Source organism: Nicotiana tabacum, chromosome 11 (genome assembly GCF_000715075.1).
Source record: "Nicotiana tabacum cultivar K326 chromosome 11, ASM71507v2, whole genome shotgun sequence".
Taxonomy (NCBI): domain Eukaryota; kingdom Viridiplantae; phylum Streptophyta; class Magnoliopsida; order Solanales; family Solanaceae; genus Nicotiana; species Nicotiana tabacum.
Window position 1 is genome coordinate 16,577,685 of NC_134090.1, and position 66,981 is coordinate 16,644,665.

The window sequence follows — 66,981 nt, forward strand, 5'->3', positions numbered from 1 at the left end:
TAATTTTTGTGGTGTTTGGCATTAATAAAAATTACTTAAAACACTTTCTTTTAAGCATGAAAAGTACTCCCTCCGTTCACTTTTACTTGGCACATTTTAACTTTTCACGACCCTTAAGAAATAATAAATTAAGTGTATAATTTACCATGATACTCATATTAATTGATACATATTTTATTGGATTTGAGAAAATAATTTGAAATGAGTAATAAATAATGTGGGTATAATAGGGAAAAAATTGTTTTCTCTTCATATGCGTAAAGTGACAAGTAAAAATGAAAATCTATTTTTAGTATACATGTCAAGTAAAAGTGAATAGAGGGAGTACAAAAATAAGCTAAAAGTTGGGTATTACCAACTTATGGCTTATGACTTTTAGCTTAGGATTTCTTTTGTTTATATATAATATTTGAAAACTTATTTGTTAAAATTGGCCTAGTTTTTTGTATATTACCCGCCCTAAACAAGGATTGCTTACAATTTAGATACAATCCATTATTAGTGCCTTAAATTAGGGGATTCAGTTACACCATTTTCCTTTTTTTCTCTCCTCTCCTTTTTCCCTATTCTCTGCCGCCTCTCTCCGCGAACAATCCATTATTAATGTCTTAAATTATGGGATTTTGTTACACAATTAATTTCAGTTTTATGGGATTCAGTTACAGAAATTTAATGGGATACTTCGTATCTTCTTCAAAGCAAAAATCATGAAGCCACTAAGTGAAAATGCTTTCTTGTACCGTTAATTATCGACTGCCTTGCACGAGAATTATATCAAATATTTCACATAAATATTTTACAGATCACTTTCATGTCTTTTAAACATGAGGCTTACAATAATGTCAAAATCAGTGTTTTAAAAGGCGAGGGCGTGAGCGAGGCGTTTTACTTAATACGGGGCGAGGCGAAAGTTTCGAGGCATGGGGCGTAAGTCCCACGAATCTTTAATTTTTTAAATTTATGAATAAATAATAGTATAGCATTATAACACAATAAATATAAAGAGATGCATTAAAAGGTCAAGGAAACTAAAAAGAATAAAGAAACGCATTTAAAATAAAATTTTAGCATGCTTTACAAGTATAAATAATACAATATTGTTAAAGTTACTATGAAATATAAATAAACTCCAACCTCTTAACTTTCAAACAATTAAAATTATAATTTCTTAAAAATATTATCAAACTGCATATTTTACCTCTTTAAAAGTAAATACACAATAAATTTTTCAATACTATAATTTAAAATATTACTCCTTCATGAGTAAATATAAAATTATTTTTAAATAGTAAAATAAAAAATTTATGATAATTTTGAGTGACATGGAACTAAGACATGTAGATCTATGTAAATTTTGGTTATCTATTTTTAGAAGAAATATTCAAATGATATTCACCCTCAAGATGTTGTTAATTAGTAAGTATGCAATAATATATTTCGTTATTTGAATCATTCACAGTTTTTATATTTCTATAATAAAAAGAACTTTAATCATTCATTTGTTAAAGAATTTTGATAGTTAACAGTGCAAATTAGTGAATTCAGTACATGATTTGCATAGGAACTGTTAGGCGAGTCCCGAGCGTTGAGCGTTAGGCATGTTTAGGGCGCACCGTCGGGCGCTTGGGGCGTAAGCCTCAGAGAACTAAGCCCCACACATGAGTCTTAAGGCGTTTTGATAGTGCCCCGCCCCGGGACGAGTCCCGAAAAAACCTTTTAAAACAGTGGTCAAAATACCTATGCCTTGACTACTCAATATTTGTTAATTCAAGATAATCTTTGCTAATTTTGAATCCATTTTGAGTTCATGAATTTATTTCGTCTCTCACTTTGGACTAATGATGTTCATATACAGTTTTTAGAGAAAGGTAAAAATGTCCGGGTGAGAAGAACAATTAATTATACAGTATACAACTTATCCACAACTTTCATATATTATATTTATCCAGTTAAATACAATTACAATATCACACAACCTAAATACAACTTTCATACAAATTTTATACAATATGTATTTTGTACATGGTTTGTACATATTTTTTATATGGTGTGTACTTCTTCCTCTCTGAAATTCCAATCAAAACTTCCTTTCTTAATACATTTTTGATACATATAAATAACTTTATGTAATAAAGACATTATTTATAACTTAAATACAAATTTCACGTAACGATTCATATATTATATAATTATTTTTTAATTTTCATACAACATTCAAATAAAAAAAATATATAACTACAACAGAATACAATTTAAATATAAATTATATACAACTTTAACACAAATTCGTAACTATTGTGTGTCATGTGTTCTTCTTCTTCGAATTTCAATCTAAAATTCAGTTAAAAATCAAGTCTAATATTCACCAAACACCCTCAAAATTGAGATATAAACTCCAAACAATATTCCCAATTATTTGCAACAACACCCAATCCAAACAAACAATGATTTTTGAAAATTCAAATTCGAATTCAAAGCTTCAAAGTTTTTTAATGGTTGTTAGTGGTGGAGAGTCAAACACCTTCAAAATTTATTAATTGACAATTTCAATTTGAATACTAATTATGCAACATGAAAGGAAATTGCTAAGTTAAAACTCTATAGTAAAACGATTGGAATCCACTGATGAATTCCATTAAAAATATATACAACATGAAAGGATAAAAAGTAGAGAATATCTAGGAAGAAAAATTGGGAAAAGAATAGAGAATGAGAGATAGAGAGACAAAGAGAGACAAAGAGAGAAAGAGTGAGAGAGAGAGAGAGAGTGTGTGCAGGAGAGAGAACAAGGATGAGAAATAACTAATTCCATATTCAATTCCTAATATAAAGGGAAACTCATTTAAAGCTAATTTGTATATAATTGGTAAATTGTATATGGCCATGTAATTAAGTTAAAACTTGATTAGGGAAGGTAATAAAGTTTCATATGTAATATAGGAAGGTAAAATCTCTTTAGCTTATAAGATACTCCCTCCGGTCCACAATATCTGACATTTTGGCCTTTTGATTTAGTCCAAAATAAGTGTTCTTTTACATAATCAAGAAGATATTAATTTTATTTTCCAAATTTGCCTTTATTTACAAATCGCAATATATCAAGTTAACAATATGGAAATTTTAGTTAAGGGTTTAATTAAAGTAATTTTTTTTCAAGGAGTTAGAATTTCCTTAAGGGGTATGCCAAAGCAAAAAAAGTCACTTATTATGAACGGGGGGAATAGTTTTTAGAAGCAAATCCAAAACAGCCTCATAGATTACACAGACGATTGGAAACTGCTATCTGATACATCGAAAACTACATTATACTCCCTCCGGTTCACTTTAATTGATTTTTTAGTCTTTCGTTTGTGGTCCACAATATTTAATTTTTTCACATATCAAGAAGGAATTAACTTATTTTTTTCAAAGTTGCCCTTGGAATAAAGAGCAAACAAGTATTTGTTATATTTTAATGAATAAATTAAGGTTAATATAGTCATTTTTATTGTTAATTAATGCTAAAATGTGACTTCCTTAATATGTGTGAAAACCATCAAAAATCAATTAAAGTAGACCGGAGAAAATACCTTTTACCTAGTTATGAAATTGAGGTAAGGCCATAGGCGGATCCGGGATTAATTTAAATTCTATGGAATCAATCTAGTTTTTAATATTGAAGTCATTATATTTTTTAAAATTATGTGTTTATTTACTGCATATTGCAACGTAATAAATATTTGTATATAGATATATCTATCTATTTATCATACTATATTACAAGCATGAAGATTTTTGGGTGAAGTTAATTTACCATAATAACCTTTAAAAGTTAAATCACAATATTACCTTCACTTAAGAACAATACTTAACTTTCCCATACGTGTTGCAAATATACGTTTTATGTCAACCTAAAAGATAAAATTGTACTGCAATAAATTACTATTAATTTCTATAACGACTCTTAATTGTTGTCCAACTACGCACTTCTCTTTGTTTCTATCAAAATCTGGGGAATTTGTGAAGTTGGTAATCTCAGACGTTATTAATAAGATGAAAAAGAATCGATTATGATTCCTATGCTTTTATTGTACTTTTCTTTTCTTATCAAACATGGTAGATATAATCAATTTCCAATATCATGCTACAGTTCTTCCCTACAACATGCATCTCCTTATTTTCTCCCCAACCCTTCTTTTTTATTACCTTTTTATATCAGCTATGTCTAGATATTATATAATTGTTAGTTTATGTTTTTTCATTAATAATTTACTGTGTATTGTTTCTCTAATAGCTAATTTTTCTTGCAGATACGAAATGCAATTCATCGGGTACAATTAAGTCTTCAAGGTCCCTGAGTTACATCTTCTGGTTGTGGTTTTCAAATACTCCGTTAATTAAATTATAGAAATCTTACTTCTCCTCTAATGAACTCTTTTTCTTGAAGGCCGGTTGACTTCTCGGATGTTCTATATTCATCTAAGGTACTATAAGCTTCATCATAAGTGTTATATTTATTTCTTATATATGCATGCTACAATCTACATAAGTTGTAAAATTATATGTATTCATTTTGAAGTATGAATTTTGAATTATGAATCCAGTTGTTTCTAACTAGATGCATTATTTATACTTGGAATGATGTTTTTTGTTATTTGTTACCTGTCCATGGATCTATATATTAAAATTCTTAATTATTATCATCTTAAATCCTATTTTTTCTGTTTTATATGTAAAGAATGCTTTTATCAGAGGATACGCCATCACGAAAGATTGTAAAATGATTTTTGAAGCAATGGAACAAACCGGAGGAAGAATACTAAAGTGAATTCATGTCACTTAACGTCTCCTTTTGCTCGTAAAAGTCTGCTCTTCTTATTTGGTTTATTTTGCTCAAATCCAGTAACAACCCCCAGATAAAAGAAACCTCAGTGGATTTAGTTTATGTTCGACAGTGTTATTGCTTTCCAGTTGTTTTGTTCCTTGTTAACCAATTACAAATACTATCTTCCCCATACATGTGGCCAAAGGATATGATGTCTCTTTGTGCCTATATTTAAAGGAGACCTAGCAAATGTATCTATGGAGTATAATTTATACCCCTAAAATCTTAAATCTAATGCACTTATTCTTATTTATCATATTTTATTTTCTTTATTTGTTTTTTTCTTTTTTCTCCTTTAGCTATGAATTTACTTTTTGCTTTCGGGATGAAATGAAAAGGTCTGCTTCCATTATTAGAGTTGTAATATTCCTTTTCTTTTCTCTATAGAGCAATAAACATTTAAAGAATATGGGTTAATTTTGTGTAACACTTGCTTGGGATAATTGTTTCCTTTTGATAACTGTTGTAGCTTTAAGGTAATGTTTGTTCATTATATTTTTGTAATTCAATAGAACGAAACATGAAGAATATATTTAGACAAAAAAAAAAGGAGAAAATATGGAAGTCTTGTTTTAGAAGAAACTAGTATTAGAATACGTGCGTTGCACGTGTAACTTATCTTAATAAATATATATTTGTGAAAAATTACATAAATAGTACGTACTATATTAACAAATACCGTTTGAGTTATAAAATAAAAGTTAAAAAATGTGAGTTCCTAAAAATGACGAGCATTGATCATATTTAACTAACTCAACAAATAAAGAAATAATGACAATAGAAGTCCTCAATCATCTTAGTCAATATTTGTGTCAGCTTTACAATTTCATTAGTACATTTTCACAAGTTATCGTGCTTAAGAGATTTTTCTTTTTTCAAATCCTTTTGAAAAGTATATACTCTCAAGTTTATTTTAGAAAACACAAACGGAATCAGTTAACTGACAAAATGTATTTTTTTCACAAACAAAATGTAAAATTATCTATTTCTTTAATAAAAAAAAGTACTATAAAAATTATAATTTAACCCAAGAAAAAGAAACAAATTATGAGGATTTGACCAAACAAGTTGTATGTTTGCGAGATGAAGGTGTCGAACATTATCAAGAAGATTAAAGTCTTATATTCAATTGAAAAAACCTATTATATAGCATTACGGTGCAGATCTAGACGACATATTTTAGATCTGTAGCAATTATTATTGACATCCATATTCCATAATTATAAATTTTTAGTGACATCCATATTCCTAGCATCTCCAATAATGATGCCAATTTCTTCTTCTTCTTCTTTTTTATAGTTTTGATCCATGCACTCTATCAATTGTACCTTGTTATATTTTTTTAAACGATTACTTTTTAGTAAATAGTTAAGTCTTATGTTTCTAATTTTATGTTAAAAAAAATCGTTAGATCTTTTTGCAAAAGTTCACAGAAATTAAACGTGCTAAGCACTGATATTTCTCATGTAATACACATAATAAAGTTTATAATATAAATATAGTACTTATAAAAAAACTACAAGAATATCATTTAACTTGATTTGTAATTACACACTTGAATTGATAGTTATATAGAAACCACAAGAACATTTGTCACTACAAATTCATGAAGTCATTTATTATTAAAAAACTACCCGAACAATCTAAGATTTAGAAAGTTTATCTCAAATATTGTTTTTCTTTTTTAACTACAATAAATTTGACTTTTTTATTAGGATATTAATGGGTATCCTAGTTATTGTCTTATTATTTTTTCTTTTTAACCAACGAAAAAAATTGACGGTGCACTCTTTGTAGTATTAAAGATAGCAATTAAAGAAGGAGAATCTTACTTCTTCTGTTAATTATTTTTTTATGCTACGGCATTATTTTTTTCAAAAAGATAATGTATTTGTAGTTACTATTTTATCCATTATAAAGTGTACTAACAAAGGGTAAAAAAGACGAACGATATTTCGCTAAGAATCTTCGTTCTTTTAAAATAGTATAGATATAGATTCTAGCAATCGATTGCATATATTAATATTTATTAGAGTATTAAAAGAGTGAAGAAAATTACTAACAAAAAGGAGATAGTAAAGGATAGTCATTTTCCAACTACGAGGTTTAGAATCAACCGCAAATTTAGAAGCCTCACATACTATGCAATAAAATTTAAAAAAAAATATTGATATTAAATGCAAAATTGAATACATCATACACTAGGTAAAGATGAAAAGACTAACCAATAGCTTGAAGTCAAGTGGAATTAATGTGAGAAATTCTCTTACATATATTGTAATTGATATTTTATGTGATTTGATTTTAGTGGTAGTTTCACATTTTAATACTGTGACAAAAAATATAGTCATTCGAATAGGATGACTAAAGGTCAACGCGGTGGACAAAGTATTCTGCGTTTACGTAAGGTTTGGGAAGGGTCGCACCCCATGGGATGTGATGTAAGCAACCTACCCTAATGCAAGCATTAGTAGCTGATTACACGACTTGACTATTCATCAATTTTAGCATGTGTTTTTGCTTTCAAAATTTTGATTACTTATTGTGCGCAAGATTTAATATTATCTTTTCCGTTTTAAGAAGCTTTCAACCAATTGACATGAAACACACGTGCAATGCACGTGTCCAGAAACTAGTACTATATTAAAAGCACGAAGCCCCTTAGCGAAATATCGTTCGCCTTTTTACCCTTTAAAAATAGATTTTATATTGGTTATAATTGTAGTTTAATTATTATACTAATATTTAAGACTTTCAAATTAACTAAATTTGGTTAATAAATCTTCTCTTATTCGAACTGCATATATAAAAACTCCTAAATTTTAGGAATTTAAAACCTACATAAAAATTTACTTATAAATCTTTTCCTTAAATAAATTATGTAAAGTAATTGTGACTTTTTCTTATGTGTATTAGACAAAATGTATATAAACGTGTTAGAAATCTGCTAATAAAATTTTAAAGCTAATTTTAAGTCTTCAAAAATTGAAGATTACTATAATATGTAAACAAAACTTACAACACACTCGGTCGAGTATGAAAATATATGTAAATAAGTTTAATACGACATGCTTACGTTTAGAAAATAATAGTAGTATTTTAATTTAAAGTAATAAGTACTATAATGTACTTTAAGTTAATTATTTCAGAAAGTTGAGTACATATCGTAAATTTATACACATATTAAATACACAAATCCAATTACAATACTCGAAAAGTAAAATACAAATAGGATAAATTCATATATTGAAATTAACAGATATAAATTAGATACATTTATTCATAAGTAATTTAAGGTAGTAGTTAAAAGAGCTAAAAGAAAACATAGAGAATGGATGTATAAATGGATATTCCTTACTGAATTAGCTATATAGAATCAATATTCTTTGTTGAAATAAATTTACACATTTATTTTAATTTTAAAATAATATTTATATAATTTTTTAAAAGTTTTATACTCATTAGATATGTTACATGCGCAATGCGCGTACCGTAAGACACTAAGACTAATTTATAGTAAGTAATAAGTATCAAAAGTAGTGTATTTAGATAAACACAATACACATAACCTTAAATTCGCCATGGGTGAGGCATTAAAAGTCTATGCTAAATGTCGTACTATTGTAACGATCCGACCGGTCGTTTCGAGAGTTGTAGTCATGTTTCCCAATTTAGTGCTCCTTTTGTGCTTTACAGCTGTTATATGACTTACCGGGTTAGTCGGTCCGGGTTCGGAAGGATTTCGGAATGAATTGAGATACTTAGTCTCAAGGTTGGAGGCTTAAGTTGGAAAAGTTGACCGGATGTTGACTTATGTGTAAACAACCTCGGATTTGACTTTTGATGGTTCCATTAGCTCCGTTGGATGATTTTGGACTTAAAAGCGTGTCCGGATTGTGATTTGGAGGTCCATAGTGGAATTAGGCTTAAAATGCCGAAAGTTAAATTTTTGGGAAGTTTGACCGGGGGTAAACTTTTTGATATCGGGGTCGGATTGAGATTCCGAAAGTTGGAGTAAGTCCGTGGTGTCATTTGTGACTTGTGTGTAAAATTTGGGTTCAATCGGACATGGTTTGATAGGTTTCGACGTCGGTTGTAGAAATTAAAAGTTTCAAAGTTCATTATGCTTGAATCTATGTACGATTCATGTCTTTTATGTTGTTTGAGGTAATTTAGGGTTCGACTAAGTTCGTATGATATTTTGGGACTTGATAGTATGTTTGGTTGAGGTCCTGGGGGGCCTCGGGTTGATTTCGGGTGGTTAACGGACCAAAGTTTTGAAGTTGAAGAATTTCTGAAGTTTTGCAACTACTGGTGTAATCGCACCTGCGGAGTGGGAACCGCAGATGCGAGCTCGCTGGTGCGGGGTAGGGTTCATAGATGCGGAGTCTGAAGAGAGGTGAGTAGAAGGTCACAACTGCGAAGGTTTTTCCACACCTGCGTGACCGCAGATGCGGCAGGAGGACCGTAGAAGCGGAAAGGGGCAGTGGAGTTGGGTTCCATAGAAGCAGAGGTTTTCTCGCAAAAATGAGTCCGCAGAAGTATAGAGAGGGACCACAGGAGTGGAAGGAACAACATATGTGGTTGGTCGGTCGCTTCTATGACGCCACAAAAGTGGCTAAGTTGGCCGCATGTGCGAAAAGCCTGGGTAGAATATAAACGTTGGGTTCCAAGAGTTTTATCATTTTTTGACTTTGCAAACTCGGATTTAGGCGATTTTTAAGAGGGATTTTGAAGGGATTCTTGAGGTAAGTTACTTGTGGTTAAATTTCTTCAATAATTATGTTTTCTCATTGATTTTTCCACCTAGTTGGTGTATTTTTTAGGTGTAATTTGGGGAATTGAGGCTAGGGATTTAGAGAGTTTGATTTGGGGATTTGGGTGGCAATTTGGTGTCGAATTTTGATAAATTTGGTATGGTTAAACTCGTGGTTGGATGGGCTTTCAGGTTTTATAAATTTTATTGGATTTCGAGACGTGAGCCCGGGGGCCGGCTTTGAAACGATTTCGAATTTTTGAGTTATACCTTCGTAATTTCTTATGGAATTTATTCCTTTAGCCCATATTGATTGTATTGTGCTGCTTATGGCTAGATTCGGGATATTTAGAGGCCGATTTGCGAGGCAAAGGCGTGTTGGAGTGAAGTTTTGCTCGAATTGAGGTAAGTAACACTTCTAAACTTGGCTCTGTGTCGCGACCCAAATCCCGATCGTGATGGCGCCCAGCACACTACTAGGCAAGCCCGACCATTATTCAACACTTAACCCAATTTATCAAAAATAGCGGAAAAATATATCAATTAAGCAAGATTAAAGTACTGAAGATTTTAACAAAATACACAATATAATCTCACTAGGACCCGGTGTCACGAATCTGAGCCTCTAGAATACAGAATATCATCCTAATACATGGTATATCCAAAGTATGATAATGCGGAAATAAAGAGATAAGATAGGAGGGAGAAGATCAATGGCTGTGAACGCCGTGCAGCTACCTCGATACTCCCAGAGGCTGGATCTGCTGATCAACTGGATCTACTGAGCCTGAGACTGCCCTGGATCTGCACACAAGGTGCAGGGAGTAAAGTGAGTACTCCGACCCAGTGAGTAATAAAAGTAACTACAGTCCGAAGATAAGAAAATCCAGTAAATACACAAAGTAAGCTAAAATCCAAATATACAGCAACATATGGAACTGAGCAGCTAAACACCAGTATAAATACAAATACATGAATGCAATGCAATGCATATGATGGTACATTCCAGTACCCACTGCAGCGTGCAGCCCGAGCCATCCATATTTATTTATCGTCGACGACGCTCACTGGGGGTGTGTACAGACTCCGGAGGGGCTCCTACAGCCCAAGCGCAATATCTTGGTCAGTCATTGTTACCTGACCGGTCAGCCATTGTTACCTGACCAATTTATATCATACAGTGCCATTATTACCACTGTTCAAGTATATCATCCAGTGTCATTGTTACCACTATTTCAAGTATATCACATAGTGTCATTGTTACCACTGTTTCAAGTATATCACACAGTGTCATTGTTACCACTGTTTCAAGTCACTTTATAATCAGTCCAAAAAATAATATAATAAGCCCCTTGGGCATTTACAAAACAGAAGTTCCCAGCCCCGAATACATTTAAAAATATCATTTAAGTTTTCAACACTTAGAATTATGGCTGAGTTTGCAAAACAACATTTAAAACCTTGGACTGAAATTAAATGATATGCAAATCATGCTAAGCAGTAATATCAATCCTTGAAGGATTTTACAAATTGGCACAAGGCCCCAAACATGGCATCAAGCCCCGTAATATCAATGAAGTATGTGTATCAATCACCAGTATAGTATAAACACCACACGGGATGGACCAAGTCACAATCCCCAATAGTATCCGACCCCGCACTCGCCATGGAGTGCGTGTCACGCCTCAATATAGCGTTACGATGTGAAAGTACGGGGTTTCAAACCCTCAAAACAGTATTTACATCTATTACTCACCTCAAGATGGCCAAAAGTCTACTCCGCGATGCCCTTTCCTTTCGAATCGACCTCCTCGCGCGTCGAATCTTGCCAAAACCACAAGGAATATATTACCATAGACTAAGGGAATATAACTCAATCGAAAAGACTCGAAAAATATCAAAAATCACGAAATTTGCAAAACCCGAGCCCCGGGCCCACTTCACGAAAAATTACGAAACTCACATCACCGGATTTTTCGTCTCGCTACGAGTCCGTACATATAAAATTTACCAAAATCGGAGTTCATTTGACCCCTCAAATCACCAAATCTTATTTTCAAATTCTTAGGCCTAAATCCTCAATTTTTCTACAATTTTCATGCTCAAATCCATACATAATTGATGTACTTAACTCAAAATAGGTGGGGATAACTTACCTTCACATTGATGATGAAAATCCCCTCTTGAAGCTCCCCAAAAATCGTCCATACTTTGAAGAAATGAAGAAAAGTGAGCTAAATCCGTGTATAAAAGAATCTGTATGTGCTTCATCGAGTTGTACCTTGCACTTGTGCAATACCAGTTGTACATCCTATTAAAATTGTTCCTTGTCGGACACCTTCTGTTTAAACACCCATAACGTCTTGTATTAATATCCAAATGACAAACGGTTTGAAGATTTAGAAACTAGACTCAATGATCTTTAATTTGATAGGTTGTACACCATATAACTCTTTATATATCCCGAGATATGAGCTTCTAAATCGGCTCCATGAAATCAGAAAATTTCTGGAGAAACTACTCCACCAGTCATCTTTAATCAATCATAACTTTCTCTACAAATGTCCAAATTACTATTTCTTTAGCTTTCTGGAAACTAGATACGAAGGGATACAACTTTCGTTTTTGAATCATTTCAAAATTCCTTGTAGATCAAAAGATATAGGTCTCCAAAGTACGCTCCACGACTGCACATTGTTGTCCAAAGACAGCTTAGCAGCAGAAATTGCAGCAACTTTTATTTTCACTAAAAAGGCTCTAACTCCCTCATACAAACTCGAAATTAGAAGATTCTTGTTCCTATGAGTCACAAATAATAATACGAACATAACCCTTCAATCGAAACTCAATTCGGAGCTTGTTTGCCCAGTTCAATACCCATTTCGCTCGTTAAACAATTAACTCACATTTCACGTCAAAAACCCAATCGCGACTTGATGAAATTAAACCAAAATATCCAGATCAGTCCTATAATTCATGATTTAAATTCTGAAAGTCTCGAAATCAAATTTGGATCTCTAAAACTAAAAATGGACCCTTGGATCATTACATGTTTATGCTCAAAACGGCAAAAATCTTCCAAAAACTCTTTCAAAACTTATTCGAGCCTCATGGGACCCCGACCAAAAATGTCAACATAATTCATAACATCATTAAAACCTGCTCAAATCATCAAAACACCTCAAACAACATCAAATTACCCAAAACTCATCGAATTCAAGCCTAAGTTTCCAAAAACTTCCGAAAATACACTTTCGATCAAAAACCCGACCAAACGATGTCCGAATGACCTGAAATTTTGCACACACATTACAAATGACATAACAAAGCTACAGCAATTCTTTGAATTCCATTCGGACTCTCGGATCAAAATCTCGCCTATCAACCGGAATTCGCCAAAATACTAACTTCGCCAATTCAAGCCTAATTCTACACCGGACCTCCAAAATTACTTCTGATCACACTCCTAAGTCACAAATCATCCCCCGAAGCTAACCGAATCATCGGAATTCAAATCCGAGCCCTCTAACACATAAGTCAACGTTCGGTTGACTTTTCCAACTTAAACCTCCTTAAAAGAGACTAAGTGTCTCAAACCTTACCAAAATCATTCCGGAATGACTTCAAATTTTGCACACAAGTCACATTCGACATTACGGACTTGCCCCATCTTTTGGAACCGCATTCCGACCCCGATATTAAAATTTCCACTTCCCGTCGAATTTTCTCAAAAACCTTCAAATTTCTATATTTAGCCAAATGACTTCAAAATGACCTCCGGACATCCGAATTCACTTACGATCGCGCTACCAACTCCAGAATCACCATACGGATCTATTCCCAGACTCGAAATCCCAAACGGACATCTATAACACTGAAATGCCTTCCAACCCAAATTTATGAAATTCTTCTAAAGTACTAACTTTCACAATATATGCCGAAATGCTCACGGGTTACCCAAAACCAAATCCGGACATACGCCCAAGTCCGAAATCATCATACGAACATGCTGGAACTTTCAGATCTCAATTCCGAGGTCGTTTACTCAAAATTCTAATCCTAGTTCATTTCTTCAATTTTAAGCTTTCAAAATGAGAATTTCCATTTAAATTTGACTCCAAACTTCCTGAATTTTAATTCTGACCATACACACAAGTCAATATACCTGAGATGAAGCCGCTCATGGCCTCAAACTGCTGAATGACGCGCCGGAGCTCAAAACGACCGGTCGGGTCGTTACAATCTCCCCCACTTAAACATACGTTCGTCCTCGAACGTGCTGAGAACTACACTGAAGTAGTCTGAAATCACTTGTTTAACACATCATGCACCTTCCCATGCTACCACTACTCCGTTGAGCACATTAGCTCGATAATTCTGTAGATATACTTATTTATTCAAGCAAATAAGTCATTAGGCCCAATTCCAACATCCTGAATTTCCCTGCCAAGCCTGTTTCCATCATACGACCACCATATCAATCTCCACACGTTGTACCCAAACATGACTGCATAACTTTGCTGAATTCACACTTTGCATCACTTTACTTATAGAACCACAATAACATTCTTTAAACATAATAGTCGAAATTCCACGAATCTGATGCTCCCATTGCATCTCATGATCTACACAGGTCTTGCTCTAGTTTTTTTTTTTCAACACCGATACGACTGAAGAGATGTGTCAAAATTCACAACCAACTGCTGAATCAACAATTCATTGGATCTACACTCCTAACAAGTTCTATTACCTTGTCCCAAACCAAAGAATGATCTTTGCTCTATAATATACTTCATATAATCAGTTTGCACTGACCCCAAATCTAGTAACCTCGTCTCACCCAGTATGAACGGCTCAGGCAATAATCCACCTACAAAAATCCCACAAGATGCCACAATGTGCCAATATGCTATCAATTCGAACGCGATACAAAAGGAAGGCGAACTCTAGAAGGAACTACTCAACTCGCACACTAACATAGACTTCCTCAGAAAACAAGGAAACAGAACACACAAAAGCAAATATGGGCACTGAACTGAACATCACACTGTTGCAGCGTGCAACCCGATCCAAACAACATACCCATGGCGGTGTGCCACCCGATCCACATATAGAACTCACATAAGGAGATATACGTCGAGCTGAATAGCTCATCACATCAAAATACCGAACATCGGTCATAAACACACTAAGGTGCATAATATCATTCCCAAGGAAACATATAGCGTTATAGGCTACAAACTCAAGCACAACTGAGGTGCGATACATGATCTAAGTCTCATCCTGCTCATATAACATCACCGCTGAGCGGAACCTCAACACATAAGGAATTTACCAAGCCGTCTCACAACTCATACGGTGCAATATATCTTTACATGAATTAACTGACCACGAAATAAGACTGCGACTATCCTTCCATAAAGAGCGCATTGCTGAAATAAACACAACTGGCCTGACGTAAGGCTCACTTCCACATTTAAATCTATCCACCGACCTCAAGTCGATCCTGATCGTGCCAAGCTAGACCAATAATCTTTCACAGGCCCATAACCAAATAAACAGAGTGCCCTCCAGGCATAATTCTCAAATGGATGATATTACCAAAATCCTCATACTTGGTTTAAATTTCTAATTAATCAAGTGACTACATGTCACACTTATACAATATTCCTATGGGACAAGCTCCCACCATCTTCCGAAATAATTAACGGGTCTGCACATCCAAACCATCGGCTGCACTAACGCTGAAAAGCGATCAAGAATCCCTAACCAGGATGCAAAGCCTTTCTCACAAAACACCGACCTCAAGTGATACTGACGTCAATACCCATCTTACTCAAAACACTGAAACTCATATACTGCTCATCCGAGATCGTGACATCATAGTCATTGACCAAACTGCAACCTTGGTCCTTACTTCAAATTCCATACCACTCACTACACCTCACTTGCCAATTACGATAGACGCAATTTCCATCACAACTCTGGAACAGCCGATAGGCTAATACTTCATCACATAAGACTTTCCATTTAACTCACTTCAGGAGAATTATAGCAGCATACAGGCGAATCCTCATAATTGTCGAATATGCCAATCTCTAAGTAGTTGTCCAAGCCACCATAACACTTTCTGGGATCCGCCTACTCATAATAGGCCCTAACAAAAGAATGCTTCAGAATAACATCAATCACTGCGGCCGACAAGCCTCACATGCATAACTCGATCACGCTGAACGAACCGATCACTGACACCAGTATACCAACTCAACTATGGCTAATCAATCTACTTCCTTCCAATTTATCCTTGATTGCCTTAGAAATAATAATATCTCCCTTTAACACCTAACTTATTTCAACCAAACTCACCCCGAGTGACCCTAAATCACGAGACCATGCTGTCTCAAATACCATGACCATTTCATGTCTCTCAAATGCTACACCACAAGTCAAAACATCATAGAACATTATGTGCCTTTCTTCATAAGCTGCTTCAAAATCTTGACTCTTAACTGTACTTATAGACTCAAAATCATTAGGCACCACACTTTACCTCTTGAATTAACTAGGACCGCTATTGAGAGCCACCCAGCTCTGACTTGGCCCCGAATGCAACCGACTCTACTGAATTTTATAACATATGAATACCCTCTCAATAAAGCACCCAGAGGGATCACTTCCCTCGAAGCCTGCACCTATACGAGGCATAAATCATGAATCTTCCCTCAAGTCTGAACATGAGCCAATAAGGCTAACCATAGCATGCATCCAACAATTCATTTACTCAAATTACCACTCATGGTCTTTTTCCGTAGCTGCAATAACTCACCAATATGCCAATAACCAGAATTCACGCAGGTAATAAACCGTGCAATCAACTAATCAATAGCAAGCTCCCCAACTTGGCTCGAAGCTATAGATCACAACACATATACTCGATTGCTGGCGTAATATCATGGTGAGATTAAACTCACTCCATCATAAGCTCGTGGAAACACGAATCATCTGGAATTTTAACTCTTCTGCAATTTTTGCATTTACTCACACAACAGCTAAGCCCACTTACTAAGTCCTAAATTTTTCAAAAATTTCGGCAGAGCCTCCTTTGTAATTGGTCCTATCCACCTGCCAGAGAATCACCAAAACCATCCTAATAACACATCCACAACTTGACAACGTATCACAATGCATATCAATTACATAAATCTAAATTGATACATGGACATGTGTTGCACCTATTTGAATCATAACACATAAAAAATACCCTTCAACCCTCCATTATTGGGCTATTCAACCAAGCAGGAACATATTCTTCCTTTAATATTTTTAACCTTCAAGGTGGTCTCCTTGACTCAACAGTTTCGTCATAATACATTTACGGAAGCGATCTCAGCTCCCAGACTTATCTAACTAGGAGACACGAAAAATATTTTTCACGCGCCCATAACTCGGGCTACTCAACAAATCACAATAAGAAACGAATCACTTAACGGTTCATCTACTATCCAGTAGGCTTCTTCGCCACTACCAAGTCGTACAAATACACCTCGCAATACTAACATACTCATCACGTAGATATCCAACCGCCATTCCGGCTAACAAGGACAATAATGAACATATGAGTTCAAAACACTTGCTCACAAAATAACCACCTCGGTGCTCAAGCCATTGGCAAAGATTTGGCCTCAAGTCCTCCTGACTGGTCTAACTTCAAACTCACAGAGATTACACCTCGCCCCTCGATCGGGGAATCAAAAGCCATCGAGACACATCTGATACTGAGCGCCCGTTGGTGCATACGATCACGCGGAAGGAATTTCAAAAGTTTCATTTCAAGCTGAATCGATGACGCACGATAAGAATTCAAGAATGTGAAGTTTTCCTAAAGGTTCTGCAGCCTCCCGAGGATAAGTACAGACGTCTCCGTACCGATCTGCGAGACTCTACTAAACCGGCTCATGACTCATGAGACCAAGTAACCTAGGCTCTGATACCAACTTGTCGCGACCCAAATCCCGGTCGTGATGGCGCCCAGCACACTACTAGGCAAGCCCGACCATTATTCAACACTTAACCCAATTTATCAAAAATAGCGGAAAAAATATCAATTAAGCAAGATTAAAGTACTGAAGATTTTAACAAAATACACAATATAATCTCACTAGGACCCGGTGTCACGAATCTGAGCCTCTAGAATACAGAATATCATTCCAATACATGGTATATCCAAAGTCTGATAATGCGGAAATAAAGAGATAGGATATGAGGTAGAAGATCAATGGCTGTGAACGCCGTGCAGCTACTTCGATACTCCCAGAGGCTGGATCTGCTGATCAACTTGATCTACTGAGCCTGAGACTGCCCTGGATCTGCACACAAGGTGCAGGGAGTAAAGTGAGTACTCCGACCCAGTGAGTAATAAAAGTAACTACAGTCCGAAGATAAGAAAATCCAGTAAATACACAAAGTAAGCTAAAATCCAAATATACAACAACATATGGAACTGAGCAGCTAAACACCAGTATAAATACAAATACATGAATGCAATGCAATGCATATGATGGTACATTCCAGTACCCACTGCGGCGTGCAGCCCGAGCCATCCATATTTATTTATCGTCGACGGCACTCACTGGGGGTGTATACAGACTCCGGAGGGGCTCCTACAGCCCAAACGCAATATCTTGGTCAGTCATTGTTACCTGAACGGTCAGCCATTGTTACCTGACCAATTTATATCATACAGTGTCATTGTTACCACTGTTCAAGTATATCATCCAGTGTCATTATTACCACTATTTCAAGTATATCACACAGTGTCATTGTTACCACTGTTTCAAGTATATCACAAAGTGTCATTGTTACCACTGTTTCAAGTATATCACACAGTGTCATTGTTACCACTGTTTCAAGTCACTTTATAATCAGTCCAAAAAATAATATAATAAGCCCCTTGGGCATTTACAAAACAGAAGTTCCCAGCCCGGAATACATTTAAAAATATCATTTAAGTTTTCAACACTTAGAATTATGGCTGAGTTTGCAAAACAACATTTAAAACCTTGGACTGAAATTAAATGATATGCAAATCATGCTAAGCAGTAATATCAATCCTCGAAGGATTTTACAAATCGGCACAAGGCCCCAAACATGGCATCAAGCCCCGTAATATCAATGAAGTATGTGTATCAATCACCAGTATAGTATAAACATCACACGGGATGGACCAAGTCACAATCCCCAATAGTATCCGACCCCTCACTCGCCATGGAGTGCGTGTCACGCCTCAATATAGCGTTACGATGTGAAAGTCCGGGGTTTCAAACCCTCAAAACAGCATTTACATCTATTACTCACCTCAAGATGGCCAAAAGTCTACTCCGCGATGCCCTTTCCTTTCGAATCGACCTCCTCGCGCGTCGAATCTTGTCAAAACCACAAGGAATATATTACAATAGGCTAAGGGAATATAACCCAATCGAAAAGACTCAAAAAATATCGAAAATCACGAAATTTGCAAAACCCGAGCCGGGGCCCACTTCTCGAAAAATTACGAAAGTCACATCACCGGATTTCTCGTCTCGCCACGAGTCCGTACATATAAAATTTACCAAAATCGGAGTTCATTTGACCCCTCAAATCACCAAATCTTATTTTCAAATTCCTAGGCCTAAATCCTCAATTTTTCTACAATTTTCATGCTCAAATCCATACATAATTGATGTACTTAACTCAAAATAGGTGGGGATAACTTATCTTCACATTGATGATGAAAATCCCCTCTTGAAGCTCCCCAAAAATCGTCCATACTTTGAAGAAATGAAGAAAAGTGAGCTAAATCCGTGTATAAAAGAATTTGTCTGTGCTTCATCGAGTTGTACCTTGCACTTGTGCAATACCAGTTGTACATCCTATTAAAATTGTTCCTTGTCGGACACCTTCTGTTTAAACACCCATAACGTCTTGTATAAATATCCAAATAACAAACGATTTGAAGATTTAGAAACTAGACTCAAAGATCTTTAATTTGATAGGTTGTACACCATATAACTCTTTATATATCCCGAGATATAGGTCTCCGAAGTACGCTCCACGACTGCACATTGCTGTCCAAAGACAGCTTAGCAGCAGAAATTGCAACAGCTTTTATTTTCACTAAAAAGGCTCTAACTTCATCATACGAACTCGAAATTAGAAGATTCTTGTTCCTATGAGTCAAAAATAATAATATGAACACAACCCTTCAATCGAAACTCAAATCGGAGCTCGTTTGCCCAGTTCAATACTCATTTCGCTCGTTAAACAATTAACTCACATTTCACGTCAAAAACTCAATCGTGACTTGATGAAATTAAACCAAAATATCCAGATCAGTCCTATAATTCATGATTTAAATTCTGAAAGTCTCGAAATCAAATTTGGATCTCTAGAACTAAAAATGGACCCTTGGATCATTACATGCTTATGCTTAAAACGGCAAAAATCTTCCAAAAACTCTTTCAAAACTTATCCGAACCTCATGGGACCCCGACCAAAAATGCCAACATAATTCATAACATCATTAAAACCTGCTCAAATCATCAAAACACCTCAAACAACATCAAATTACCCAAAACTCATCGAATTCAAGCCTAAGTTTCCAAAAACTTCTGAAAATACACTTTCGATCAAAAACCCGACCAAACGATGTCCGAATGACCTGAAATTTTGCACACACATTACAAATGACATAACAAAGCTACAGCAATTCTTTGAATTCCATTCGGACTCTCGGATCAAAATCTCGCCTATCAACCGGAATTCGCCAAAATACTAACTTCGCCAATTCAAGCCTAATTCTACACCGGACCTCCAAAATTACTTCTGATCACACTCCTAAGTCACAAATCATCCCCCGAAGCTAACCGAATCATTGGAATTCAAATCCAATCCCTCTAACACATAAGTCAACGTTCGGTTGACTTTTCCAACTTAAACCTCCTTAAAAGAGACTAAGTGTCTCAAACCTTACCAAAATCATTCCGGAATGACTTCAAATTTTGCACACAAGTCACATTCGACATTACGAACTTGCCCCATCTTTCGGAACCGCATTCCGACCCCGATATCAAAATTTCCACTTCCGGACGAATTTTCTCAAAAACCTTCAAATTTCTATATTTAGCCAAATGACTTCAAAATGACCTCCGAACATCCGAATTCACTTACGATCGCGCTCCCAACTCCAGAATCACCATACGGATCTATTCCCAGACTCGAAATCCCAAACGGACATCTATAACACTGAAATGCCTTCCAACCCAAATTTATGAAATTCTTCTAAAGTACTAACTTTCACAATATACGCCGAAATGCTCACGGGTTACCCAAAACCAAATCCAGACATACGCCCAAGTCCGAAATCATCATACGAACATGCTGGAACTTTCAAATCCCAATTCCGAGGTCGTTTACTCAAAATTCTAATCCTAGTTCTTTTCTTCAATTTTAAGCTTTCAAAATGAGAATTTCCATTTAAATTTGACTCCAAACTTCCTGAATTTTAATTCTGACCATACACACAAGTCAATATACCTGAGATGAAGCCGCTCATGGCCTCAAACTGCTGAATGACGTGCCGGAGCTCAAAACGACCGGTCGGGTCGTTACACTCTGAGGGTTCGAAACTCTGAATTATGTGTTTTGTGATTGGTGTTGAGGTGATGCACATGCCAAGTGATAGAAGTGCGGGCATGCACCATGAGAATTGTGACCTGGTCGATTCCATGCTGGAGATCATGTTTATGCTATATATTGATATTGTTGGAACCCACAGTGATCGTTTCTTGCTGTTGACTTACTGGTTTTAGTGATATTTCGTACTTAGTCATATTCATTCATTTCATATCATTTCTCAATCTCTGTTGTTATTTATTGATACATCATATCATCATGTTCGGGCTAGTTTCATGATATTGTGAGCCCGTGAGGGAGACTGGAGAGATTGATGAATGAGTGAGGCCGATGGCCTGATTATGAGTGACATTTATGGGATCGGGCTGCACGCTGCAACGCTTATACTAATTTATGATAGCATTTGGGCTGAAGGAGTCTCTCCGGAGTCTGCACACACCCCAGTGAGTGCAGTTAATTTATATTGAGAGATGAATCTTCCTTGGACATGGATCTTGTCTGAAGCATTTATACCTAGGAATGGATCTTTCCCACGTGATGAATTATCCCTGCTCTGTACTGAATGACTGATGGTCAGTTGATGTATATATTTTGGGATGGATCTTCCCTGGGTTGGATTGGCCATATACAATACTAAGTGATTGAGCATTTGAGAGTGTACACAATAGGCTGTCAGCATGGTGCATCATATACAGCACGTACATTGGCATGTAGAAGTGGAGGAGTTATATTCTTCATATCATTCAGATTTGATCTATCTTACTGTATTGAGTTTAACTGTTGACTGTTATTTCTATATTAGACGATACCGGTTGAGTTCGTCACTACTTTCAGTCTAAATGTTAGATTTGTTACTTATTGAGTTGGTTGTACTCACGCTACACCTTGCACCTCATGTGCAGATCCAGGTGCTTCCGGTCATGGCGGCTGCTGAGTTGTGGAGTCAAGATCTTTGGAGACTATCGAGGTAGCTGCATGGCATTCGCAGACCTTGACTCTCCTTCATTGTCTTTACTTATATTTTTGTGTTGCTCTTTAGACATTGCATTAGACTATCTTCTGTTGCAGATGCTCATGTACTCGGTGACACCTTAGTTTTTGAGAGAGATTTGTATTGAGTTGCAAATTTTTTTCTGCTTTTTAAAAGGTTTTCCTTAAATATTAACTGCTTCTGTATTTTCTAAAAGTTTTTACTGCATTGAAATGGCTGAGTAATTGGGTTGCCTAGTTCCACGATAGGCATCATCACGACGATTTGGTTTTGGGTCGTGACAAGCTGGTATTAGAGCCTAGGTTACATAGGTCTCACGAGTTATGAGCAGGTTTAGTAGAGTCTTTTGGATCGGTACAGAGACGTCTGTACTTGTCTTCTGAGTTGGACCATCATGTAGTTTGGATGGTTCCCATTGATAGGGAGAGGATTAGGAGGTTCATTGATGGCCTCATGTATCAGTTGTGATTGCTTATTACTAGGGAGATGGTGTCTGGTACTACTTTCGATGAGGTTATTGATATTGCACGGCAGATAAAGTTAGTCCGAAGCCAAGAGCGGGGTGAGGGGGAGGCCATGAGGCCTCGTGGATCGGGTGGTTTTAGTGTTGTTCCTTCTAGGGGTCAGTTCTACCACGGCAGGGGTCGTCCTTATAGGCATGCTTAGACGGCTCGTCCAGTTCACCGTGGTGCATCATCTGACCAGGGTTCATGCAGTGCACAACAGGGTCACTCATCTTTCAGTGCCATTCCAGCTTAGAATTCGTCTCATGCACCATCAGCTCATGGTTCATCTGTATCGAGTCGTTCTGGTAGTTACTCTAGTTCTCGGGGTCCGTCTTAGTACTCACCGCCATTCACAAGGAGAGGTTGTTTTGAGTGTGGAGATCTTAGTCATATCAAGAGGCATTGTCCCCCCCCCCTTCAGGAGGTCACGCTCAGCAGAGGAGTCAGCCTACAATTTCAGCACCTGTTACTTCACCACCCGCCCAGCCAGCTCGGGGTGGAGCTCAATCAGTTAGGGTTCACCCTAGTGGGGGAGGTCGATAAGGTGGCGGTCAGGATCAATTTTATGCTCTTCCTGCCAGACCGGATGCTATTGCTTCAGACACAGTGATTTGTATTGTCTCAGTATGTCACCAAGATACTTCAGTATTATTTGACCCTGGTTCCACCTATTTATATGTATCATCGTATTTTGCTCATTATCTGGATATGCCCGTAAGTCCTTAGTTTCCTCTGTTCATGTATCTACCCAGTAGGCGATACTATTATTGTGGACCGTGTATACTGATGTGTACAGTGACTATTGGTGGATTAGAGACTAGAGTTAATCTCTTGTTGCTTAGTATGGTCGCTTTTGATATGATCTTGGGTATAGATTGATTGTCTCCATATCATGCTATTTTAGATTGTCACGCTAAGACTGTGACATAGGCGATGTCGGGGTTGCCAAAGATTGAGTGGAAAGGTTCTCTACACTATGTTCCCAGCAAGGTGATTTCGTATTTGAAGGCCCAGTGGATGGTTGGGAATGGTTGTTTATCTTATATGGCCTTTGTGAGAGATATTGGTGTTGATACCCCTACTATTAATTCTATTCCGGTGGTTCGAGATTTTCCGTATATGTTTCCTGCAGACCTACCGGGCATGCCGCCCGATAGGGATAATAACTTTGGTATTGACTTGTTGCCAGGAACTCAGCCCATTTCTATTCCTCCATACCGTATGGCATCGACTGAATTGAAGGGGTTGAAATATCATCTTCAGAAATTTTTTGATAAGGAGTTTATTAGGCCTAGTGTATCACCTTAGGGTGTACCGGTTATGTTTGTGAAGAATAATAATGGTACTATAAGAATGTGCATTGATTATGGGCAGTTGAACAAAGTCACAATCAAGAACAAGTATCCTTTGCTACGTATTGATGATCTATTTGCCCGGCTTCAGAGAGCGAGGGTGTTCTCCAAGACTGATTTGAGGTTTGGGTATCATTGGTTGAAGATTCAGGACTCAAATATTCTAAAGACGGCATTCAAGACTCGTTATGGTCATTACGAGTTCCTTATGATGTCTGTTGGGCTGACCAACACCCAACAACATTCATGCATCTGATGAATAGTGTGTTTCAGCCTTATCTCGACTCGTTTGTTATTGTGTTCATTGATGATATCCTGGTGTACTCTCGTAGACAGGAGGAGCACTCCTAGCATTTGAGAATTGTGTTGCAGCGGTTGAGAGAGGAGAAACTTTATGCCAAGTTTTCCAAGTGTGAGTTTTCACTTAGTTCAGTGGCGTTCTTGGGGTACGTGGTGTCCAGTGAGGGGATTCAGGTGGATTCGAAGAAGATTGAGACGGTTTAGAGTTAGCCCAGACTGTCCTCGGCCATGGAGATTCGGAGCTTTCTCGGATTGGTCGGTTATTATCGTTGCTTTGTTAAGGGTTTCTGGTCTATTGAATCGCCCTTGACCAAATTGACCCAAAAGGGTGCTCCTTCGAGATGGTCGGATGAGTGTGAGAAGAGCTTTCAGAAGCTGAAGACTGCTTTGACCACATCTCTAGTTCTAGTTTTGCCTTCATTTTCAGACTCTTATATAGTATATTTGTGATGCTTCTCGGATCGGTATTGGGTGTGTTTTGATGTAGGGGTAGAGTGATTGCTTATGCTTCACATCAGTTGAAGCCTCATGAGAAGAACTACCTTATTCATGATTTAGAGTTGGTTGCCATTGTTCATGCATTGAATAATTGGAGACACTATCTCTATGGTGTGTCTTGTGAGGTTTTTACAGATCATCTGAGCCTCCAACACCTGTTCAAACAGAAGGATCTAAATTTGAGGCAGCAGAGATGGTTGTAGCTACTAAAGGACTATGATATTACTATTCTGTATCATCCGGGGAAGGCTAATGTGGTGGCCGATGCCTTGAGCATGAAGGCAGTGAGTATGGGTAGCCTTGCATTCATTCATGTTGGTGAGAGACCTCTTGCAGTTAATGTTCAGGCCTAGGCCAACTAGTTCGTAAGATTAGATATTTCGGAGCCCAGTCCGGTTCTAGCCTGTGTGCTTTCTGTAGACATGTGATTTTTGACCCTTCCCAAGATTTTTCATATTTTAGCACGTAAATATTTAATTTAGGCCCAATATAGCTATTTCAACTCATTTTTACTCTTTACTTTATTTTATTACAAGAAAATAAAAATTACAAAAAAATATTTTATTTTATGTACCTTTCATAAAATAATAAAATAATAATAATAATATAAAAAATAGTACCTTAATTTTTATCTTTATATAATCTTGAAAAATACAAAAATATGTAATAGTTTCATGTTTTAATATAGTTTAGTTTAATTAATTAGAATTTATTTTTGCATCATGTAGTATAGTTATCCTATATTAAGAGAATTTAGCTATAGTTTTAAATAATAATTTTTGGAGTCTTCTTAGCCCAAAATTGAAACACAAAAGATATGGTCCAACCCAATTACCCTTAACCCATTCTTCCCAACCCATTAGCCCATTTAAGTTCAAAATTTAATCCTAACCATCTATTTTCCATCTAATCCAATGGTCATCATCTCTTTCCATCTCCGTATAAAATACTCAATTATAAAAACTCAACCCTAAGATTTTCAATACCAAGACCTAGCTAACACACAAGAACGGCAGCCATCACCTTGACCCCTCAATTCCCCATAGCCAGATACAAACGAGGCATAGAAACAAAGCAAAAAAGAAATGAGGAAAAACGTAACTTTCCGCTCTGCGATTTTGGGAAATCATTGATTCTTCTTCTTGGAATTTCACCAAAGACCAACGACACACTTCCACCAAAGAAAGTGAGAAATGGCCAGAATTTCCGAAAAATCTTCGGCCGTACCTACACCAAATCTCCACGCCTCTGCCGCCGTTGGACTGCAAAGAAGTATTGCCAGTAAGGTCGAATCCCAAACTCCAGCACCACCGAACTCCATAGCTGCTGAGCTCTAATCAATTTCATTCTCTCGAAAACTCCATTTACTATTGAGTCGAGGTTGCCGACGAGTTCACTGCTCAAGCTAGTCCCTGTTTTCATTTCCTAGTAGCATCTAGCTCACCAAAATTTGCAGTAATTGAATTTCGCTATTTAAAAAGGAAAGCAGCTGAGGTTAATTCTTTACTTTTCTATTCCATTTTTATCATTATACATATATTTTTGTGTGTTACTCTGCGTCACTTATATTTATACGATGAATGTTATTAGTGTATCAAAATGTTTAATCATGTTTAATTGGAGGAAGAACGCATGTTGCTCTGTAGTTGTTGTTTTGAATTTGATTATTTAATCCTAAATTGGTATTTGTAAATCAATCCATCTCAAAGGCAATGAAGTGGGCCGTGGGCAATCTGGCTATGCAAATGTGAAGCCTTCGTTAGTTTTGGGTAAATTGAGCATTCAATAGGTTTTAGTTTTGTAATACATTTTTTTTAATAAATAATTCTTGGGGTTTGTTGGTTTAAAATTGGGTTTGGGGTTTGATTAATACTGCGAGGAGTTTGGGCTTAATATTCATAATCTGTCCAGGAATTTTTGAGTGAGGCATACGATTTGTTTGACAAATTAATTTGAGCATGTGAGGTTTCAATTTGATATAATAAACCAAATGGATTATTTTTGTTTGGTCTAGTTTGATAAGAGTTTAAATGTTGTCAACTTACTAATTAACTTATGATTATTCATAGCTTGTTTTAGGCACGATTAATAAATAAACCATCGTGGCTATGAGTACGGTTCCCGTGACATAGTCATGATGCCTAATTCCCAAATTCAGGGGTGCATTTCATGTAACCCGATTTTTATAACAATTTCGAATAATAAAGCCCTCCTTAGATTGAGGTGCGCCATGCCAAATAAAATCTTAAAATGCATGGCCCTCACTTAATTAATACTTGAATCCTTAGAAATCGAGGCGTGTCATTTAGTTGAATTTCCATGGCCCTCGCAAAGTGGAATATGCATAGTTGCTTTAGGCGCGTTATTTTAATAATTACCTCCCAAAACTCGGGTGCGCATTTATGTGACCCAAATCCAAATCTCAATGTTAAATAAAATGTGTTGCGGACTGCAGGTGCATTATGTGACGTGGTTTGAAACATATTTTAGATGACGTTGAAATCTTCCTTAAAATAATTAAGAGCTGTTTAGAGTTAAAATGCACATAGGTTTGAAATGTATTAAACTCAGATAATTAAGTCGAATATAACAGTTGAGCGACCGTGCTAGAACCACGGAATTCGGGAATGCCTAATACCTTCTTCCGGGTTAACAGAATTCCTTACTCGGATTTCTGGTTTGCGAACTGTTAAACAGAGTCAAGTTTTCCTCGATTCGGGATTCAACTGGTGACTTGGGACACCATAAACCTCCCAAGTGGCGACTCTGAATTTTAACAAAATAATCCCGCTTCGATTGTTACTTCAAGTGGAAAAATTCCCTTATATACTCCCTTCCGGGGGTGTAGGTAAAAAAGGAGGTGTGACATTTTCTCGGTCTTTCTTATTTGATTGCATCATAGAGCGTCAGTATGATGATCCTCATTTATTTTTCCTCAAGGACAAGGTCCAGCACGGTGATGCCAGAGATGTTAGTATTGGATATGATGGGGTGTTGGGGATGCAGGGCCATATATGTGTGCCCAATGTAGGTGGGTTACGTGAGTTGATTCTTGAGGAGTCCCACAACTCGCGATATTCCATTCATCCGGGTTGCCGCGAAGATGTACCAGAACTTGAGGCAGTATTATTGTTAGAGGAGGATGAAGAAGGATATAGTGTGATTTGTAGCTCGATGCCTTAACTTTCAGCAGGTAAAGTATGAACATCAGAGACCAGGTCGATTACTTCATAGGATAGAGATTCCAGAGTGGAAGTGGGAGCGAATCACCATGAATTTCGTTGTTGGGCTCCTACGGACTTCGAGGAAGTTCGACGCTATTTGGGTGATTGTAGATCGGCTGACCAAGTCCGCGCACTTTATTCCAGTTGGTACTACTTATTCTTCAGAGCGGTTAGCTGAGATTTACATTCGAGAGATTGTTTGCCTTCACGGTGTGCCAGTGTCCATCATTTTAGATCGGGGCACGAAGTTTATATTGCAATTTTGGAGAGCCGTGTAGCGAAAGTTGGGCACCCAGGTTGAGTTGAGTACAACATTTCACCCTCAAACAGACGGATAATCCAAGCACACTATTCAGATATTGGAAGACATGTTACGCGCTTGTGTCATTGATTTTGTGGGTTCATGGGATGAGTTTCTGCCGCTCGCGGAGTTTGCCTATAATAACAGTTATCAGTCGAGCATTCAGATGGCTCTGTATAAGGCTTTGTATGAGAGACGGTGTAGATCTCCGTGGGTTGGTTTAAGCCGGGTGAGGCTAGGCAATTGGGTACTGAATTGAAAGGTGTTATGAGGTTTGGAAAGAAGGGTAAGTTGAGCACTCGGTTTATTGGGCTGTTTGAGGTACTTCAGAGGATTGGGGAGGTGGCTTACATGCTTGCTTGCCATCTAGTTTGTCGAGTGTGTATCCATTATTTCATGTTTCTATGCTTCGGAAGTATGTCGACGATCCGTCTCATGTTTTGGATTTTAGCACGGTTCAGTTGGATGGTAATATGACTTACGATGTGGAGTCGGTGTCCATTTTGGATCAATGCGTTCGAAAGTTGAGGTCAAAGGATATAGCTTCAGTTAAGGTGCAATAGAGAGGTCAGCCAGTTGAGGAGGCTACTTGGGAGACCGAGCGGGAGATGCGAAGCAGATATTCACACCTATTTGAGATTCCAAGTATGTTTCTAGACCCATTCGAGGATGAACGTTTGTTTAAGAGGGGGAGGATGTAATGGTACGGCCGGTCATTTTGAGAGCTTTAGCACCGTTCAGCCATTTACCGGTCCTTTTGTATTTTATAGCTATTATATGGCTTACCGGGTTAGTCGGTTCGAGTTCGGAAGAATTTCAAAATGAATTGAGACACTTAGTCTCAAGGTTGGAGGCTTAAGTTGGAAAAGTTGACAGGATGTTGGCTTATGTGTAAACGACCCCGAATTTGAATTTTGATGGTTCCGTTAGCTCCGTTTGGTAATTTTGGACTTAGGAGCATGTCCGAATTGTGATTTTGAGGTCCGTGGTGTAATTACGCTTGAAATGGCAAAAATTAAAATTTTGGGAAGTTTGACCGGAGGTGAACTTTTTGATATCGGGGTCGGATTGGGATTCCAGAAGTTAGAGTAGGTCTGTGGTGTTATTTGTAACTTGTGTGCAAATTCTGGGGTCAATCGGACGTGGTTTGATAGGTTTCGATGTCAGTTGTAGAAATTGGAGGTTTCAAAGTTCATTAGGCTTGAATCTATATGTGATTCGTGTTTTTGATGTCGTTTGAGGTGATTTGAGGGTTCGACTAAGTTCGTATGATGTTTTGGTACCCGATGGTATGTTTGGTTGAGATCCCGGGGGGCCTCAGGTTGATTTCGGGTAGTTAACGGACCAAGGTTTGAAGTTGAAGAATTTCTAAAGATTTGCAACTACTGGTGTAATCGCACCTACGAAGTGAGAACCGCAGATGCGAGCTCGCAGGTACAGGGTAGGGTCCGCAGATGCGGAGTCTGAAGAGAGGTGAGTAGAAGGTCGTAGGTGCGAATGTTTTCCCGCACCTGCGTAACCGCAAATGCGGCAGGAAGACCGCAGAAGCAGAAGGGGCAGTAGAGTTGGGTTCCGCAGAAACGGAGGTTTTCTCCCAGAAGCGAGTCCGCAGAGCGTAGAGAGGGACCACATGAGCAGAATTAACCGCAGATGCGGTTTGTAGGTCACTTTTGCGACGCCGCAAAAGCGACTAAGTTGGTCGTAGGTGCGAAAAACCTGGACAGAATATAAACGTTGGATGGTTTTATCATTTCTAGACTTTGCAAACTCGAATTTGGACGATTTTTAGAGGGATTCTTGAGGTAAGTGAAATGTGGTTAAATTTCTCCAATAATTATGTTTTCCCATTGATTTTCTCACCTAGTTGTGTATTTTTGAGGTATAATTTGGAGCTTTGAGACTAGAGATTTAGAGAGCTTGATTTGGGGATTTGGGTGGCGATTTGGTGTCAGGTTTTGATAAATTTGGTATGGTTAGACTCGTGGTTGGATGGGTTTTCGGGTTTTGTGACTTTTTTCAGATTTTGAGACGTGGGCCTTAAGCCGATTTCAGATTTTTGAGTTATAACTTTGTAATTTCTTGTGGAATTTATTCCTTTAGCCCGTATTGATTGTATTGTGCTGCTTGTGGCTAGATTCGGGACATTTGGAGGCCGATTTGCGAGGCAAAGGCGTGTTGGAGTAGAGTTTTGCTTGGATTGAGGTAAGTAACACTTCTAAACTTGGCTTTGAGGATTTGAAACCCCAAATTATGTGTTATGTGATTGGTGTTAAGGTGACGCACATGACAAGTGACGGGCGTGTGGTTGTGCACCGTGAGAATTGTGACATGGTCGATTCCATGACACTATTTAGTTGTTCTATCTTGTTGATATTCGTGTTTTCGTCATGTAATAAAGTAATTGAGCTGTCAATCATGTTAGAGATTATGCTTAGGTTATATGCTGGTACTGTTGGGACCCATAGTGTTTGTTTCTTGTTGTTGACTTACTGATTTCATTGATATTTCGTACTTATCCATATTCATTCATTTCATATAATATCTCAGTCTCTGTTGTTATTTATTGATACATCTAGTTTCATGACATTGTGAGCCCGTGAGAGAGATTGGAGAGATTGATGATTGAGTGAGGCTGATGGCCTGATTATGAGTGACATTTATGGGATCGGGCGGCACGCCGCAGCTATTATACTGATTTATGATAATGTTTGGGCTGAAGGAGCCCCTTCGGAGTTTGCACACACCGCGGTGAGCGCGGTTAATTTATATTGAGGGATGGATCTTCCCTGGACATGGATCTTGTCTGAAGTATTTATACCCGGGAATGGATCTTCCCCACGTGCTGGATCGGCCCTGCTCAGTACTGAGTGACTGATGGTTAGTTGATGTATATATTCCGGGATGGAGCTTCCCTTGGTCGGATTGGCCATATATAATACTGAATGATAGAGCATTTGAGAGTTGAGCACATGAGGCTGTCAGCATGGTGCATCACATACAACATGTGCAATGGCATATAGAAGTAGAGGAGTTATATTCTTCATATCATTCAAATTTGATCTATCTTACTGTATTGAGTTTAATTGTTGAACTTGAAAGAATGCCTACGTTTCTGCACTGTTATTTCTATATTGAACTGTACTGGTTGAGTATGTCACTACTTTCAGTCCAAAGGTTTGTTACTTATTGAGTTGGTTGTACTCACGCGTACCTCCTGTGCAGATCCAGGTGCTTCCGGTCACGGCGGCTGTTGAGTTGTGGAGTCGAGATCTTTGGAGACTATCGAGATAGATGCATGACGTTCAGAGACCTTAACTCTCCTTCATTATCTTTACTTATATTTTAGTTTTACTCTTTAGACATTATAGTAGACTATCTTCCGTTATGGATTCTCATGTACTCGGTGACACCCCGATTTTTTGGAGAGATTTGTATTGAGCTGCGAATTTTATTCTGCTTTTAAAAGGGTTTTTCTTAAATATTAACTGCTTCCATATTTTTTTAAAAGCTTTTAATGTGTTGAAATGGTTGAGCAGTTGGGTTGCCTAGTTCCACGATAGGCGTCATCAAGATAATTTGTTTTTAGGTCGTGACAACTATGGAGGACGATATCATTTACGGTTGTTAGGAGCAACAAATACAACTTAATTAGATGCAAAGACAAATAACCGACACGCTCCCAATAAGTCAATCTATGACAATATATTAAGATCCAACACATTATTTTAGATATAATTCAACATTTTCACAAATTGAGACTTGATCGTAGATAGGTCAAATTGTATCCAAAGCACAAGGATACAAAATAGTAATAAGAGACGCACAAATCAAGTAATCATATTGGCCGAATTATTGAATTTGAAATAAAAATAGGAGTAATGCTTCCTAGCACGAGTCAAAGAATAAGAGCACTTAAATTAAATTAGTATTCATGCCGGTGAAAGTAACCATAAAACAAAAGTCGGATTCCAAATTCAAAATCGATTTTTTAAAGGAAGTTAAAAAGAAGTTGTAAAGCGGTAGATAGGCTTAGATAGAAAACATAAGATTTTCTTCTCTATATCAATCCAATCTTGGGTTTATTGGGTATTGGGCTTTGGCCATCCAATTTCCCTAATTCTATATCCATGGGTGATGTCTTCTTATTTCAAACCTTAGCATTTTAGCTAGTTCTCTAGGTTATAAGCACTATTTAGGGTTCAAAAGACTTTGATTAATTATAAAAAGGTGATATTTGTTCCTTTCTTTTAGAAAATTATTCACGTTTATCCCTAATTTTGCTGTCGGTCTAACTAATAGCTCGTTTGGCCAAACTGCAAAAATCAGCTTATTTTGAAAAATATTTTTTTTCAAAAGTACTTTTCTCAAAAATATTTTTGGTGAGAAGCAGTTTGTGTTTGGCTAATTAGTTTGAAAAACATTTCTGAGCAGCAATTAGTGTTTGACCAAGCTTTAAAAAACTGCTTCTAAGCGTATTTTTCTCAAAAGTGCTTCTCAAAAAAGTGCTTTTGAAGAGAAGCTACTTTTTTCCGCTTCTCCAAAACTGCTTCTGCTTCTCCTCAAAAATATTTTTTTTCCTTCCAAAAATTTGGCTAAACACTTTAATTTTTGGCCAAAAGTGCTTTTGACCAAAAAGAAGGTTGGCGAAAGGCTATAAGTTTCTACCATTAAGAAAGTAAATAAACATAGCCCTAACTCTAACTGCTGACCATCAGAATTCGTCCCCTTTCTCTCCCTTGCCTTCTACTATTATTTACCTTTCATTTCACCTCACCCACCTCCATGGATGGAAAAATCACATAGAATCATCACTTGTCAAATAAAAATACTACTGATTAACACTCGAAAAAGACTATAACCCTTTTTCGTTCACCATTTTCGGATTTTCCAGGCTCCATTCTTCCGTTTTTTTGTACTAATCTAGAAAACATATCGATAACACCAAGAAAAGAAAACACAAGAATTAGAAGAAAATAAAACCATCAAGATTTCTGCTTTTTACCTATTGATTAATTTCCTGCTTAATCCAAAAAGGCAAAGAGCAACGGAGATGGACCAAGAAATTGTAAGTCACGAAATCCTAGAAAGTTTTGATACGTTTGACTTTTGACACCACCTAAGTCCCTTTTTCTTTCTCTGTAAATTGATAGAAAAAAACTAAAATGTTCTAATTTTGTGATCTAAAAAAACAGGTAAGAGATTAAAAAGGAAATTTTGGTGTTAAGATAATGGTGTATTAATACTACATTGTTTATTAACCAAACCAAGGAAAAAGCAATTTCAGTTATTGAGTCCTTTTTGTTTAACCGAACAGTGAAGACCAGCGATTTTAACAAATGAAGACTACCGATTTCTTGGGGGGGGAAGATAGTTGACAGAGGTTGAGAATGGTAATGGAATGTTGTCTCAGTGTAGTTCAAGACAGAGGATGATGGTTCAACCCTTCAAGGCGTTGCTACAAAGTATTAAATACCCAGTTCTTTCATAGGTTTAGTGGTTAAGGTTGCTGTAATCGTGGAGACAAAGGGATTAAGATGTTAGGTAAAAGACGATAGAAAAAGAAGAAAAGGAAAAAATTAGAGTTAATTATGAGACAGTTTTTATTGAGTGGGCAACCGTTATGGTTGGGACATGTTTGTCTACTTTCTTAACGGTATGGACTTATTTCCATGGATAGTAGAATCAGAAATAAACATGATAATTTTCTAAAATAGAGGGACAAATCTGATCTTTTACTCCTTAATTAATACTTTCAACCACTATCCATTGTCTTCTTCAACCATCTAACTACAATATTAATGACACACGACCTAAGTAGGGTCACCAAGTTTTCAATTGAACCATAATTCACCTCATAAACATTTATCTCTTAAGGTTGATATTTCTTTCCTATTCGAAAGTCAACACTTTTAAGCCACAATACTAATCTCATGCACTTCCAAGCGCCATTTCAAACGCCTATGTCCATGTTCTAAACACTTCACTTGTGTATTTGGTTCAAACTCTATATTATCTTAATTTTTTTTATTAAATATGTTCAAATTATTAATTTAGATCTCAGTAACTTATAAATTTCAAATCATTACTCCTTCTTTGATCTCATGGGCCCTCTAATAACGTAATCAAATTCATATATAGCTGAAATTGGTTTAAAATCTATGAGACTTTACAAGATATTTATCCAAACAAAAAAATTAAAGTGTTTCTTGATTAGCTGTATTCATGGTTATGCTTGGTTTCGTTTTTGTTATATATATATATATATTCATTTTGCCGTCTTCTTGGGGTTATGTATGTATGTATGTATGTATGTATGTATGTATGTATATATATATATATATATATATATATATATATATATATATATATATATGTAGTGAATGTATAAAAATTGATTCATAAGTTGTGCTAACTTATGAATTTTTTTAACTCTATGTAGGATTAACCAAATATTGATAGTTAGGAAAGAATAAAGGTAGAATATCCTTATAAACCATTGTACTTGTTCCGGTTTGATATTTCGGTCCTTCTACTTCACTTGTTTTCATCCATATACTTTAAATTGATCAAAGCCTATTTTAAACCCCTCTGACCATGTGTGTATCTCACTTGCTGTCACGACCCAAATTTCTCTCTGTTGGGTATCGTGATGGCACCTAGTCTTAGGGATAAGGTAAGCCTAACATTAATTGAAACAACAACATTATTTAAATAACATCTAACAATTTGAAATAGAAATCTCTTTAAAATTTACAACCTCAAAACCGGTAGTACAAATCATAAGCTCTATAGAGTTTGCTATAAAACTTCTAAATATAACTATTTTGAAATAAGAGTGAACAGTGTAAATACAAAATAGGAAGGTGACTCCGAAGCCAGCGAGCGCATCAACAGATTTACCTTGAGTCTCCACAACAGCAAACCGCACATCGGCTAATGATCAATACATGGATTTGCACAAAAATTGTGCAGAAACGTAGTATGAGTACACCACATCGGTACCCAATAAATATCAAGACTAACCTCGATGGAGTAGTGACGAGGAACAGTCAAGACACCTACTGGACTAAATAACCTGAACAAGTATAAGTGTAGAAACAATAGGGGTACGATATCTATATAAAGACTACGCAAAATGACAATGAAATAATACGGAAATTACAGCTAGAAAGGAAAGTGACATCTAACATCGAAACCCCATAAGTAGAGTAAGCTGAACACAGTCTAAATCCAGTGAACACGATTAAAGGAAAAACAGGTAGCAACCAGATAAAATAACCACTTTTGCATAAGGATTTAGCCAATAACCTTCACGAGGTCCCGAACCTCAATTATTCATAACTCCGAACACTTGGCACCTTGTGCCCTCATTACAACCAATAATTGCATGGACGACGCACATGCCAATAGAACCAGACGAGGTTGTGTAGAAATGATCAATAACATCAAGGTTTGTTTTATTAACCGATAAGAGTGATTAACTACGTGTACGTTTGTGCAAGTTTTCTAATACAGTTCATGTCAGCTAGTAAGTACAGAAAAAGAAATGGACAACACGTAGAATATTTTTCCCACAATTTTTCACGAAATAAAACTCACACAGATAAGTGCACCACTACACAAATATCAATAACAAGAATTCCCTCATGCCATCACAAGTCATCACAAATCAATCCCTAACATAGCTCACCTTGTCTCGCCACGTGTGCAATAATAAAGTAAGTGTCTGCCTTGCCTCGTCACACGTGCATAATAATATTCTCACCTTGTCTCGCCACATGCGGAAGCACATCTCTACACACGCGCGCGCGCGCGCACACACACACACACACACACACACACACACACACACACATATATATATATATATATATATATATATATATATAAATTATAACGCCTTGTCACACCACATGTGCAAATATCAGAAGTAACAATAACACGTCAGAAACCTCGTGCAACCCAATAACATCGGAACGGCAGAAACCTCGTGCATCATAATAACAATAACTGCACGGCAGAAACCTCGTGCACCACAACAACAAATACAATAGCAACAATGACAATAAATACAAGAGTACGAAAAGTGAATCAACTCAAAAACCTTCGATCACAAGGAACGGTAGAACTAGTTCACAAGGAATAAGCACAATAGAGAATATTAGGCATAATAAGAACAACTCAACAAGGGAGAAGATAATATGTAACTACGATCCCACAGTATACAGTTCAACTACAAGGGAGCTAACACGAGTCAAATAATTCCAAATAAGGACTTGTCAACCAATATATAGGATATCTAAACTTTTTTTAAGGTTGGGCAATTACGAAGAAGATACAACAAATTCGATTAAGGATAAACGGCGGAAAGATAATCATAACCTCAATTAAGACTAAATAATTACAGGATGAGATAATAATAAATGTCAAATAAATATAAGCAGTTATAAAAAGATAGTATGACAATAGAAGAGGTAAAAATCTTCAGTTAAGTCAAATAAGAGTCAAATAGGCAATATGAGTAAATCATAAAGGTATTAATTTTTAAAGCATGTAGAGGTGAAACTAATAAATAGGAAACTCAATCATGTCAAGACAACTTCATACTCAATGAATATAAGGACCTAAAAACCCTAACGGGCTAACTTTTCCACAAATTAAGTCTGAGCACGTACTCGTTACCTCGCGTACACGGACTACAATTAGCATAGAAGACTCAAATTCCTAAGGGTAGTTCCTCAATACGAAGTTAGGCAGGATATTTACCTCAAATAACACAAATTGATACTCAAAAATGAACTTCTCAGGTGAGATGACCTCCGGACGGCTCAAATCTAACCAAAATAACTCCAAAGCATAAATAAAACTCATAAGAAACTATTCCGGATCATAAAGCATCAATCTTTCATCAAAATCTAAAAATCGACCTAAAAGTCGAACCCCGACCCCGACCCCGCACCTCGGAACCCGACAAATTTCACAAAACCCGAACACCTATTCCGATACGAGTTCAACCATACTAAATTTATCAAATCTCGATACCAATTCACCCCTCAAATCATGATTTTTCATTTTGAAAGTTTTCTTCAAAAATCCCCATTCTCCTCAACACAAAACACAAATTAAAGATAAAATCATGGAATAATAAATTCTAGGTGAAGAACACTTATCCAATCGATTTGCTTGAAAAAACCATAAAGAATCGCTCAAAATCGGGCTTTACATGTCAAGATAAGATAAAAATGGCCTAACCCTCGATTTGGAAGATATATTCTGTTACCTAGGTGTTTATGCATCGTGAACACAGAGGAACAATCGTTCGCGGACAGAAGAATGCTAACGCGTAGAGGAAATGGTCACCAGTGACCAGCTCTTAGTTCCTACTACACGAACGCGAATGGACGAATGCGAACGCGAAGAAGGAAAGGGCTGGTTTCCGCAATCGCGAAAGGAGGAATGCGAGCGTGTCACGACTCCAAATCCGCGGTCGTGATGGCGCCTATCACAATACTAGGCAAGTCAACCCGATCAAGTACCCTTAACAAATTTATTTTAATAAAACATTTTTCTAACATTAGCTAAGTCTCAATTTCTCATAAGATATATTTAAATCACTGAAATGTGCGAAAAATAGTAAAAAAAATATTAAACCAACACAGCCCAACAATCTGGTGTCATGAGTCTAGAGCCTTCAAATACAACTAGTCCGACTGTATATTACATAATAAGTCTAAAAAGGCGGAAAAACAAGGATAAGAAGGAGGAAAGCAGGGATGTGGATGCCGTGCAGCTACCTTGCAGTCTCCGGTAAGCTCCGAAAATGCTTGGGACCCTCACTCTGCAGCTCGGGCACCTGGATCTGCACACAAAGTGCAGGGAGTAACGTGAGTACGCCAATTCAGTAAGTAACTAAAGTAAATAAAGTCTGAGTGCAGTGGCGAGCAGTTAAAAATCATATATAGTATACAACAGAGTATCAAATCAAACTCAACAGTTTAAAAGCCAATTACTTCGTAAAGACTTCAATTTTCAATCGAAATACTTGGAATCATTTACTTAGCAGTGTTTAACAGAGGCTCATATTAAAAGAAGAGTGAGATCAGCAAAGATATCATAAATGGGCCACTCGGGCAAGGTATCACTTATAAATAAGCACTCAGACTCAATAATATCTCATAAAATTAATAATCATAATAACCGTTACGGCGTGCAGCCTGATCCATAGTTTATAGTCGACTATGCTCACTAGGGGTGTACAGACTCCGGAGGGGCTCCTACAGCCCAAGCGTCATATCGCTGCGGCGCTCAGCCCAATCCAGTATATATATATCGTTGCGATGTGCATCCCGATCTATACAAGTATTGATGCGACGTGCAACCCGATCCATAATATATACATAAAATATTGTTGCGGCGTGCAGCCCGATCCATAATCTATATATAATCCTCACCATTAGGTCCTCAACCTCTCTCAGTAATTAACCTCACAGCCACTCAGGAATAACAATGGAAATCAGGGAAACTCAGCCCAAATGGTTTTCACATTTTTAAGAAATAGAGTGATAAAAAAACCAGGTTTAAACAATAAACAAGTAAAACATGACTGAGGATATGTTTTCAAACAAATAGAGTGAGGAAAACAGTGCAAATGCCCCTAAGGGTTTCAATAGGTCGGCACAAGGCCCCAAATATGGCATACATCCCATAATATAGTATTAATCTCTAAAATACATAATATCATAAGATTTCAAATCAAATACGCAGCTTAATAGTCACTACGGGACGGACCAAGTCACAATTCTTACCGGTGCACGCCCACATGCTCGTCACCTAGCATGTGCATCATCTCATTTATCAAAACAATACGAAATACCGGGGTTTGTACCCTCAGTTCTAGAATTATAATAGTTACTTACCTTAAACCGGATGAAAATACTACTCCGCGACACTTTTGCCTCTCAACTCGGCCTCCACTCGCGTCGAATCTATTTAAAATACGTCAAAATACGCTAAGGGAACGAAGCCCATGCAAAAATAATCAAATTATAACACAATTCCCGAAATTGACCAAACCCGACCCGGGTCCCACGTCTCAGTATCCGATAAAATTTACATGAATGGAATCTTTATCACTCCACGAGTTCATTCATATCAAAAGTACCAAAATCCGACCATAAATGACCCCTCAAACCCTTACTCAAAGGTATCCAATCTCCAGCCCTAATTCCCAAATTTTAACTCTTAATTTCCATTAATTTCAAGCCAAATCAGTGAAATAATGCCACAGGATCGATTAGTAGTGTCACACCTCCTTTTTCGCCCGCGCCGCCGGAAAGGGGCGCGGAAGGGAGTTTTTCCCAATTAAAGGACAATCGAAACGGGATTTATTTATTTATTTATTTATTTCAGCGTCGACACTTGGGAGATTTATGGTGTCCCAAGTCACCGTTTGAATCCCGAATTGAGGAAAAGAATGACTTTGTTTAACAGTCTGCGCACCAGAAATCCGGATAAGGAATTCTGTTAACCCGGGAGAAGGTGTTAGGCATTCCCGAGTTCTGTGGTTCTAGCACGGTCGCTCAACTGTCATATTCGGCTTGATTATCTGATTTTATACAATTATGAACTTATGTACAAACTTTAAACTCTTTATCGCTTTTATTATTATTATTATTTTAACAGAGAATTACAACATTGCGAAAAACGTATCTCGAACCACGTCACATCAATGTACCCATGGTTATCGACACATTTCGACTCTGTTGAGATTTGGATTTGGGTCACATAAATGTGCACCCGAGTTTAAGAAAGTAAATTGTTAAAGGCGCGCCTAAAGCGACTAGCGTATCATTATTTTGGGTAAGGCCGTGAAATTTGCTAAACGACCGATCCCGAAGTCTATACAATTATTAACCATTTATTGAGGGCCCCGCAACTTGTGCGTTTTATTGGGCGAGGCTCATCTCATTTATTTTAAAAGGATAATCCTAAAGTGCCTACATTTTTCTATTAATTTTGTCTCTAAAAATGAAAGAGAAAAGGTCCTAATTTATTTACATGCTTACGAGTTGTTATAGTTGGGTTCCGAATATGATTCGTAAAATCTGAAAATGATGCAAGCAGGGCAGTCCGTTGCCAATGCGGGCCCAGGCCCAACGTGTATGGTACAAAACTGGACCCGGGCCATCTCATTCACATGTTACTACCTAGTTACATCATACTACACATGCTCACAATTTGCCAAATTAAAGAACTTAGCAATCTAATTTTAATCCTAAACCATTTATATGCTGAAATTAACCAGTAGTATCTAGCTAAACAATATTCCTACAAATTCCGAAACGTGCTATTTATTTAATAAGCTAACTGTTGAATGTTTAAGAATAGTCTAAATCAGCTAACATGCTTTTTGAGACATGATAATCATCAAACCATAACGAACTAACTGAACAAAGCTACTACACCATTAGTCTTTTTAACTAGCATACTTAGACAGTTCGTCCACTAAGCTACTGTTAGATGTTCCATTATATATATCAAACAACTACATGATTCTAATTAGAGGAAGCTAAATAATGTACATATACAACTAAAAATCAGAATATAACTAAGATAAATTCAGAACTTCAATTCTTCATTTCATATTTATGCTTCAGTTTCCATTCTACAAGAACCAGTGTATCAATTTGTGTACCTGATATTGGAAGCAAAAGAAGAGGAAGATCAGCAGAAATACAGTAGCATACAACAACAGCAACACCCCGCAACCAGTAACAACCAGCAACGAGAAACCAGTGACAGATTTTAAAATCAAGCAAAAAAATCCAACAATAACCAGTGAAGTAGTAGCAAATAACCAACCAAACTCAAGGAACAAACCAAATGAAAATCTAGAAACACCAACAACAATCAACGGGCAGAAACAAAGTGAACCTTTTTTAGATTGAAAGACCAGTTAATGTTTAACCCTTAAATTCTGACTACGTATATCCCATGTATTCAGAGTGTATATCGGGTGTATACTACTCTCTCTTTAGATTTCCAGAATGTTTTTTCTATTCCGAAAAATCCTCAAATCTCTCTTAATGTTCAGAAAATTCCTCTATTCTCTCCCGAATCTCCTCTTCCAATCTCCCTTAACTTGTGTCCAGCCCCCCTTCTTTATAGCCAAACTTTGAAGCACTTAAATTAAATCCCACCATCTTCTACTCATCCCCCTTTTGAATCTCACTACCTAATGTTTTGTCCCCCACTATATTAAACAATGTATTAATTTCTACTAACACATATTTTTTCCTTATTTAATTCCCTTATTGCCCCACTACCGCATGCTTTGTCCCCCACTATATTAAACAATGTATTAATTCCCCACCATTATGTCTTGTCCCCCACTACGTATTATTTTATGTATTATTTTAATATACTAGCGCTTAGTGGACAGAACACTCAAAATAAATAATTGTTCAAATTTTCAATTCCAAAAATACCCCTCTGAAATTACTGAAATTACCATTCTACCCCTGAAAATACTGCAATTTACCATTCTACCCATATCAGTTATAACCAATTCACCTAATCAATTAACCAAAATACAGTAGCTATAACCAATTCCTAATCAAATTTCATCAACAAATTTAAACTAGAAACTCAGATTATGTCAAATATCATCAAAACAAAGACTAAGGATTCAGGGAACCAAACCATATGATGAACAATAAAGAAACAACTAAAATCATTTTGACTGAACAATATTTCTAACAACAAACATACTTTCCGATTCAATAACAGTAACAAATTGAACATAACAAACAAGTAAATTCAAATCACTAAACTCAATAATCAATGGAACTTCAAATTAAATCTAACAACATTACAACCAAGATAAAGGATTCAAGTGATTAAACTAACACATTTCTATATTAAAACTAAACAAGAACAAATGAATAAAACAAGCTGAAGAAATACTTAAGAAATGATAAACAACGAACAAGAAAAGAATCAAACATATACTGATTTCAAATCCGAGAATATCAAACAAAATACGGACAAAAATGAAACTTAAACCAACTAACCGGAAATGACCGCAACGGAACAGAAACTCGGACAACAACCTCGACGTACCGGATCTCGACTCAACGAAAACCCACCTTCTCTTTTAACCTCAACGAACTCAGAACGACAAACGACGACCTCGACGCACCGGACCTCGAACCAAAACCTCGACTCAAACAAAACTCCACCCATTTAACGGAAATCGCCAAAAAATGTAAAACCGGCTAGATCTCACTGTCAAAATCCTTTAAAGCTGATTCACGAAGACAAAACCAGCAACGAAACGCGATCATAGACTTTAAACGGCGACCTCAACAGAACTTCGCCGTACTTTAACCGGACTGCTTCGCTTTTCCTCCGTCTATCTCTCACTTTGTTTCAATGACCTCTTGTTGTTGCTCTATCCATGTGTGTGCGTGTGGTCGTGGAAGGCTGTTGAAGGAGGTCGCTGGTGTTATGGGTCATTTTCTGGCGAGCTTGGTTGAGTCGCTGGCATGAGGAGGAGGACGAGGGGAGGTTGTTTTGGTTGGTGAAGGTTTAGAGTCGACGGTTGTTATGTGTTCGACGTGAGGGGTGGTCGTTTGTGAGGTGAAGCTGGACGTTGAGTGGTCGTTCATGGTTGAGTTGGGGACGAAGAAGAAGAAGAAGGAGCAGCAGCCATGGCGTCGTCTGGTTGGCTGCGTCGCTCGGTTTCAATGGCGGACGGGGGGTCGACTTGGGTGGTCCGACGACGGAAAAGAAGAATGGACAGGGAGGGGGGTTGGTCGACGCAGCAGCGCTGTTGCTCGTTAATGGCGGACCACGGAGTAGGGGGTGTGCTGGTTGATTCCGGTGAGCTGGGTGGCTAGTTTTTCAGATAGTTTCGAGCTTCATGTGGCGATGTTAATGGAGGTTTTCTGGTGGTGGTCAAACGTGGCTCGTTGTTGGTGTTTGGGGTGGCACGACGATGGATAGGGAGCTGAAGCTATGCTCGTGGGCTGGTGGTTGCTCAGCGGTTACGGGGAGGGGGTGCATGGACAGTGGTGAACGGAGGGGGGGCTGTGGGGTTTCGTGCGGGGTGAACGGAGAAGATGAAGAGGGGGGAGGGGGTGCATGGGTCCGGCGGCTAGGAGAAAGAGAAGGGGTCTTTAGGGTTTTTTAGGTAGTCAGTAACAAATGAAACAAAAAATGAGAGAAAGAGTGAGGGGGTCGTGTGGTCAGATGGGGGGCGGTTGGGCTTGGGTCAAGGGGTTTTGGGTTGGGTAGAGGTGTTTTGGGCCTAGGTTTAAAATTGAAGAAGAGGCCAAATTCCGAGTTTCTTTATATTTTTTGCTCTCTTTTCTTTTACTTTCTAATTAATAAAACCAAAATTCTAAATTAAGTTATAAACTAAATTAACTTATCAAAAATACTAATTAATTCCTAACAACAATTATCATACATAATTAAACACCAATTAAAACAAAATTGCACAATTTGACATCGAATGCTAAAAATGCAAACGATGCATATTTTTGTAATTTTCATTCTTGTAAAACAAACTTAATTACTTCTAATTGTAGAATTACATCCTAAATGCAAATGCGGCATATTTTTGTATTTTTTATTAATTTAACAAATAAACATGCATGGACAAATACAAATAATTTATCAAAAATGCCACGAAAATTCTCAAAATTTCACACAAAGGAAAATTGTTTTATTTTGAATTTTTTGGGAATAATTCTCACATAGGGCAAAAATCACGTGCTTACAATTAGGTTCAAAAATCTTACCTCCAAACGTTATCCCTTGAATTCCTCTTCAAAACCTCCCAAAAAGCTCCTAATCTGACTTAAAAATGGTGGAACATGGCTGAAATTCGCGAAGGCAAGCTTTTATACTTTCTGACCCAGGCTTTTCGCACCTGCGGTCCTATTTCCGCTCCTGCGGTACCGCTTCTACGGTCCAAGCCACCGCATCTGCGGTTTCCACTTAAATGCCCAAAGTCGCATCTGCGATAAGATACCTAGCCACTTCTGCGGTTCCAACTCCCCATAGACCATTCCACTTCTGCAACTTGCTTCCACATCTGCGGGAGCGCACCTGCGGCCTCCCAACCGCAGATGTGGTTATGACTGCAGTCCTAAAACTTCAACTGTAAAAATCCAACTCCAATCTTCTGCCAACCATCTGAATTCACCCCGAGGCCCCCGGGACCTCAACCAAAAACACAAACATTGTCACATACTAATATCAAACTTATACAAATCTTCAAAATACCTCAAACAACATCGAATCAACCAAAACACACCGGATTCAAGCCTAACGTTCCAAAATCTTCCAAATTCCGTTTTTGATCAAAAAGTCTATCAAACCACGTCCGAATGATCTGAAATTTTGCAGACACATCCCAAATGACACAACGGACCTACTGCAACCCTCGAAATTCCATTCCAACTCCTATGTCAAAATTTCACCTATCAATCGGAAAACGACAAAATTCTAACTTCGCCAATTCAAGCCTAAATCTACTCCGGACCTCCAAAACCTATTCTGATCTTGCTCGTAAGTCCCAAATCATATCCCGAAGCTATCCAAACCATCGAAATTCGTATCTGAGCCCTATTTCACATAAGTCAACATCTGATTGATTTTTCCAACTTAAACTCACTCAAAAGAGACTAAGTGTCTCAAACCTCGACAAAATATTTCCGAACCCGAGCCAACCAACCTGATAACACATAATACCGATAAACAAAGCAATAAAAAGCAGAAATGGGGGCAACGAAGCGGTAACTCATGAGACGGCCGGTCAGGTCGTCACATCCTCCCCCTCATAAACAAATGTTCATCCTCGAACGAGTCAAGAAACGTACCTAAAGCCTCAAATAGGTGAGGATATCTGCTCCGCATCTCCCGCTCGGTCTCATATGTAGCCTCCTCCATGGTCCAACCTCTCCACTGCACCTTCACTGAAAGCTATATCCTTTAACCTCAACTTTCGAACCTGACGCTCCAAAATAGCTATTGGCTCCACATCATAAGTCAAATCATCATCCAACTGAACCGTGCTGAAATTCAAAACATGAGACGGATCGCCAATATACTTCCGGAGCATAGAAACATGAAATACTGGATGAACACTCGACAAGATAGGTGGCAAAGCAAGCTCATAAGCCACCTTCCCAATTCTCCGAAGCACCTCAAAAGGCCCAATGAACCGAGGACTCAATTTACCATTCTTCCCAAATCTCATAACACCCTTCATAGGCAAAACCTTCAATAGAACCTTCTCACCAACCATGTAGGACACATCCCAAACCTTCCTGTCAGCATAACTCTTTTGTCTTGACTACGTTGTGCGAAGCCTCTCCTGAATCACCGTCACCTTGTCTAAAGCATCCTGCACCAAGTCTGTACTCAATAGCCTAGCCTCACCTGGCTTAAACCAACCAACTGGAGATCTATACTGCCTCCCGTACAAAGCCTCATATGGAGTCATCTGAATACTCGACTGATAACTGTTGTTATAAGCAAACTCTGCGAGCGGTAGAAACTGATCTCATGACCCTCTAAAATCAATAACACAAGCAAACAACATGTCCTCCAATATATGAATAGTGCGGTCGGACTGCTCGTCCGTCTGAGGGTGAAATGTTGTGCTCAACACAACCTGAGTACCCAACTCTTTCTGCATGGCTCTTCAAAACTGCGAAGTAAACTGAGTACCTCTATCTGAAATGATGGAAACCGGAACACCATGCAAACGAACAATCTTTTGAATATAGATCCCTGCTAACCGCTCTGAAGAATAGGAAGTACACACAGGAATGAAGTGCGTGGACTTGGTCAGCCGATCCACAATCACCCAAATAGCATCGAACTTCTTCAAAATCTGTGGAAGTCCAACTACAAAATCCATAGTGATCCTCTCCACTTCCACTCTGGAATATCCATCCACTGAAGCAAGCCACCCGGTTTCTGATGCTCATATTTCACCTGCTGACAATTGAGACACCGAGCCACAAATCCCATAATGTCTTTATTCATTCTCCTCCACTAATAATGCTATCTCAAATTCTGATACATCTTCGCGGCACCCGGATGAATGGAATACCGTGAGCTATGGGCCTCCTCTAGACTCAACTCCCGAAGCTCATCCACATTGGACACACATATCCGGCCCTGCATCCTCAACACCCCGTCATCACCAATAGTCACATCTCTGGCATTTTCGTGTTGAACTTTGTCCTTAAGGACACACAAATGAGGATCATCGTACTAGCACTCCTTGATGCGATCAAATAAGAAAGACCGAGAAATAACACAAGCCAATACCCGACTGGGATCCGAAATATCCAACCTCATGAACCAATTGGCCAAGGCCTGAACATCAACTGCAATGGGTCTCTCCCCAACTGGAATATATGCCAAACTCCTCATACTCACCGCCTTCCGGCTCAAAGCATCGGCCACCACATTGGCCTTCCCTAGATGGTACAAGATAGTAATATCATAATCCTTTAGCAACTCTAACTATATCCTTTAAGATCCTTCTGTTTGAACAAGTGCTGGAGGCTACGATGATCAGTAAACACCTCACAAGACACACCATACAAATAATGTCTCCAAATTTTCAATGCATGAACAATGGCAGCCAACTCCAAATCATGAACAGGGTAGTTCTTCTCGTGGGGCTTTAACTGACGAGAAGTATAAGCAATAAATCTACCCTCCTGCATCAACACACACCCAATACCAACTCTCGAAGCATAACAATACATGGTATATGAACTTGAAGCTGATGGCAAAAATAACACTGGAGTCGTGGTCAAGGCTGTCTTGAACTTCTGAAAGCTCTCTTCACACTCATCCGACCACCTGAATGGAGCACCCTTTTGAGTCAACTTAGTCAATGGTGATGCAATAGATGAAAATCCCTAAACAAACCGGTGGTAATAACCCGTAAAACCAAGAAAGCTACGAATCTCTGTGGCTGAGGACGGTCTGGGCCAACTCTGAACCGCCTATATCTTCTTCGGATCAACCTGAATACCCTCGCTGGACACCACGTGCCCCAAGAAAGCCACTGAACTGAGCCAGAACTCATATTTGGAGAACTTTGCATAAAGCTTCTCCTCCCCCAACCTCTGCAACACAACTCTCAAATGTTTCGCATGCTCCTCCTGACTACGTGAGTACACCAGAATATCATCAATAAAAACAATCACAAACGAATCAAGATAAGGCCAAAACACATTGTTCATCAAATACATGAACGTTGTCGGGGCATTGGTCAGCCCAAAAAACATAACAAGGAACTCATAATGACCATATCTGGTCCTGAAGGTTGTCTTCAGAATATCTGAGTCCCTGATTTTCAACTGGTGATAACCTGAATGAAGATCAATCTTGGAGAACGCTCTCGCTCCTTGAAACTAGTCAAACAAATCATCGATACGAGGCAAATAATATTTGTTCTTGATTGTTACTTTGTTCAACTACCTGTAATCAATTCACTTCCTCATTGTGACATCCCTCTTCTTCACAAATAGAACGGGCGCACCCCAAGGCGACACACTACGACGAATAAACCCCTTATCAAGGAGTTCCTAAAGTCGCTTCTTCAAATCCTTCAACTTCGTTGGTGCCATACGATACGGTGGAATAGAAATGGGTTGAGTGCCTGGCACCAGATCAATACCAAAATTAATATCCCTCTCCGGTGGCATGCCCGACAGGTCTGCAAGAAACACATTAGGAAAATCCCTCACAATAGGAACATAATCAATACTGGGAGTCTATGCATTGACATACCTCACAAAGGCTAATCATGAAAGACAACTCTTCCCAACCATACGCTGGGCCTTCAAGAACGAAATCACCCTACTGGGGACAAAATCAGTTGAACCTCGTCACTCAATCTGTGGCACACCCGGCATAGCCAATGTCACTATCTTAGCATGACATTCCAAAATAGCACGATAAGGAGATAACCAATCCATGCCCAATATCACATCAAAGTCCACCATACAAAGTAATAACAGATCCACTCGGGTCTCCAGACCCCCAATAGTCACTACACACGACCAGTACACATGGTCCACAATAATAGTATTGCCCACTGGAGTAGATACACAAACAGATGAAACAAGAGACTCACAGGGCGTATCGAAATAACGAGCAAAGTATGATGACACATAAGAAAAGGTGGAACCGAGAACAAATAATATAGAGGCATTGTCACACCTCCTTTTTACATACCCGAGGGGGTACAAGGAGTTTTTTCCAATTAAAGGACAATCGAAACGGGATTTATTTATTTATTTCAGAGTCGCCACTTGGGAGATTTAGGGTGTCCCAAGTCACCAATTTTAATCCCGAATCGAGGAAAAGAATGACTCCATATTACAGTCTGCGTACCAAAAATTCGGATAAGGAATTCTGTTAACCCGGGAGAAGGTGTTAGGCATTCTCGAGTTTTGTGGTTCTAGCACGATCGCTCAACTATTATATTCGGCTTGATTATCTGATTTTATACAAATATGAACTTATCTGCAAATTTTAGCTTTTTACCGCTTTCATAATTATTATTATTATTATTATTTTTTACAAGGAATTGCAACGTTGTGAAAATATATCTCGAACCGCGTTACAATCAATGTACCCGTGATCGTCGACACACTTTGACTCCGTTGAGATTTGGATTTGGGCCACATCAATGTGCACCCGAGTTTAAGAAAATTAAATTATTAAAGGCGCGCCTAAAGCGACTAGCGTATCATCTACTTTGGGTGGGGCCGTGGAATTTTACTAAACAGTCCATCCCGAAGTCTAAGCAATTTTAAAGCAAGTATTTATTGAGGGCCCCGCAATTTTGTATTTTTATTTGGCGAGGCTCATCTCATTCTTATTTTTTAAAGGAATTTGCAACGTCATGGACATGCATCTCGAACCACGTCACAATCAATGTACCCGTGATTAGAGCCACATTTCGACTCCGTTGAGATTTGGATTTGGGTCACATAAATGTGCACCCGAGTTTAGGAAGGTAAGATTTATTAAAAGGCGCGTCTAAAGCGATTAGCGTATTATTATTTTGGGTAAGGCCGTGGAGTTCGCTAAGCGGCCTATCCCGAGATCTAAGTAATTAACACGTACATTTTGTGAGGGCCCCGCAATTTGTGCGTTTTATTTGGCGAGGCTCGTCTCATTTTTATTTAAAAGGATAAACCTACAGTGACTATATTTTTCTATTAAGTTCGTCTCTAAAATAAAAGAAAAACTCTTAATAATTACATGCTGAAAAACGTAGCTTATTAGTTATTAGTTTACGGCTAATGCGAATGGAAAATTGCGATTGAGTTTGTACAAAGAAAAACTGCTTTCATTCTATATTCTATTATTCAATAATACGAGAACATGAGATTGACATACCATAATATCAAAACCGGTTAACTATTCTTTGATTAATTTAAACTAACATTATTAGATGAAGAAGTTATACATATGCAACCTCATTACTCATTAATCAATCAACTACATTTTTATACAAAGAAAGGAAAATTAATATTCAAACACAAATCTAAACAGGAGGAATTCAACAGGAACAAAGCCTGATTAATATTTCATTTTCGCTTCAAGCCGAGAGTGTACAAATGTGTACTTGGAAATGGCAGTACAAGAACAAAAGAAGGAGAAGTCAGCAGCAATAATAACACAGCAACGGTAGGTTCAGCAACCCCGCAAACCAGTAACAACCACTAGAATAACCCAGTAACGGATTGAAAAATCAGCAAGACCAAAGTGCAATCGCAGTCAAAGCAGAAGAGAGACAGATACAAGATGCAGTAGTTTACTGATTTTGAATAACACTCGAGAAAAGCAAACGGAAATTATTCGAGTTAAAGTTCAAATTGCATTTCTCTTTTACTCTCAAAATGTTTCAAGTCTGTCCGCTCTCAAGTGTAAAAATCTGTTTAAATGTTCAAGTCCTAAGTCTTGTTCTACTCCTCTCTTCTAACTCTCTATCTCCAAATCTTAGTCCCCCATGCCTACATTAAATAAATACATCAACCCCAACCCATTACAATTTGTCCCCCATGCTTAACATAAACAAATGCAATATTCCCCTCCACTATATTATGTTTTGTCCCCCATTATATTAAACAATTATATCAAACACCACCCCATATATTTTGTCCCCCATGCTTAACATAAACAAATGCAATAATGTTTAATTACCAAACTACCCCTCTGACCTTATTGCAATTACCATTTTACCCCTGAACGATACTGCAATTTACCAAACTACCCCCATCAGCTCTAAACAATCAATTAATCATAACTTAACCAAAATATAGCCAAGATGACCAATTTCTCAATAATCTTCAACAACAAATCACATGAACACGATGAACAACACAACTCAAAATTAATGGAAGTAAATTAACCATATCGGGAACCAATCCTGGTTAACTTAGACCAAAAAATGAATGAACAAAGAGACAACAATACAAATAACAACATACATGATTCAAACTAAATCAACAAATCAAAAACATAAACTCACATTAAATTACTGGATTAAAAATGAACTTTCAAACAAAGAATGCATTAAATCCATTTTTAAACAACAAACATGACGGATTAAATGATTCAAACAACATTACCAATTTCTGGAAAATACATAACAACACATGAAACAAATTGAAGAAATAATTAATTAAATTTCAATTTGAATCAAACAAACTAACAAATTTTTACCTAAACAATAAACAAGAACGATAAAACAAAACATGAAACAAACTGAAAAATTCACCAAATAATGAACAAAACAACATTGCCGATTTTAGATTCGAGAATATCAAAACGAAATACGGACAAAATAAAACTCAAAATCTACTAACCGGATCGAAACGAAATATGTACGGACTGTTTTGACGACCCTCGACCAAACTCGAACAAACGACGACGAACATGAACCTACGAAGCAACTGAAGCAACAGCAACAGTCGACGCGGCAGAAGCGATACTCGAGCAGCAACAACATCCATGGACGACGACGAGGAAGGGTCAGCCATAGAGTCAGCAGCGACGGGCTGCTGTGTCGACGAAACATGAAGAAGAAAGCAGTGGTCGGACTGTTGTTCATTGGACGAAGAAGATGAAGCAGAAACATAACATGATGGGTCTGTTTGGACACAACAAAAGCAACAAGAAACAACTGGTCGTTGGCGAGGCCGAAGGAGATGAAGTGAAGCAGCAGCGCGGCAGCAGTAGCTCGGAGGAAGGCAGCCATGGCGATAAGCCTCGATGAAGAACGAAGAAGACGAAGCAGCCATTACTGGTTCCTTGGGCCGTAACAGAAGCAACAAGAAGTAGAAGGGTAGTTTGGGTCGTAGCAGAAATAGAAGAAACGAGGTGGAGGAGGGCAGCCATGGACGTCGAGCTCAAGCTCGAGCTTGACGAAGAAAGAAGGAGGAGGAGTAGCCATGAACGTTGGTGAAGCTGAAGACGTAGCTGGGTCGTCCATGGTGAAGATGCAGCAGCCATGGGAGGTCATTACTTTGGAGATGGAGAAGAAGAAGCAAGAGTTGGGGGGGGGATCTCTTTCTTAGTTTTAGGGTTTTTGTGAAAAAATGAAAAATGAAGATTATGAGGGGTTAGGTCATTTTGGGGTTAATGGGGCGGACTGGGTCAACCCGTGTGAAGATGGACCGGGTCATGGGGAAGGTTGGGCAATTATTTGGGCTTGTGGTTTGAAAATTGAAGAAGTGGCCCAATCCGATTTTCTTTGTATTTTTGTTCTCTTTTCTTCTTTTATTTTTCTAAAACTAAATTATAAAAATACTTAAATTATTATTAAGAACTAAATCAAGTTATAAAAGCATAAATTAACTCCCAATAACAATTAACGCACAATTAAGTACTAATTAAGCGTAAAATTGTATATTTGGACATTAAATGCTAAAAATGCAAAAGATGCCTATTTTTGTAATTTTCATTTTTTGTAAACAAACTTAATTACTAACAAATTGTAAAATTAAATCCTACATGCAAAATGTGACATATTTTTATATTTTTTATTAATTTAACAAATAAACATGCACAGACAAATACAAATAATTATCCAAAAATGTCACAAAAATACTCAAAATTGCACACCAAGGAAAATCATTTTATTTTGAATTTTTTGGGAGTAATTCTCATATAGGGCAAAAATCACGTGCTTACAGGCATCCTTGCGGCAAACTGAGACAATACTTGTAATCATAGCATCTGAAGTAACAACATCTGGTCTACCTGGGAGTGCATAGAAACGAGCCTAACCACCACCTAATCGACCTCCCCCTCTAGGGCGACCCCTATCTGACTGACCCACACCCCTAACTGCCTGAGCAGGTGGTGAAGTAACTAGAGCTGAAGTTGAGTACTGACCTCTCTGTTGAGACGGACCCTTAAGAAGACGAGGACACTGCCTCCTCGTATTCCCAAACTCTCCACACTCATAACAACTCTCCGGCGCTGGAGATGGGGACTGAAGGGAACCTCTAGCACCAGAATGACCAGTAGAAAGACCTGGCATGGAAGAACCCTGAACTGATGGAGCACGGGACGGACTCTGGGCTGGAAGGGCACTGAGTGATGAATGGCCCTGACGAGAACTGTAAGAACCATGACCCGGTGATGCCCCACGATAACCTGGGCGAGCTGACTGAGCCTTCCTGAATGGACAGCCTCTGTCGTGCTGAAACTGACCCCTCGAATGAGCACTACCAAAGCTACCAGATCTCGAGGCCTTTTGGCCTCCCTCTCCTTTCGCTCCTGGCGACGAACTGACTCAATCTCACAGACGATGTCAACAACCTTCTCAAAAGTAGCACCTGACACCCTGTCCCTAGTAATGGGAATCCGAATCTGATATGTGAGGCCATCAATGAACCTTCTAATCCTCTCTCGATCTGTGGGAACCAACCATACCGCATGACAAGCTAACTCAGAAAACCGCATCTCATACTATGTCACAGTCATATTATCCAGATGCAACTGCTCGAGATAAGAGTATACAACAGAGTATCAAATCAAACTCAACAGTTTAAAAGCCAAGTACTTCATAAAAACTTCATTTTTCAATCGAAATACTTGGAATCATTTACTTAGCAGTTTTCAACAGAGGCTCATATTAAAAGAAGAGTGAGATTAGCAAAGATATCATAAATGGGCCCCTCAAGCAAGGTATCACTCATAAATATAGCCTATCGGGCAAGCTTCTCAGTCACTTGTGACTCAACTATCGTCACTCAAAACTCAAGCTCAATAATATCTCATAAAAGTAATAATCACAATAGCCGTTGCGGCGTGCAGCTTGATCCATAGTTATAGTCGACTACGCTCACTGGGGGTGTACAGACTCCGGAGGGGATCCTACAGCCCAAGCGTCATATCGATGCGGCGGGCAGCCCGATCCAATATATATATCGTTGCGGCGTGCAACCCGATCCATATAAGTATCGTTGCGGCGTGCAGCCCGATCCATAATATATACATAAAATATTATTGCAACATGCAACCTGATCCATAATTTATATATAATCTTCACCATTAGGTCCTCAACCTCTCTCAGTCATTAACCTCACCGCCACTCAGGCATAACAGTGGAAATCAGGGAAACTCAGCCCAAACAATTTTCATATTTTTTAGAAATAGAGTGATAAAAAATAAGTTTTAAACAATAAACATGAAAAACATGACTGAGGATATGCTTTCAAACAAATAGAGCAAGAAAAATAGTAAAAATGCCCCTAAGGGTCTCAACAGGTTGGCACAAGGCCCCAAGCATGGCATACACCCCATAATATAGTATTAATCTCTAAATACATAATATTATAAGATTTCAAATCAAATACGCGACTTAATAGACGCTATGGGGCGGACCAAGTCACAATCCCTACCGGTGCACGCCCACACGTCCGTCACCTAGCATGTGTGTCACCTCATTTATCAAAACAATACGAAATACCGAGGTTTGTACCCTTAGTTCCAGATTTACAATGGTGACTTACCTCAAACCGGATGAAAATACTACTCCGCGACGCCTTTGCCTCTCGACTCGGCCTCTACTCCCGTTGAATCTATTCAAAATCAGAATCATAACGTCAAACTACGCTAAGGGAATGAAGCCAACACAAAAATAATTAAATTAAAACACAATTCCCGAAATTGATCAAATCCGACACCCATGCCCTCATCTCGGAATCCGATAAAATTTACATCAATGGAATCCTTATCACTCCACGAGTTTATTCATATCAAAAGTACCAAAATTCGACCACAAATGACCCCTCAAACCCTTACTCAAAGGTCTCCAATCTCAAGCCCTAATTCCCAATTTTTAACCCTTAATTTCCATTAATTTCAAGCTAAACTAGTGAAATAACGCCATAGGATCGATTATTAGGTTCAAAAATCTTGCCTCCAAACATTATACCTTAAATTCCTCTTCAAAACCTCCCAAAAAGCTCTCAATCTGACTTAAAAATGGTGGAACATGGCTGAAATTCGCGAAGGCAAGTTTTTATACTTTCTGACCCCGGCTTTTCGCACTTGCGGTCCTATTTTCACTCCTGCGGTACCGCTTATGTGGTCCAAGCCACCGCATCTGCGATTTTCACTTAAAGGCCCAAAATCGCATCTGTGATAAGATATCCGCACCTATGATAGCGCACTGCTCACCTAGCCGCTTCTGCGATTCCAACTCTCCATAGCCCATTCTGTATCTGCGGGGGTCGCACCTGCGGCCTCCCAACCGCAGATGCGGTTATGACAGCAGTCCTAAAACTTCAGTTGTAAAAACCCAACTCCAATCTTCCGCCAACCATCCGAAATCACCCCGAGGCCCCCGAGACCTCAACCAAAAGCACAAACAAGTCACATACTAATATCCAAACTTATACAAATCTTCAAAACACCTCAAACAACATCGAATCAACCAAAACACGTCAGATTCAAGCCTAAAGTTCTAAATTCTTCCGAATTCCGCTTTTGATCAAAAAGTCTATCAAACCATGTTCGAATTATCTGAAATTTTGCACACACATCCCAAATGACACACAAACCTACTGCAACTCTCAGAATTCCATTCCGACCTTTATATCAAAATTTCACCTATCAACCGGTGTAAGCACATGATTTTTGACCCTCCCCGGGAATTTTTACGTTCTTAAGCTTAAATATCTAATTTAGGACTAGTATAACCATTTTAACTATTTTTACTTTATTTCGTTGCAAAAAGAAATTTCAAAAAATATATATATAAATTTTAGTTTATGTATCTCTCATAAACTTGAAAAATACAAAAATTGTACTTTATTTTGGTACTTTATATAAATTCGAAAATTACAAAAAAAATATAGTTCTATTAATGTTTGCAGTCATTATAATTTTGAAAAAATACAAAAAAAATATTACTTCATATTTTTGTCTTCATTAAAGAACGAAAATTACAAAAAAAATAGTTTTATTAATATTTTATAGTCATTTTAACTTTGAAAAATACAAAAATATTACCTCATATTTTATCTTAATATTTAAAACAAAAATTACAAAAAAATAGTTTCATTAATATTTTGTAGCTATTTTAAATCTTGAAAAATATTTAAAAAAAAAAAGATATAGTTTTGTTTAAATACTAGTCTTATTTTTGGTAATTATTTTGCTTACATAGGACTAGTTAAACAACGTGTTCCTATTTCTCGGGTCCGGGCAAAAGAATAATATTCGGGTTCAAACTACCCGGTTTTAGGCCTAATTTTCGGACCTAGCCCATAATAAACCGTGTCCAGGACACGTGGGGAACCCCACCACGCGTGGGGGACATATGCCTTGAACCCCACCACGCGTGGGCTCATTTTTCTGGGCAAACCCATGCTAAATACACGGATGAAACAAAGGAACAGGAGGACTTTGGGAATTTTTAAAAAAGAAAAATAGTACTGTTCCTCCGGCTTCCTCCTGGAAAAAACGAAGAAAACCCTACTGCCCCCCCCCCCCAGTGTCGAAAGCCCACCGGCAACCCCTTCCTCCTCCTTGAATCCGCCATTGTTGCCGTTGCGAGCTCCGCCATCGCGACCAACCAGTCACCACCTTCCGGCACCCCCACGCACCATCTCCGTCGACCCACTGCCAACCTGCAACCACCCATCACCAAACGACCACTCCGTCCCAGCCAGCTGACCCTCTCCGTCTCGCCTGCATCGTCAACAAACACCCAAACCCCACGTCCCAAGGAGCAGTCGACCAAAAAAACCAGTCCACCAAAACCTCCGACCACCCTAAACCATCGTCAAACAACCATCACCCCGTCGAGCAGCAGCTGTTGCTGCTGCTGCTGTGTCACCTTCCCCAGCGCCATGACCAACAGCAACAACCCGTTTCCCTGTCGTTTCCTCACGCCCAGCAATGGATCAAACGACCACTGAACACCGTCCAAACACCTTTGCTTCAGCTATACTGTCCAAACGCGACCACCACTGCTTCAGCGGATGTTATCGTTGTTCTTTCACTGTTGTCGTGCAGTCCGTTGAGGTCGTCTTTGTTCGTCGAGGTCCGGCGCGTCGAGTCCGTCCGTTGAAGTCGATATTGAGGTTCGGTCCATGGCTCTATGCGTTTCTGTTTATTCAGGTTAGTAAGCCTCGATGTATTGGATAAAGAAATTTTACGTTCAATGTTCGAAGTTGCAATATATCAATTGATATGATAATTTTCTGCTCATGTTTCATCGTATGCATTTTTGCTCATTTTGCGTTATGTGATTCTTGTTTATTTGATGTCATGTAATTAAGTTTGACTAGTTGTTCTATGACACAAGTTTGACGTTAATTTGTTCGTCCTTTACTTCGCTTAGCTCATTCAAAATTTTTTATTATTAGTACATGTTATTACTACTCCCGAAATACTCGTTCGCTAAAACTCTTTTTATTAAACCTCTAACAAGTTATGAGATTTTAGTTGTAAAGAAGCTGTAAGGTTTAGTATGGTTAAAAGCGTAAAAATGGCATCCCTTTAAAAATATAAAAAAAATATAAATAATAAATAATAATAATAAAAAATAAAATGAGACGAGCCTCGCCAAATAAAAGGGACAAATTGCGGGGCCCTCACAAAATATATGTATTAAATACTTAGATTCCGGGATGGGCCATTTAACAAATTTCACGGCCCTCCCCAAAAATAATAATGCGTTGGTTGCTTTAGGCGCGTCTTAATAATGTATCTCCCTAAACTCGGGTGCACATTTATGTGACCCAAATCCAAATCTCAATGGAATCGAAATGTGTCTCTAATCACGGGTACATTGACTGTGACGTGGTATGAGATGCATTTCCATGACGTTGCAAATTTTTTTTAATGAATGAGACGAGCCTCGCCAAGTAAAAATGCAAATTGCGGGGCCCTCAATAATTAGTCATAATAAATACTTAGAATTTGGGATGAGCCGTTTAGTGAAGTTCACTGTCTTCCCTAAAGATAATAACGCGTTAGCCTCTTTAGACGCGATTTAATTAAATCACTTTCTTAAACTCGGGTGCGCATTTCATGCGACCCAAATCCAAATCCTAAAACATCAAATAAAATATGTTTCGGATTGTGGGTGCATTTCATGTGACACAGTCCAAAGATATGTTTTAAGCGATGTTCACATTCCTAAAAAATAATGATAATAAAGCGGTAAAAGATAAAATTTGCACATGGTTCATAATTGTATAAAAAATCAGATAAATAAGCCGAATATAACAGTTGAGCGACCGTGCTAGAACCACGGAACCCGGGAATGCCTAACACCTTCTCCCGGGTTAACAGAATTCCTTATCCGGATTTCTGGTACGCAAACTGTAATATGGAGTCATTCTTCTTTCCTCGATTCGGGATTAAAATTGGTGACTTGGGACACCCTAAATCTCCCAAGTGGCGACTCTGAAATAAATAAACAAATCCCGTTTCGATTGTCCTTTAATTGGAAAAAACTCTCCTGCGCCCCCTCGGGTGCGGAAAAAGGAGGTGTGACAGCTCTGGCGACTCTGCTGGGGATTAGACCCAGAACCACTGGTTCAGGGTTAAGAATTCGAGCTTAGAATAATTGTTATTATTTGGCTTTATTTATTATCTGATTATCGCATGTTTTGAGCCTAATGTGCTAAATGATGTTTTTACCGCTTTAATATTATTTGAATTGTGAATATATACAACTGTTACGAAACCCCCTTCCTTCTGAGTCTTCTGAATTTATGGTGTACACGTGCGCGTGACCCACCTTTCTGTTAAAGTCATACCAAATAAGACGGAGTTGGGACAAGCAACTAGGCCGGGCAGACTTTCGTGCTCCCGGTACGTTGCCCCCGCTTCGGCTCAAACTGTCCGTTTGGGTAAGCCAGGTTTAGAACAATCAACCCAGGTTATGAACTTAGTATAACAAAGCCACATACCGGATCCCTAGTAGAAGCGTTTATTTGCATCATGTGCATTTGACTTAGGGGACTCAACACAGGGGTTGGGTCCGTCTAGGACAAGCAACCTGAAAATAATAGACCATCTTTTGGCATCCTATGTGCTACATGTTGTACTTATTCAAGGGTGAATGGGTCGTTTGGCGGACCAATAATAGTTGCGGACAAATAACACACCTTGTTAGGTTGATCACATTTAAATAAGAAGGCCGCACGTTTTTCCAGCATGATGTTATTTTAATCAAAGCATGAGAAACATTTGTGGAATCCAAGAATTCTTGGAATTCCCTATGTCCCCCATGCTTGCTTTTTGGGAAAGCACGTGGGGAACATTTGTGGAATCCAAGAATCCTTGGAAATCTACTATGTCTCCCACGCTTCGTTTTTGGGAAAAGCACATGGGGAACATTTGCGGAACCCAAGAAATCTTGAAATTCCCTATGTCCCCCATGCCACATTTTTGAAAATATAATAAATATAAAAAATAAAATATATATGTATATATATATATATATGTATATATGTATATATAAAAAAAACGTTGAAAAATTCAAAAAAAAAAAGATTTTGTATGTTTTCATCATCATCCACAAGTTAGAAATAGTGGAAAAGAGGAAAAAATAACAGTTTATAAATGTGAAAAAAACAAATGTCCAAGTAGTGTCGGAACTCTGCCGAATTTTTGAGAAAATAAGAAAAATATATGTCTTATTAGTTAGTTTTATTAACAACAAAGGAAAAGTAGAAAAAATCATCATTGTTTTGTTTTGTTTTTCAAAAAATAGTTTGTCTTGCCATAAAAAAAAATAAAAGTAAAAAAGGGTCTTGTTTTTTAAAATATGTTTATTTATTTGTTTATGAAATGCTGAAATTATAATAATCCAAAAATACTTTCCATTATTGATTTCTTTAAAAAAAAACATGTATATATAATAAAAAAAAATCCGAAAATATTTTGATTCTTTTTCAAAATTGAAAAGAAAATTCAAAATCCAAAAAAAAAACATTTTGAGAAGCATTCCTTTTATTAAAAGCAAAATTCCGAAAAATATTTTCTTCTTCTTCTTTAGAATAAAGAAAAAAAAAGAGCAAATGAAAATTCAAAAATATATCTTAGAAGTGTTTCCTTTTAAAATCAATCAAAAATCAAAAATATACTTCCTTTCTTCTTTTAAAGTAGTTCTTTCACGAATTCAGAAAAAAATTAGTTCATCTACTTATTCTTGACTGCCCGAACTACGCGGGTTTGATTCTCACCGGATATGAGATACGTAGGCAACCCTCATCGGGTCCAACCCCACCTTCTCAAAAAAAGAAGAAGGAATGTTTTAGGTTTTACGTTAGTTAGTTTGTTCGTTATGAATGAAAAATAATAGTTTGTTTGTTTGTTATATATATATATATATATATAAAAAGAATAGAAAATGGAAAAGGGTCCTCTCAAAAACAGTTTATTTGCCCGAACTACGCGGGTTTGACTCTCACCGGATGTGAGATACGTAGGCAACCCTCATCGGGTCCAACCCCACCTATTGCTAAAAAGCCAAAAAAAAGAATAATAATAAAATAAAAATATATATATGTCAAATTTTAATTTTGTCATAAAGAAGTCGGGTGACGCTGTTTTATCAAGACATAGCCGAATGTTCCCGAAAGGGACGCCGGAAGGCTGACTTTGCATAAACAGCCACCTTTGGGTCATGTTTTGGATTTGGTCCAATTGGCCCACACAGCCTTAAAAATCTTCGTCCCCGAGACATTGAAAGGCCGTGCTTGCAATATTGAGTTTTCTAATTTGAAAAAATGATAAAAAGAGTCGTAAATAAGTCAGGTGATGTTGTTTTGCCATAAATAGCCGAATGTTCCCGAAAGGGACGCCGGAAGGCTGACTTTGCATAAATAGCCACCTTCGGGTCATGTTTAAGATTTTTGGTCTAGTTGACCCACACAGCCTTATAAATCTTCGTCCCCGAGCCGCTGAAAGGCCGTGTTTGCAATACCAGGGTTTTATTATAATTTGAAAAGAAAAACAAAAAAGAAAAAAAACAACTAGTCAACGGTCAGGTGAATACCGTTCAAATTTTGTCGTAATAAGCCGAGCCAGCTTCGGCCGCGTCTTAAACCGTTCTTGCCGAAATAGCCTTAGAGTATCTTCAGTTGTCGAAAGGTTATTTTCGTAAAAGAATGGACAAATTTGTAAAGTGTCATAAAATAATCCTCCCCGGCCTCAAAATTTATATGAAATTTGGAAGGGGCCACATTTGCAAAAAATAACCATTTGGTTGCATTTGTCGAACAGAGAAAGAGAGCTGAAATTTTGTTTTTGAGTCTACCAATCTTTTGATTAGAACATGCGGGTTGTTTAATTTTCAAGTTTGTGGGTAATCTTTAAATCCTTGAAACCCAGTTTGTTTTAAATTTAAAAAAAATGTGTTTAGTATTGTTTATCTTTTATTGGTCCGAACTACGCAAGGTCTGATTCACGCGGGGACGTGATACGTAGGCAATCCACATAAGATTCGACCGCCAGTAATAAAGAAAAAGAAAATACAAATAGAATAAAATACAGGGGTTCCCAAAGTACTTCAAAGGGGCAAATAAGCAAGCCGGGATGACGCATGTTGTTTGAAGCAAAGCATGTTAGAAACGGTTAACTGCCTAGGGGCATTGCATCCTCAATGTATTGTTATTAAATCTGTTACACTCTAAACGCTAACAAGTTTGTTGTTTTCCGAATCTCAAACAGTTAGTTGTTAAAGAATTCTGGCAACACACCCTTACCAAACTAGATCCAAAGGACTGATAACAATAAGCATGACTACTTCAGAGAATAGTACCGAGGAAGAAAGGCCGATGAGCCAGTTGTTAAAGGAAGCGATGGGAAAGATAGAAAGGATGGGACTAGATATGAATGCAATGCAGCTAGCTCTAGCCAAAGCACAAAAGAGCCCTGAGCCATTGGGGCACATGCCGGAATACCCTCACTCTGGCCCTTCAACAAGCCTCCCAAATCCCCGCTACCATCAAGAAAGAAGCCCTCATGATTCCCAGGCTCCACCACCCCATCAACCTCTCCCCACACCCGATATTCCCACTTTTGTGGGACCCACATCAGCCCCTTGCACAGAACGACCAGTGAGCCATTGTTTCAGGCTCACGATACGCAATACTATCCCCCTGAGCCTACATTCCATGCCCCCGAACCACATGCTTACAATCCACACTTGGAGGTACCGGCAGAGATCGAAAAACCGGTTAAAGCCCCTGAACAGGATGAGGTGTTGAGAAAGTTCAAAAGCCTGGAGCAGTCCTTCAGGAACCTGCACGGTTTGGGCAACCAGGTCAGCGTGGCCTACAAGGATCTATGCCCTTTCCCAGACGTCCAACTCCCGGCCGGGTTCAAGATGCCTAAATTTGATTTATATGAAGGGCACGGTGATCCCATGGCGCATTTGCGGGGATTCTGTAGCAAAATGAGAGGGGCAGGTGGCAAAGATGAGCTGCTGATAGCTTATTTCGGCCAAAGTCTGAGTGGATCGGCACTAGAATGGTATACCAGGCAGGATTCCAGCATATGGTATACTTGGGATGATCTGGCGCAGGCTTTCGCAGGTCATTTCCAATACAATCTCGAGATAGTCCCTGACCGTCTCACATTGCTGAGGACTGGAAAGAAGCCTGGGGAAAGTTTTCGTGAGTTTGGTTTCCGCTGGAGAGAACAAGCGGCCAGAGTTGATCCTCCCATGAAAGAGGGAGAAATGGTGGACTACTTCTTGCAAACACTTGATCCAACTTACTTTGGTCACTTGGTGACAACGGTTGGGAAATCCTTCAATGAAGTGGTAAAGATAGGGGTCATGATAGAGGAGGGCCTAAGGTCTGACAAAATCCTAAATTACTCAGCGCTCAAGGCAACGACCCAAGCTATTCAGAGCGGCGCGGAAGGTGTGCTCGAGGTCGCATCAGTCGAAGCAGGTACCAGGTCCAAATTCAGAGGTCCTTCCCCTCACTACCAGCCCAGGCCCAGTCATACAAATTATCCACACACTCCATACAACCTTCCACAACCCTACTACCCACCATCAGAGCCACTCTTTTCAGCCTATCATGCCCAAGCCTGCCCCCGAGCTCCATATAATCCGCCTCAATATTACCCTCCAAACAAGGTCCGGTCGCAGGGTCAACCATCAGGTCACCCCCGCTGGCGAGAGCCAGCACTACGTAATGTATTCTTGCCTTCACATTGTTTCCAAGCACCCAACGACCCTAGAAAACAGGGGCATGGGGAAAAACAAAGGCAAGAAAACAATTTCACGCCAATCGGGGAGTCCTACGCAAGTTTGTTTGAAAAGCTAAAGCTTTCAGGACTGATTGAGCCGCTCCTTGGCTATACTCCAGATCCATATGCAAAAGGGTTCAATCCTGCTGTACGATGCATGTACCACTCTAATGTCCAAGGACATAGCATTGAAGATTGTCGTTCTTTGAAAAAGGAAGTCGAAAGAATGATTCAGGAAGGGGCAATTGTGATCGACGACAGTGACAGGGAGCAGGCGAATCATCTTGAGAGCTTGTTGATTGATGTTGATAATACTGAAGTTGGGGAGGGTCTTGGCAATGTTGATATAGAGCTCAATGGCTAAAATGTCATGCTTTGCAGTTGGAAGATACTCCATTTTGGGTCAGCCGGAGATGCCGTGCTTGGATAGTTGGAAAGACACTCCATTTTGGGTCAACCGGAGAGGATATTTGATGGTCTATTTTGTTGTCATTTCCGTTGTTCGGATTATTAGGATTGTAATTCGGATTTGTTTTGTGTCAATATCTTTCCGCTTATCTTTCCGTTTTGTCATAGCGGTTTGTTTAAGTTTTGTCCAAGTTGTTTAGGATTTTATTTCGGTTTGCTTTGTTTTTAAAACCATTTGTTCAGTCAAATGCAAAAAATTCAGTCTTTGATTATTCCCAGTCATCTTTCTGTTTAGTCATTATGTCATTTTTATTCAGCACCGATTCTAGTTACATGACATGCACACACAGTTTGGGCCTAGTCTTTAAAGTTAATCATAAAACCCCAGAAAGGCGATCAAACCATTTAAAGAAAATAAGGACGGTTTGAGATTATTTGGAGCCCGAGTCATGTGGAACTGGGGCAAGTTAAACACAAAGAAAACCGTTAAAGAAAGATTCGCCTAAATTGGCATGAGGGTCGTTCATAATAATGAGAATGAGAGTGTCGCCCAACGGTGTTTTAGAAGTGACAAACAGATGTTGAATATAATTGTCAAGTCCGGCACCATCGGAAGAGACTATAAATCTATTGTTTAATTGTGTTGTTTGCACTTGGCATGTGTTGAAGACTGGAATGACGAAGGCATTTTGTTCTGCTACCCAAACACTTTATCCTTCGTTAGCCCTTTGAGCCTTATTTATTTTCTTTCATACCCCTCGTTCGGAATTAGTAGCAACGAATAAAATACGCAAGCATGGCAGGTAAGAGAAAAGAAAGAAAAGAAAACAACAAAATGGAAAAAGAAGAATAAAAGAAAAAGAGAAAAAAAAACGACAAAAAGAAAAGAGAAATGAGAAAGGAAAAGAGAAAAGAAAAGAAAAGTGATAACAAAAAAAAAGAAGAAAGTCAAATGGAAAAAAGGAATTGGGAACTACGTTTGACCTGATTCCTCAAAGAGGATACGTAGGCGCTTCACGGCTCGGTCATAGTTTTGAAAAATGAAAAAAAATCAACTAAAATATCCCCAAGCAAGAAACTGGGGCAGATGTTGCGTTTGTTGTAAATAAATCTAGTTCCGAAGGTTGTAATTAATAACCCAAAATCGATGTATTTTTGAGCCTTTAATACCCTTTCTTTCTAACCCTATCCAAAACCCACATTACGGTCCAAAGAAAGACCTTCCGATCAGTCTTCAAAAGATTCCAAGTCAGACAAATGAAGAGTCTTACCGGCGAACATAACATTCTGTTCCACAGCAGAAAGTGTCATACCGGCGACACTCCAAATCCCCAGCTGGAAAGTGATACAAATGAGAGAGTCTTATCGATGAAAACCTTCAGAGGCACCATAAGGCGATGAAAGCTGAGAGAAAAGCCAAAAATGAGAGAGACTTGATAGTGAAAACCCTTAGGGCACTGCAAGTCGAATAAGATCAAGAATCAGATGGGGAATCACCAATTGAAGATCTTGAAAGATGATTGACGGTAAAGGATAGGCCACATACGCATGTCATGGCCATTAAAGTCGGTATCTGCATTTGATAGATTTTTATTTATAGTTTCTTTTGTTAAAGAGTCATCTTTTCCTTTGTCTTTATTTTGTTTCTTTTTATTTTTCTCCTTTCATAGGAAAATTCCCTAGTAGAGTCTGTTTGGTCGGAACCAGTGGGAAATGACTTCAAAATAGGCCATCAACTAGTACATCCAAGTGGTACAAGGAACATGCGCAAAACCCGTGTCAAGAAGGGTATCCCTATCAAGATGAGAGTGATAAAAGGGATGGGCCAGTGTCAGCAATTAATGTCATCCCAACAAGTTTGATAGCATAATGGAACACAAAGCTGGGAAAGGAGAAAGAGGAAAACATCCCCAACAAGAGTGGCATGACCGCTTACCATGTTTTTAAACTAACAAATTTTTCTTTGATTTAGAAACAGGGAAAATGAACGTTATTGATGGCTGAAAGACAGGCCATAAAGAAAATCATCAAACCGGGGCAGAAAATTTTCTCATTGTGAAAATTTTCTCGAAGACAAGCGCCCACCTGAATAACGAGAGGAATACTTTTTGACTGTGCATTTCATATTTCAGGCACCCACATGTATAACAAGGGAATACATTTCATGTCTTTACCATTAGGCGCCCACCTGTATAACAAGGGAATACATTCCACGTCTGTTCCAATAGGAGACGTACTTCCTAAGCCTAGCCTTTACCAATAGGAGACGCACTTCCTAAGCCTAGCCTTTACCAATAGGAGACGCACTTCCTAAGCTTTACCCATAGGAGACGCACTTCCTAAGTTATTTCACCCATAGGAGATGCATTTCCTCCTAAGTTTGTTTTTACCCATAGGAGATACATTTCCTCCTAAGTTTGTTTTAGTTTCACCCATAGGAGATGCATTTCCTCCTAAGTTTGTTTTAGTTTCACCCATAGGAGATGCATTTCCTCCTAAGTTTGTTTTAGTCCACCCATAGGAGATGCATTTCCTCCTAAGTTTGTTTTAGTTCCACCCATAGGAGATGCATTTCCTCCTAAGTTTGTTTTGGTCCACCCATAGGAGATGCATTTCCTCCTAAGTTTGTTTTAGTTTCACCCTTAGGAGATGCATTTCCTCCTAAGTTTGTTTTTTACCCATAGGAGATGCATTTCCTCCTAAGTTTGTTTTAGTCCACCCATAGGAGATGCATTTCCTCCTAAGTTTGTTTTAGTTTCACCCATAGGAGATGCATTTCCTCCTAAGTTTGTTTTAGTCCACCCATAGGAGATGCATTTCCTCCTAAGTTTGTTTTAGTTCCACCCATAGGAGATGCATTTCCTCCTAAGTTTGTTTTGGTCCACCCATAGGAGATGCATTTCCTCCTAAGTTTGTTTTAGTTTCACCCTTAGGAGATGCATTTCCTCCTAAGTTTGTTTTTTACCCATAGGAGATGTATTTCCTCCTAAAGTTTATTTTTACCAATAGGAGACGCACTTCCTAAGTAAGTTTTACCGATAGGAGACGCACTTCCTAAGGACAGTTTTTCCCAATAGGAGACGCACTTCCTAAGTTTACTGTACCCACAGGAGACGCACTTCCTGAGGAGACGCACTTCCTAAGCAAGTTTTACCAGTAGGAGACGCACTTCCTAAGACAAGTTTCACCAGTAGGAGACGCACTTCCTAAGTTGATTTCACCAATAGGAGACGCACTTCCTAACCTAAGTTTCACAAATAGGAGACGCACTTCCTAAAAAGTTTCACCGATAGGAGACGCACTTCCTAAGTTAA

The 66,981-nt window shown here is 38.2% G+C and overlaps 2 long non-coding RNA genes across 3 annotated transcripts; one reads left to right on the top strand and one right to left on the bottom strand.

Moving 5' to 3' along the window:
• Nucleotides 1–10,150: 10,150 nt before the first annotated feature.
• LOC142166229 (uncharacterized) lies at nucleotides 10,151–26,302 on the bottom strand. Of its 2 annotated transcripts, none has more exons than XR_012696431.1 (4): nucleotides 26,165–26,302; nucleotides 11,777–17,986; nucleotides 11,377–11,444; nucleotides 10,151–10,424 (listed from the first exon to the last, which is right to left on the bottom strand). It is a non-coding gene; the product is annotated as an uncharacterized LOC142166229 (long non-coding RNA). The 2 variants fall into 2 exon arrangements; XR_012696430.1 differs by lacking the exon at nucleotides 26,165–26,302 and adding an exon at nucleotides 18,975–24,464.
• LOC107762375 (uncharacterized) lies at nucleotides 26,295–31,926 on the top strand. Its single transcript, XR_012696432.1, has 3 exons — nucleotides 26,295–26,431; nucleotides 30,597–30,664; nucleotides 31,685–31,926. It is a non-coding gene; the product is annotated as an uncharacterized LOC107762375 (long non-coding RNA).
• Nucleotides 31,927–66,981: the final 35,055 nt, after the last annotated feature.